Consider the following 70,992-nt stretch of genomic DNA (forward strand, 5'->3'; position numbering starts at 1 on the left):
AAAATGCTGATGGAGTCCCCTCTGCTCTCCCTTCCATTAGATCTCAGCCGAGTTCCCTCGAATGGGTCACCATGTGGCCCAGCTGGCTCTGTTTGTCAGCGATCCAGACAAGGACATCAGCCGGCAGGCCAGGGAGGGGACTTACCGGCTCTACCAGCTGCTGCTCCAACAGAGGGGTAAGGAACCCAGCTGGGAGACGGAACCCAATAGGGGACTAAGAGTGACCACAGGTGGATAATGGGACCCCAGACCATTTCTCTCAGACTGACCCCAGCCGGAGGACAAGTCTCTCTCTGCCTCTGTTCTTCTCCACTCCACTGTGCAGCCAGCAATGGGATTGGAAGGACACAGAAACTGCAACCAGAATGAGGAGAAAAGTCTCTCTCTCTCTCTCTCTCTCTTCCAGGCCTGACCATACATGACGCGGAAGATCTCTGGTGCTATGACTGGCACCAGGACAGCAGGCTCTTGGGCTACAAGAACACAGCCAGAGTGGGGGAGGTAAGGGCACTGTGCCAGGGCATGACACAGCTCAGGGAGTGTGGCTGACTGGGTTCCCTGTAGTGGATGCCTCCTGGAGACAGGAAAAGAGCCCACTCCTTATTTCCAGCTCAGAGTTCCTCATCCAGCAACCAGTGGGACAGGCTGGTGCTAAAGGTCCCACATTGGAACCTCGCTAGTTGCCGTGATTTGAGGAGAATCCCCCGTGGGTGAGTTATGATAGGATTATGGCTCTGGGTGTCTCTCTGCTCCTTGTCCCCCTTGCTGATCCCCAAGTGTCTGAGAGGAGAGCACTGGCTCAGCCAGTCACGATTGCTTGATCAGACCCTTGTTGAATTCCCTGCACCCTGTAGAAGCAGAGAAAGGAGGTGGGGTTTGCCCAATTCCATTGCCGGTCAGGAAGCAGAATGCCCCAACCTGGGAACTGGGTAGGGGACATAGTGAGCTCCAGAGCCAATATGGACCACATGGGCCCCCCTCATGTCTCCAGACCCGGCCAGGGAATGGCAGAGTATCTGGACCTCAGCCACTGTTCCAAAGAAGCACATTGTCACTGAGCCAAGTTGCGGCTATTTGCTGCACAAGTAGAAAATCAAAGACACCCCCCACCCCCGTCTCACAACTGTGGTGAGAATATCCAAACCTTCGAACACACCGGAACACAGTGCCCCCAGACTGGAGTCAAAGGTGAAATGGGTGATTTCCACAACATCACAGAGGAGGCCTTGGAATGGCTCCTGGATGGACAAGAGCATCTACAGAATGCTCCTCCACAGACGCCCCGTGAGAGAGACTGTCTGAGCTTGTCCCGCCTCCCACAAGCTGAATTGCTGCAGCGGAAGAAAAGTCTCTGAGGAGCGTCTGGGATGGGGACTGGGCCATGAGTCTCCTTGTCCTTGTGAGGCTGCAGGTTGGATTCCCCTTGAAGAAACCAAGGAGCTGCAGAGGCCATAGCCAGCAACTAGAGAAATTACTTAGCTGGGGGAAGAGACCTCTGGTCTGTCAGCTCCAACCCCCTCCCCCCCACAACAGCACACAGAAACTCCTCTAGCCGCTGAAGTGCAGGAGATCTCTCTGCTGGAAGCAACACAGGGTCCCCTGTCGTCTCTGTGCCCTGCACAGCAGAGTGGGCCTGCTCACACACATTAGAGATCCATTTCCAGCCCATCCTGGCCCCTGCCAGAAATTGGCTTCCCGAAAGAGCCACCGGAGGCTTTGGTCCCTCAGCATCTGCGACCTTTTAATAAAGGGGCTTCCCTGAGCCCTGGGACCCTGAAAGCCTCCTGGGGAATGAAGTGCCTTGGCCACAGCAGCTCTCTTCCCCGCCCTTTAGGGCACGAGACATCATTGTACTACCAGGACTTGGAGGCTGGCTCTGGGCAATCTGCTTGATCCTCGTGTCCTCTTGGTTTTAGGTCTTTGGTAAATTTTTCTCCATCGAGCAGAGAAGATCCTTCCTGCGGACAGCAGTGCTGGCCATCCACGACCCCCTGCTGCGTGTCAGCCAGGCTGGGCTGGTGCTTGTCTACTCCCTCCTGGGGGAAGCCCAGCAACTGATGGGGGACACAGTAAGCAGCTGCAATCGACTGAGGAGCTTGGGGTGGGGCCCAGGGCCCCATTCCCATCCTATCGGCATTCGCTGGTCTGGTAGCAAGGAGCCTAGTGGGGACTTCTGGACTTCATGGACTTCTGTTCTTAGGATGTGGTGCTCTGCTATCACTCCTGGGAAGGACAGGAGAGTCCCCTAAGTGCCCTCTGTGAACCTTTCCTGCCCCACAGAGCTGCACCCATTTCCCCATGGCCTAGTGTCCATGTCACCCAAGCCACCATTGAGAGTTGCTCCCATCCCTGGCAGCCTGGGAGGCCAAGGACTGACTGGTGATGGCGACTGAGCAGGAAGGGCTGAGGCACATGGGCGTGGGAAGCTGGTCTTGCTGCTGGTAGGGCTGGACCCGCTCTCAAGAGATTGGGAGGATTCAGTCAGCAGGGGTTGCTGACCTGCCCCATTCACCAGGGCTGCCATCAGCTTTTGTCACTGGGGTGACTTGGGGAAAGGTCTCAAGCTCTCCCCATCCCACTTCACTGCTGCCAGAATCCCTCCTGCCCCCCGCCACCCTTCTAGAGCCCCCTCTCTGCCCTACCTGGGTGGGGATGGAGGTGGGGGTGGAGGAGAGGGTTCTACGAACTTGAGCGGTGTCCCCAGGTGGGTTGGAGGTGGAACAGCTGTCAGGGGCACTGATGGGGAGGTGGCAGGAGCTCACCCGACAAGGAGGGGGGTTGGCACTGGAGGTCACTAGAGAGGACAGCAAGCCTCCATCCTGGGGGTCAGGAGGGTGAATCCACCACTCAGACATGAGCAGCTGCTGGGTGGAAATGATGGCGCTGGTTCCAGGTGCCCTTAATCCTCCCTAATTCCTGGGGAGTGTCTCAGTCTCTGACATGTTCTCGTTCCCCTGCAGCACGAGGATGTCACAGCCAAGGTCATGGGCCAGCTTCACATCATCCGGCACTTGCACCAGATGCCCGAGGCGTTGCAAGGGCTGTGGCTCATCTGATGCTCTTAAAGGTTCCTCTCCCTGTTCAGCAAGTCCCGCTCCCTGCTGCAGGTACTGCTGTGTCTCACTATAAATGGGGGACTAGTGGAAGCAGAAATGGAGGCCCCTGGCACTCACAGAAACTCTCTCCTCTCTGTGGAGCTGGGTCCTTCCCTCGGCCCCCCAAATTCCTTCATCTGGGGCAGGAGCTCTTTCCCTCACACCCACATCCCTCCCCTCTTTCCTTTATCTCACCCCCATCCCATTCCCCGTGCTCCCAGGCAGAGATCTTCCTGCCCCATATGGCGCAGAAGGACCTTTGTGTCAGGGCGACAGACTGTCTGCCCAACTGAAGCTCAGGAAGCTCAACATTTGAGGAGGTGAGGATGGGACAGAGGCTCCGGGCTAGCTTCATCTCCTGCCCTTTATTCTTCCTTTGGCCCTTCTCTGGGCTCTCAGAGTCTGACATGAAGAGGAGCCTCCTCCCCCCGTATCTTCTAGGCCCTGGGGTGTGTGACACCCTCCCAGATGGGTGCAGTCAGAAGCTGAACCACCTCAGGGAGCAGTGGGGACAGGTCCCTTGTCCTAGGAAACCAAGCAGTGGTAGTTCTCAAAGAGGCTGAGAGGGAAGAGCCCGCTCCCTCATGGAGGTAAGAGCCATTGACTTCTTTGGGCCTATGGGTTTCTTGGGGGAGAAATGGGATCCCTGCTGCATAGCCTGGCTGGGAGCTTCCCCCATCCCTGGGACAGAGACATCTCCATCAGTGTGCCACCCTTGTTTTTTTCCTAGCAAGAGGCTCCTCAGAGAGCTCCTCAAACCTGTTCTCCTGGGAGCGTTTCTGGGAGGAGGCTCCCGTCCCTCAGTCTCCAACTCCATCATGCAGTCTCTTTCACCTAACATCTCCGCTCTCCAGCTCCACTTCCCGCAGTGGGAGAAACGGACCTTCAGCTCCCAGAGAACAGACTCTGACCTCCTTCTGATCAGCAATGGGGTTTCACCATCCCTTCAGCCAACCTGTCAGCTGGGCTGGACCGGATTTGAAGGAGGAGGGTATCTAACAGGGTGGCTTGGCCTATGGCTGCCTAGCCTGGGGCTAGGCCAAATTGATGACCAAGTGAGCCCCACCTGAGGGGACACAAGCGAAAACAGCAGCAAAAGTACAGAAGCAAAGCGAGCTGTTCAGTAGACGGCCTTGGTCCAAACCCTGGAGACCAGGGTAGGACTGGCTTCTCTCACCGTCCCTAAGGAAGGGGACATAGAAGACCCTAGAAACCCAAGAAGGGCAGGCCGAAGCAAAATCAGGCTGAGGAAGAACTCCCCACAAGGGTGGAAGGCCTTGTTTCTGTTCAAGACATTTTTGGACTTTGTTTGCAAGGAGCTTGACCCAGGAAGGAGTGGAGTAAAGGACAGTCACCTGGTTGGAGGGCTGAGTTCCCAGCCAACAAAGTGCAATTGTGAGTATCAACGGGGTTGCTAGCCCAGCGAGAAAGCGGTGACACGAGGCCTGGTCAGCATCTAGCGGTGAGTGAACTCTGGTACACACCCAAAGTGGCTGTGTCTGGAGCCCTGGTAGCCTCTTCTGTGGGAAGTTCCCACGGGTCAGTGGGGCCGGAATCTCTCCTGCTCCTTTGGTCTCTTTGGGCTTCACACGAGATGTCTGGTGAACTGCCCTTGAACTCTGGGCCCAGCACCGCTCAGAAATTATTCGCTACCTTCAGAGAGACAGGGCACAGCTCAGCTTGTTGGGTAGGCTGGAGACTCACACTTCACTGGAACACACAACACTGAGGTGGTTTGGGAAGCATAGTGACAAAGAGAGATTTAAGTGATACTAAGCAAGAGAAAGAGACAAATTTCAAAGAGAGAAACAAAACACAACACACTTTGTAGTGACTAAAACTGAATCTTAACAAGTCGCAACCTTTGCCTTAGCAGTTTCCAGACTAACATCTCAGCTTTCCTAACAGACCTTCTTTGATGTCCCTGTAGGGTAGAAAACTTCTCTGTCGAATCCGCGGATTTGATTGCTTCGTCTTCTGGTTTCAGACCCTCTGTTCTCCTTCTGGGCTGCCTGGACCCTGATTGTAACATCTCTCTGGCCCAGCCTCTTACACAGATGTGTGCTGCAGCCAGCCCAGTGCAGGGAGCAGTGGGGACAGATGATCTCCTCCTGTCAGACCAAGCAACATGGGTCCCATTGAGGCTTAGATGGAAGATCCCAGGCATCTCCTGGAGGTAAGAACCGTCCACTCTTCTGGGCACTTGGGGCTGTTGCAAGAAAGAGGGGGCTCCTGTTCCATAGCCTATTTGTCCTCATGACTGTGTTTTTTTCTTCTCAGAGGATGCATCCGGGACCCTGGAGACTGTTTCGTGCAGGAGGTTTGAGCTGGGAGAGATCACTCACTGTCATGACCCCTGGGTCATTAACCCGGGTCTGCAGGGTTCCTGGGAGCATCCACCCTCCAGCATGCCACCTGGAAGCCTACGAAAAACTGCTTAAGCTCGGACTGACGAAGTCCAGACCCATAGAATCATAGAATCATAGAATTTCAGGGTTGGAAGGGACCTCAGGAGGTCATCTAGTCCAACCCCCTGCTCGAAGCAGGACCAATCCCCAATTTTTGCCCCAGATCCCTAAATGGCCCCCTCAAGGATTGAACTCACAACCCTGGGTTTAGCAGGCCAATGCTCAAACCACTGAGCTATCCCTCCCACCCAATTGAGGCTCCAATTGGCAGAGTCCCAGGGCAGCTAAATGGCCCCCGGGACCTCATTAAACCAGCAGCAGGAACAAGAAGCTGTCTGAACAGCCGCGCTCCTCCCCGGCTCTGGACCGTTTGTTGGCTGTTCCTGCTCCCACTCCCCAGGCTTGATTTCCTGGCATCCGGACTCGGGTTGACTCATCTGATTTGAGGTTCTGAACACAATTTGGTTTTTTGCTTCTGCTCTTCCCGTGTCCTGACCCAGCTGACTCTCGACTCCTGTCTTGGGAGTGTGGACTCTGCCTCTGACCACTAGGTCTGGGTGCCCATGACCCAGCCATGACACTGACTTTTCTTCAATTCCTCCAATGCCCTTTTCTGCTCTCCAGCTCTGCTCTCCCAGCAAGACACACCGATCCCTTGGCTCCCAGAGTCCTGCTTGCCTGCTAGTCAAGGGCTCAGGGGGAGTGTTTGTCTTGCTTCCTCCCCCACCACAGCTGCTTTTCCTCAGGGACTCTCCCTAGCGCAGAGGAGAATCCGTCCTGGCAGCAATTCAGGAAGTCACAGAAGGGATGGTCTGCTCAGCTCCCTCTGCAATGCCACTGCCCGAGACCATTACGAGTGAGTGCCCAGTGACTGACCCGGCAGCTCCTTGAGAGACTCCTGGGGGCAGCGTAGTCGTGTTTCACGGTGACGGCGTGGCATTGAAGAGACTCTCCTGCTGTCCCAAAGGGTTTCTGTTCTCCTGCACGGTCAGACCGTGGGGCCAGGTTGCAGAATGGGGAAGAGCTGTTTGGCGATGAGTCGGAGGATTCACCATACAAGTGGCTGCAGCTGCCGAACCTGGAGTCCCTGTGGTAGGGTTACCATGCATCCAGATTTTCCCGGACATGTCCAGGCTTTGGGGGTTTTAAATTGCCCTCCGGGAGGAATTTGTCAAACTCTCCAAAGGTCCAGGATTTCCCTCCCAATGCAGCACTCTGGAGGCTGGGGGGGGAGCTGCACGCTCTGCGGGGGAGCGCTGAACTGTGTCTGGCTCCGCACCCCAGACACAGTGCTCTGTGCCGCAGGGTACGGGGGCTGGGGGGGCTGGAGAAGGGGCATGGGGTCCCAAGGGACAGCCAGGGAGCAGGGAGGGGTTGGATGGGTCAGGGGTTCTGGGGGGAGCCTGTCAGGGGGTGGGCATATGGAGAGGGGATGGGGGAGTCAAGGGACAGGGAGCAGGGGGGGTTGGATGGGGCGGAGGTTTGGGGGGAAGTCAGAGGCAGGGAGCATGGGGGATTAGCTGGGTCAGGGGTTCTGCGGGGGCCGTCGGGGAACAGGGAGTGGTTGGATAGGTGTGGGAGAGCCGGGAGTCTGTCAGGGGGCGGGGGTGCGGATAGGGGGCAGGGCAGTCAGGGGACATGTAGGGGGTGGAGTTCTAGGGGGGCAGTTAGCGTGGAGGGGTCTCAGGAGGGGGCAGTTGGAGACAGGGAGAAGGAAGGCTTAGATAGAGGGCAAGGTCCTGGAAGGGGGCGATCAGGGGACAAGGAGCAGGCGGGGTTGGATGGGTTGGCGGTCCTGTGGTGGGCAGTCAGGGGGCAGGAAGTGGTAGGGAGGAGATAGGGGGCAGGGCTACCACTCCCCCCCCCCCCCCGCCACCGGAGTATCCTCTGTTTTCAAAGTTCAAATATGGTAACCCTACCCTATGGGCCCAGCCTCCACTCCTGAGAGTTCAGGCGAACCTCCCCCTGTTCTCAGGGAGTCTTTGGCTTTGGCGGCTGGGCCTGCCTGCCGAGATAGAGGACTCAGTGTTTCCATCAGGCTGCTCAGTTGCAAATGCAGCCATCCAAAGACGTGAAGAATGGAAGCGAAAGAGCAAAGCTGGACCATCCGCTGACCTCCTGCAATCAAGTGAGCCCAGCCTGGGACAGACCAGGGAAAGCTCCAAGGTGGCTGATGGGTGCAGGAATCCAGGGGAGGAGAAATAAATAGTTCATGATGAATCCTACGGGCTTTTTCTTGTGTGGTGAAGGGTTTAAAATGGGTCTAGTTACTATCACATTCAACTTTACAATCGCTGTGTCTGATTGAAGGGCAGGTCTAGAAAGGTCAGAGGTCACTCGAGGAGCTTCAAGTCTCAGATTCTGTCCCTATTGCCTGCTTTGACCAGGTGATCTCAACCCAACACATCCCTCAGGTGGTAGCAGTGGTGAGCTCTTTCCCTCTTTTTCTGGATTAGCCACCAGCATGGGGACAGGATACATGTGGCTAAGGAAATGGAGAGGCGTGGGGGTCACGTGCAGAGGCATGCAGATAACTTACAGAGTTGCCTGTTAATGCAGCTCCCATGGGGGAAGAACGGTAGGGTACCGTGCACTCCGGAGCACCATTTCCAATTTTGGTGGTGGCGGGGAGGATAATTTCACCCTGATTCCAGGGGCTACTTAGGCACCTGAAAACTCTAGTGTTTTGACAGATAACTTAGCAATGAGCTGACAGAAACACTTGCCAGACTCTTTTCCGGGGAAGACAGCTATAAGAATGGATCCAGGGAATGGTTCTGTATCTCTGAGCTGTTTGGACACTTTCAGGGAACATTCCCGATGCAAGACAGAGATTCCCAAAGTTATCCTGGGGAACCCTGAGAGACTTATGGAAAACTAGCAGATCCCACATCTCTGCTGTCACTTTGCACGGACAAACTTGGACTGTCCCAACCTGTTCATGTATTTTACCTACTTTAACCTCTCAAGAACTTTCACATATGAAAGAAAGAAAATTAAATAAATGACGTAGTTACACTGATATAGGGCTGTAGCGTAAACCCGGCCTCAGAGTTGTCCCATTGAAATGGAAGTATTCACAGCAGTAATTAAAGTGAAACATGCACGTAAGTGTTTCCAGGGCCAAGATTAAGGCCACAGCTTATGAGAGGTGCAGACGCAAGAAGAGAAGAGCTGTGCAAAAACTGAAATGCCACTCGGAACTTGGCCCAAACAATGCATCACGAAAAATAAACTCATCCTGTTATACAGTAATAGAGCTGGTTCAAAAGGGTTTTACACTGACAATGCAACCTTTGAACTAAAAATGCCACTTTGGATTACATTGACCATTTGAACAAAGTTCCCTTTTTAAAAAAAAACATTTTGGATTTCTCTGCCCACTTGAGAGAGAACGTGGAGTTTTTCCCACCAAAACTTTGATCATTAAAAACATTTGCAAATAAGTTTGAAGACTATGCGGGGGCGGGAGGGGCAGGGGGGTTTCTTCTTCAATTTTCATGAACCTCGCCACCCTTGCTATTTTTGACCAGTTCTAATTATGAATAAATGTCTGTATGTACATGAATAATAAATATGTCTGCTACTGAAACATTTACAAACAACGGCTCTCATCAGGAGCACTGAGGTCACATTACGCAGAGAAACACCCAGGCCTGCAGGGTTCATATTCTCAAAGACATAAACTGCCCCAGGACGGGAATGTAACACACAACACAGCCTGACTGGCACGGGTTGGTTAGGTGCATGTTTTGCTGTTGCTGGCAAATTGTGCTTTTTTGAGGTGGGGGGGAGTTATATTTGAAAGGAGTTCTTCATCCTCTCCCACTCTCATCCAGGGGTGCCACTCTCATCCACTCTCATCCAGAGGGGAGACCAGGGCCCAGCACTTTTTACTGGCCATAAGTGTGAGCGACTGGATGAGTGGGGAGAGAAGGGAACGCGGAGGGCGGGGGGTTGTTTGGGGGCAAGGGGCGGTGTGAAGTGGGAGCTCAGAGAGAAAGGCTGCGTGGGGGGGGGCCCAGGGAAAGGGGCAGTTTGAGGGGCAGGATCTCGAGGAGAAGGGGTGGCAGAGGGGCTGGGCCACAGTTTGGGTGCCAGCAGCCCCCCCACACTTTTAGGAAGCTTTTGCCCATCCTGCCCTCATCCCAAATTAATTTATTACAGTAAGAAAACTTTGAGCAACAAGGAGACTCAGAGACCCACAATATAACTGCCAAAATCCTCACCCGCCCCTGGAGCTGGGCAAACAGAATTTTTTGGTCGCTGGCAATTCCAAAAAAAGAGATGGAAAAAAACTGGTTTCAGGCTGAACAAAACTAACATTTTTCCAAATTTTTGATGAACCAAAAAGCTTAAAAACAAAACAAAACACCCAGGAACATTTCAAGGGTTGTAACTTTTTGAATTTTTAAAATAAAACTGAAAGACATTTTTAAACAAAAAATTATTTCAAGCTGAAAAATCAAAATGGTTTGTTTGGAAAGTGTCTAAATGAAATGCTTTGACGTGTGAAGAATGGGGGGGATGGTCTGGATGTGAACAATTCAGCAGACGGGATACGAATTCGCAAACTGCTGAATCTGCATTTTTCACCTCAAATAGGTTTAGATGAAAAGTTTCACCCAGTCTAGTCCCCACCATTGAGGGGCATCGTAGGAGGGATCAGCTCTTCTCGCTGGTTCCCGAGCCCAAGTCTGTCTCCATTTAATGGGTCCCTCCCCCCACTCCGGTTTAGGGTTGCCAATTTTAATTGGACGTATTCCTGAAGATTTTATCACATGACATAATCTTTCATTCAAAATTAATCTTTAATTCCTGCAGACTCCCGGTCACCCTGGAGGATTGGCAACGCTGCTCCAGTTTCCTGGGCCACACCCGTGTCCCCACCTAATGGATCCCTTCCTCTGGGTTCCTGGGGGAAGCGTCTGTCCTACATTAGCAGGTCTCCTTCCCCATTCTCCAGGGCTGGGTCTTGATTCCTGTTTCTGGTTCCCTGGGCCTGGTCCCCGTCCCTGTCACACACTGCGGGGAGCTCAGATTCCTGGGAATCCTGCCGACTTCCAGGCTGCTGGGAGGGATGAGTCAGCAGCTTCCTGAAGACGAGTTGCGAGTAGGCAAACACTTTTCCTCTACCTTTCCAAAACCCACATCGGTACAGTAAGACTAGCACCCCCACCACTGCCACCACTCCACTCACCAGGAGACGATTCCAGGACGCTGGCTCTGAAACAAAAGCGAGAGAGAGGCCCCATGACTAAGGGACTCCATTAAATCATCCCACTGCTGCCATGAGGATCCCAGAAGATGAAGACGTTCCTGGGATACAGGAAGAGCTGAGCTGGGTCGTGTGCACATGGGCAGCACTCAGAGCAGTGGGAATGAGATCTCCAGGCTCATTATCCCCATCGGCCAACCTGACGGAGGGAGAAAGGTGAGCCCGGCAAAGCAGCCATTACCATCTACCAATGTGATATATGCCATCATGTGCCAGCAATGCCCCTCTGCCATGTACATTGGTCAAACTGGACAGTCTCTACGTAAAAGAAAAAATGGACACAAATCAGATGTCAAGAATTATAACATTCATAAACCGGTCGGAGAACACTTCAATCTCTCTGGTCACTCGATCTCAGACCTAAAGGTCGCAATATTCAAACAAAAAGACTTCAAAAACAGACTCCAACGAGAGACTGCTGAATTGGAATTAATTTGCAAACTGGATACAATTAACTGAGGCTTGAATGGAGACTGGGAATGGATGGGTCATTACACAAAATAAAACTATTTCCCCATGTTTATTTCCTCCCCTCCACCCCCCACTGCTCCTCGGAAGTTTCTGTTAACTGCTGGAAATGGCCCACCTTGATTATCACTTCAAAAGGTTTTCTCCTCCCCGTCCCCGACCCCCGCTCTCCTGCTGGTATTAGCTCATCTTAAGTGATCACTCTCCTTACAGTAAAAAGAAAAGGAGTACTTGTGGCACCGAATAGAAACACAAGTAAGGTGCTTTGCATGTTCTTGTCTTTGTTTAATTGTTGTTTCTTTTGCTTTTTTGGTTGCTTTTTTTTTGCTCGCGAGTAAGTCTGCTGCTGTGAAAAGTGATGTTTGTACGTTTGTTAATATCACGTCTCACAGCAGGAGACTTGCTAGCGAGCTGGGAGGCAGCGAAAAGTGATTCACAAACATACAAATATCACTTTGCACAGCAGCCTTCCTCAGACCCAGCAAGCTGGGGGACAAATTAAGCCCTGGATGGGAGGTGGTCAGGGTCCAGGGCTGGCCTGACCATGAGGCGAACTGAGGCGGCCGCCTCAGGTGCCAGACTGTGGGGAGGCACCACTAGGACCCAGAGCTTAGAAAACTGTGTCTGCTGCTGGGGCATCTGTATTCTCTGCTCGAGATGCCCAGAGATGGGGGAGTGCTGTGCTGGAGGAAGGAGGGCACAAGAGACCTAACAGGCAGGCAGGAGAAAAGGTGAGAGGGAATAGCAGAAAGCAGCAGGAGCTGCAGGGAGAAAGAGGAGGAGTAGCCTCTTATGTACCTCTCTACCACCCCCAGGAGCCTGGACTGATTAACCCCAGCTTCTCAGGCAGCTTCCTGTTTCCTGCTGCTTCCCTGAACCCACCTGGGGAGAACAGGCAGTCAACTGAAACAGTAGGAGCCAGTTAGGCCCTTAAGACGCTGATATCTTCCCTCACTCAGGCCCTGTTACCAGCCTGCTTATTTGTCCCCTTCAACTGAGTGTTCAAGGCCACTATAGCTTGCACAGAACAGCAGTCATGAGTGAAAGAAGAAAACGCCCCTCTGGGGCAGCACTCAGAAAAAGAAAGAAAGTGAAGGAAGCTTTTCTATCTAAGCAGGAAGGAGGTCTCCTGAGATACACAGACACAAATGTTCACAGTGAGCCTTCCGGCCCCAGTGAGGATGTGAGTGGTGAGGAGATGTCTGATCTTCCAGTTAGTCGGAGTGCAGGTGACCTGGCAGCTACTGCAGCATCCATATCTCCATCTCAAATGGATGTAACCATGCACATTCCTGAAGAAAAGTGTAGATCAGAGAAGAGTGTGGTGGAGGTGCAAGAAACAGCTGCTCCTGAGTTTAGTTCCTTAGATGATCCAGGATTGTGGACCCACTTGAGCAGTAACCCGAGGGACTTCCTTGTACTGCATTGGCCTCAACAAGTGAAAAACTTCATGTTCCCCAAAGACAATGAAAAGAGAAGTTTCCATCCAACACTTTACTGGTGTGAAATCCCCAATGGTGACAAAGTGGAGAGGCCATGGCTTATGTACTCAAAAACCCAGAATGCTGCATACTGGTTTTGTTGCAAACTCTTTCCGTCTAATGTTCCAGCCACATTGGGTTCTGCAGAAACAAAGGACTGGAAAAATCTGGCTAGAAATCTGGCATGCCATGAGAAGGCAGCAAATCGCCAGAGAGCATTCCATAGGTGGAAAGAGCATGAGATGAGACTAAGGTTAAAGGCCACCATAGATGATCAGCATCAAGAGAAGATTGCATCAGAGTCTCTTTACTGGCAAAATGTTGTGAAAAGGCTCATTGCCATTGTGAGAATGCTTGCTACCAAAACCTAGCACTGCGTGGCACTTCAGATCAGCTGTATGTGCCAAACAATGGAAATTAACCTTAACTGATCTTAAAATTGTGGAGCTGATGGCTGAGTTTGATGCTGTATTCCAGGAGCAGCTAAGAAGTGTCACCACCCAAGAAACGTGTACACACCACTACCTTGGAAAAACAATTCAACATGAGATCATACAGTTACTGGCAACAAAAGTCAAACAGAAGATGGTGGCAGATCTGAAGTCAGCAAGATATTACCCTGTTATTCTGGACTGCACACCTGACATCAGCCATACAGAACAAATGACTTTAATGGTGCGTTTTGTAACAACAACAGAACCTAGTGAAAATGTCCCTGCAATGGTGACTGTCAGAGAGCATTTTCTAGAATTTATTGACATTGATGATACCACAGGAGCTGGTATGACAGATGTGCTTCTTAAAAAGCTGGAAGATACGGGAATTGCGATAGCTGACATGAGAGGTCAGGGCTACGATAATGGTGCCAACATGAGAGGAAAGAACAGAGGAGTACAGACACGGATCCGAGAGTAAAACCCTCGAGCTTTTTTTGTCCCATGCAGTTCTTATTCATTGAACTTGGTGGTCAGTGATGCAGCATCAGCTTCTAGTGAGGCTGCTGAATTTTTTAATGTAATTCAAAGCGTCTATGTATTTTTCTCGGCATCAACTCATCGATGGCAAATTTTGAAGCAACATCTGGGAACATCCTCTCTGATACTGAAACCACTGTGTGCCACTGTGACGAAGTGGGACTGTTCGTAGTGTTTCCTCTGAATATTGTGGGGGTGCCTCCGTTTCCCCTAGGCAGTTCTTAAGTATCTAGGTGGTGGGATAAGGGCATATGATCGTTGCAGAGCCCTAGAGGGCAGGTATGTGCAGGGGTCTGGACACAGAGAATGGCCAACACCCTGTTTCCTGGCAACTGATGGCCTGGGCCCTTCCCCCCTGCAAGGTGAGAACTAAAGGGTTGGAGAACAAAGGAATCAGGTGACCTCCTGGCCCGGGAAATGGACAAAGCCCAGAAGAGGAGGGGCTGGAGGGAGTTTCAGTTTTGAGGCTGGCTGGGGACATGGAGTGAAGTACAGACGTGGTTGTCTGGCTCACTGCCCCCCAAAATGGACCCAGCTGAGGGGTCCTGCTCTCTGCACCTACAAGCTCTGTGTTAGACCATGTTCCTGTCGTCTAATAAACCTCTGTTTTACTGGCTGGCTGAGAGTCACGTCTGACTGTGGAGTTGGAGTGCAGGACCCTCTGGCTTCCCCAGGAGCCTGCCTGGGCGGACTCGCTGTGGGAAGCGCACGGAGGGGCAGAGGATGCTGAATGCTCTGAGGTCAGATCCAGGAAGGTGGAAGCTGTGTGAGCTGTGTGTCCTGCAGACAGTCTGCTCCCAGAAAGGAGACTTCCCCAGAGTCCTGACTGGCTTCGTAGGGAGCAGTTCCAGAGCATCACCCAGGGACTCCGTGACAGCCACACAATAGGAAAGTCGAGTGGAGGCGATAAAGCCTATCAAACACCAAATTGGGAAGATAGATGATGCCATAGTTGCTATTATGGAGGATAATGCTATGACAGGAACTGTCTGTGGGAGAACAGTGGCAGAGGGAAATGGAATCACCAGAAACATACATAACGTCAAATTTCTGTGTAGCTTAGTGTTGTGGCATGACATAATGTTTGAAATAAATGTTGTAAGCAAGAGACTCCAAGGTGTTGACCTTGACATATCTGGAGCAATGGAACAACTGGACAAAGCAAAGTCATACCTACAGTTTTACCGCTCAGATGAGGGATTTCAAAATGTTTGAAAAGTGCAGAGAAGTTGTTAGAGGAACTTGACACTGAAGCTATTTTCCCACCCATTCAAGGATACAAGAGTCACCGCAGAAGAAGACATTTTGATGACGAGGCACGGGATAATCCCATCAGAGATCCCAAACAACAATTCAAAGTTGAATTCTTTAACCAGGTGCTAGATTGTGCTATACAGTCAGTTGAAGAACATTTCATGCAGCTCAAGGAACACAGCAGTATGTTTGGGATGTTGTATGATATTCCAAAACTCCTCACTGTCCCTGAAGAAGACCTACACCAGCAATGCAGGGCACTAGAGACAGTGTTGACACATGATGACATGCGCGATATTGATGCGAGTGATTTAGGTGATGAACTGAAAGCCCTTTCAAGATACATTTCAGCAGGATCAACTCCAAAGGCTGTCCTGGAATATATGTGCACAAAGAAGATGACCCACCTCTTTCCAAATGCTTTTGTTGCTCTGCGCATACTTCTAACACTTCCTGTAACAGTTACCAGTGGAGAACGCAGCTTCTCCAAGCTGCAGTTAATAAAAACACATCTGTGCTCCACAATGACACAGGAGAGGCTGGTCGGCCTTGTAACCATCTCAACAGAGCATGAGCTGGCCCAGACGGTGGACCTTCAGCAGGAAGCAGTTCAAATCTTTCCAGCCAAGAAGGCACGGAAAGCACCACTTTGATTATTCAAACAGACAAAAATGCCAGTGTTTACCCTGCAGACAAGAAAAGTTACATTTGCTGTTCAGGCGTTTAAAAGTTAAATGTTACTTAAAATTTTAGAACAAGGCATTTTAAGTTGTTAGCTCAACGCTACAAACTGCTGCCTGCAGAATTTGCGACCTGTAGTTGCTACTGACATCTCTATTCTCCCTTTTACTGCCATGAAACAATTTGCTGCCTTTGCCTTTCCCCATCCTGCCGTCCAGAGGGAGCATTCCCATCGCAACTTGCTACCTGTCACCTTTCCCCATCCTCTACCTTTCCCCATCTCCTGGCCCAGGGGTAACAGAGCACGATGATGGGGGTTTCCCTATCACAGTAATGCTACCTCTCCCTTTCCTCATGCTCTGGTCCAGGGGCAGCGCGTTATGGCAGACGGGGGCATTCCTGTCACCATTTCCTAGGAGTGTGACATTTGTCTTTTAAATTTGGACACAAATAAAGTACCTCTGTGATTGGGAAATGTGTTCTACAGCATTAAACCTCAGGGCGAGTGTTTGTAAACCCCAGAACGAAGGCGGTGTTATTTCTTTATTAGTCTCAGTCCATTACAGATTAGAACACAGAGTTTAATCTGATCAGGGTTTAAATTCTTGTAGTATATTTCGCGCAGCCCCCCATGCCCTCCTCCAATATGCGATAAAAACTCCATCGGGGTTGAAAATATTTACCAGAGCTCCACTCCAGACAGCTCCAGCTGAATTTAAGCCCTGAATCTGAAAATCACCCCCCTGTTCGCCTGTCTCCCATTCTCATCCTCAGGGTTGGCTGCAGTAGCCCATGACTCCAACTCCTCCGGTAGCCATGGGGCTCGGGGGTGGCACGGCATCACCGCAGAGGACAGCGTGCAGCTCCTTGTCAAAGCAGCATGTCTGTGGAGCCGCATCAGAGCGACTGCTTCCCTCCCTCGCCTCCTGGTACGCCTGGCACAGCTCCGTGGCTGTCACATGGCAGTGCTGCGGGACCCTCTTCTAGCCCTTCTCCCCCACGCTCCGAGCAATCTGCTCATAGACATCCACATTTCTACGCTGGATCGGAGCCGGGCCTGCACAGCCTCTTCTCCCCACAGACCCAGGAGCTCCACCACCCCCTGAGCGGTGCCGGCAGCAGAGCATTGGGAGCCTGGAGCCTGCTCAGCTGGGCAGTTGCTAGGTGAGCTCTCCATGCAGAGCAAAGAGGAAATGGAATTTCAAAAACTCCCAGTCCTTAAACAGGAGGGGCTTGATCCTGTGACCCTGGCTGATGGGCAGTGGAGTTCAAAACAGTGACCAGAGTGGGTCACAATGGGGCATTGTGGGACACCTCCTGGAGGCCACTTAAGCTGATGTAGGCAACGCAGCGTATACACTGCCACTGCGTTGACCTAACTATGTCGACGTAAGCGCTGGACCTCTCTTGGAGGTGGAGCTATTCAGCCGATGTAGCAGGCGAGTTAGGTCGGTGGGAGGTACACTGTAGTATGGACGCTGACATTATTAGGTCGGCGTAAGCTGCCAGACTTCGACCTAACTCTGTAGTGTAGACCAGGCCTTAGTTGCTTAAGTCCCTTTGTGAATCTGAGTCTTTCTTTTAACGTTGCTCAAATCCTTTCTCTTTCCAGTTTAGTAACTTGGAGACTTGTGTAAACAGTAGGGAAAAAATGACACCCAATGAAATCCATTTATTGGCTTTCAGGGGCACAGTTTTAAGATATGATCTCGGAGGCTGAAGAAAAAAGAAAGGGAAGATTTTCTCAGTGAAAGAATAATTGAACATGAAGATTGGGGTCTTGTTTTCAGCATCGTAAAGTGCCACTCTCCCCGATAAACCCTGATCTTTGTGAGTCTTATGCTCAGAGTCACAGAGGTCCATGGGGGAGGTGAGAGCCTGGAATTGGTTCCAGCAGAACCTCAGAGCTCAGATGCCCTCTTCAGGTTTTACACAGAACCATCTCTTTCTCTTCACTGATGCTCTGGCCACATCAATGGTCCAGTTCTCCCCATTCCCCACCTACCCCTCCCAGTGATAGAATCATAGAATCTCAGGGTTGGAAGGGACCTCGGGAGGTCATCTAGTCCAACCCCCTGCTCAAAGCAGGACCAATCCCCAATTTTTGCCCCAGATCCCTAAATGGCCCCCTCAAGGATTGAACTCACAACCCTGGGTTTAGCAGGCCAATGCTCAAACCACTGAGCTATCCCCCCCACAACTATCCCTGCTGGGAATCCTTCAGAGCCCAGTGCACACAGCAGAATTAAATCTCTCAGAATTGTTGGGCAGGTCTTGTCATGTGTGTTCATGTCTGACACTTTTCTGATCTGCAGACAGGTTAAGGTGCGGGTGAGCTGTTCCTGGATCCCATGCAACCTCTGCTGGGGACACAAACTCCGTATATAGTAAACACTGGGCTTTCCCCACACCCTGGAAGAGACTCACATTTGCTGAGCTGGAATCAGGCCATAGTTAAAGTTACAGCCCCTGCAGTCTATGGTAAGTATTGTAACCTAGCATGCCCTAGGAGTGCTGTGAAATTCACAGGGAAAAGCTTGACTGAATGCTGGAGCTAATGTTGTCAAACTCTAGTGTCAGCTACAGCTCAGAGAATCCCCATTAGGATGCTAGCATTTTTAAAAGACAAACTTATTAGAAAGCCAGGGGAAAAGAGAAAACAGTTACACCAGCGAGGCCCCAGTGAGCACTGCGTGGGCAGATGCAAAATCATTACTCCATCCAGCTGCAGAGCAGCCTTAGTAAGACTAGGCAATAGTGAACAGCCATGGGGCAGCAAGACATAGCTCTGCAGGCCCAAACAAACATCTTAAGGCCAATCTGTAAACAGGATCTGTAAACAGCTGATCGCCATATTTGGGGTCGGGAAGGAATTTTCCTCCAGGGCAGATTGGAAGAGACCCGGGAGCTTTTTCGCCTTCCTCTGTAGCATGGGACACGGGTCACTTGCTGGAGGATTCTCTGCTCCTTGAAGTCTTTAAACCACGATTTGAGGACTTCAATAGGTCAGACATAGGTGAGAGGTTTTTCGTAGGAGTGGGTGGGTGAGATTCTGTGGCCTGCGTTGTGCAGGAGGTCAGACTAGATGATCATAATGGTCCCTTCTGACCTTAATATCTATGAATCTAGGAGTTTCCTGGGCTCATCTTCCTGGCCCCACTGCCCACCTCCCCTCTTTTCCCCTGCTCGACTTATATCTGACCTAGTTCTCTCTGGATTCCCTTCAGAGAGGCACCTGAGAAAGATTCAGCCATCCCCCAAACCCTTGTTCTGGGGAGAAACAAAGTGAGTGTCAAAGCCTTGGGGTTGGGACCAAGTAAAGATGCTTCTTTCTGGCTGGTCTGTTTCAGTTTAATAACCCAAATCCTGTCCATGTGGCCAGTGGCTGAAAGTCCATTGGGGAGCTGCTCAGGGGGCTGTGTGAAATGCGCTGGGATCTCAGCCTGGTTCCCGGGGTGTAGACGTCTCCATCACACGCCGAGGTAACCAGCAAACTCTCCACTGATCGTGCCCCTCTGTGTGAGGCTCAGCGGAGAGGTCAGGGACTCAATGGACCGTGCAGACAGAGCTCCCCTCTCCCCTTTAGAGAGAGATTCATCCCAGGTCAAGGCAGAGGACCAATGGCCCAGGAAAGTGTATGTGAGGGGAACTGGTACTGGGACCCCTGCATTGTACAGGTAAGGGGTTACACAGAGTCTGCCAGCTCCCTTCTCTATTCCAGCTGCAGGAGGGGGCATCCTGGGACAGATTGAGGGGGCCTCGGAGAAGCAGCCACCTGGGCCCAGAACATGTAATGTAACCATGGTGGGAAAAGGGCAGTGACTGGAGCACCACTGGGGACCCATCTGGTTACAAGGATGGCTCTGCAGAGGGATACAATGTTGCAACAAAATGCAATTTCCCTTCCTCGCTACTCTGAGTGAAGGCCACATGAAGATCATCCAAAATTCATCTCACCAAGCACAACCCTGCAGTGTCCTCCTTTCTGATGCACCCCACCGCGCCCTCCCCGCATTTCCCAACAGGGGGCGATTGTGAACGTGGAACCCCCGCCAGAGCCCTGTACAACACAAACTTATTTCTTGTCCTCCAAGCAAGCCAAAGGAGGTTGGCCCTGCCCTGGAAGAGCACAGCTAGCTTACAGATGGGGAAACTGAGGTACAGAGTCTGTGTCATTCACCAAGCCTGCCCATTCTCATCAGCCACCCCAGTCTCAGCTGATTCTGTGTTGTCAGCGCTGCGTGTCTGCACCATGCACAGAGCGTGGCTGCTCCCACCCCAGTTCCAGCACCGCGTGTCTCTGCCATGCACTAGGCATGACTGTTTGCAGCTCCCACCGCCCCGTCAGTGCTATGTCCATGTCATGCCCCAACTCTGCACGTTCTCAGCACTGTGTGTCTGCCATGCCCCCAGTCGGCCGGCTGTCAGCTCTCCCAGCCTGCTCGCACTGCTGTGTGCCTGGGACATGCACAGAGCCGACCTATTCTCCTCTACCTCCCCTACCCCCAGTCCCAGGGCTGGGTGTCTAGGCCATGCTCCAAGCCTGAATCAACTGCACCCTTGTTTCAGTGTTGTGCAGCTGGTCCATGCACCACTGGCCTGTGTGGCTAGTTGAGCTGGTAGGTTCATTTCCAAAGGCCGCGGGGTTCAGTGATTGAGGTGTGGGTCTGCTGTATTTGACGGAGACCTGGCACGAAGGTGTACGTTTCTAATGGTGAGAGTAATTAAGCACTGGAGCAATTTGCCAAGGGGCGTGGCAGAGTCTCTGTCACTGACAAGTTTTAAATCAAGATTCAGAAAAAAAATCAAAACGATGCTCTAGGAATTATTTGGGGTAAGTGCCGTGGCCTGTGTGACACAGGAGACGAGAAAATTGGTCTAGAAGATCACAGTGGCCCCTTCCGGCCTTGGAATCCATGAAACATCGTCCCAGCTTTGTCTGAGTTCACTTTCTGCAGCCTCTTACCACATCTGCAAAGCACAGGTACCTCCTCCAAGGTGCGATGCCTCAGCCAAGACAAACTGCTGAGAAACCGCTGCAGAAGAGATTGAGTTCTTCTGCCTTCCAGCCCCGGGCCGGCTCCAGGGTGTGCTGGGAGTCTCCCTCACCCAGCCCTGGCCAGGATTCTGCTGGTATTCCAGCCTAGCTCAGTTTTGGAAACAGCTCGTGTTGGGAGGGGCTGCATCTCACGCACCCCTTGACCAAATGACTCCAGATTTGTACCCCTGACCCTTCCCTCTGCCCTCAGGTGGTGGATCAGGTTTCTAGCCCCTCAGACTGCGAATGTGAACTTAAAGAAAAAGGGATAATTTGGTTTGGGAAAGAAACGCTGCTGCAGCACCATGGTGTGGCCAGGTGCCAGCCCATAATATTACTGCAGTTGATGATGTGAGCTGGCTACTTTATTGCCAGTTTCCTTCTGTTCCTCGCAGCTGGAAGTTGCCAACAGATTTCTTTCACAGCGAGGATGTTGTTGCTTCTTTTCTTGCCCGAGGAAAGCATCACTTGATGCTTTGATTTTATTTACTCTTTCCTCAAGCTTTGCTTTTAGAACTTTCACTTAGAGTTACCCAGCTGCTTTTCTTCAAGCCCCTTCAAGGCATTTGCTGGTGGGTCTGTCTAGCCTTTCAGGGCAGAGCCGTACAGATCTAGTACCCTTGTGACAAAGTCCAAGACCAGAAGATTGAAATAAACTTTATTCTGTGAATTTACTCATCTGAATCTACAGCATCCAAATAACGAAACAGAGCAAAATAGGAGCATTGAGCTGGGGAATTGGAGGGAGAGGGAAACCCCACTATGGTTTTTATATTCAGAAGTAAAGAGCAGAGGACTTTGATGGATGACCTGAAATGAGTCAGAACTTAGGCCAGGTCTACACTATAAACTTCCATTGGTAGAACTATATCGCTCAGGGCTGTGACAAATCCACACCCCTCAGTGAACGCAGTCGTACCGACTGAACTCCTGGTGTAGACAGCGGTACGTTGACGGGAGAGCTTCTCCCCTGGACATAGCTACCGCCTCTCAGAGGTGGATTAACTACACTGATGGGAGAAGCTCTCCTGTTGGCATAGGAGCGTCTTCACTTAAGCATTACAGCGGCGGAGCAGCACTGGTGCATTTGTTCTGCTGCAGTATTTTAAGTGTAGACCTGCCCTAAGACAGGCGGGCTCTGCTGTGACCCTGAGAGTGGCTCCTGGTTGGCCAGTTTTTGTGTGCCTGGAGGATCACAGAGTTACAGAGACAGGCATGTAAGAGGGTCGGGAAACTCCATTCACCAGTATAATGCTAAGCAAGTCAGTCTTGTCCTCTCTCATCATTTTATTGTGAGTCTCGCAGCACTTGGTGTTTTTCTTAAAGTCCCAGCAGCTGGAGTAGGTAGATTGCAAGGCAACCTCAGATTATACTACAGATACATTTCCAGCCTTCACATTTGTGTAGCAAAGATTGAAAATCGGAAACAAGAACACCCCAAAAGCTGGGAAACCAGAAGGCAAAGAAAATGACACAATATTTAAAAAGATGTTGCAGCCAATCTCATGATTCTGGGGGGCCTGACACACTTTTTGAATGCTTCAGGCTGGCAAGACTGTGATGAGAATGGCAAAGTGTGATAGCTGTAATTTATATATTACCTATGTCTTTGCTCTACTTTAGATATCTCATATTGAGTGATCCCTACTCCTCTGTCACAGGGATTAACAATATGTCGGCCAGTGAACACATAACGGTATTCTTACCAGTGAACTCAAATTCTACACGCCGGCTCCCAAAGAAGGGGATGATCTTCCCAGGGAAAGAGGATGTGAAAGTAAAGATCGTCTCTCTGCCAGAAGATGTAACGTCATAAAGTGTAACTTCCTCCCCTTCATAATCCAGATAAACCCCAATGTTATTGGGGCTATGAGGTAGGGCCAGAGCAGTCTCAGGGGAGGTGAGGGCCAAGTACTCATTCTCTGTACTCTGCGAAGCCCAGATCCTGTCCTCTGGTGTACGGCTTTTCGCTCCCTCATGTATCACAGACTCTTTGGCAATGCCCAAAACCCAATTACGTTTGTTCCCCACCTCCACTTGCCAGTAACACCTCCCTGAGGTGAAGCCCTTATAGCCCAGCACACAGGCAGCAGGGTAAAACCTGTTCTGTGTCACTAAATTTCCCGTGTCTTGGTATTTCTGTATCACACTCTCATCTGTGGACACGACGGAACAGGGAATCCCCAGGTCTGGATCCAGAGTGGCCTGCACTGCACGAGGGGAGAGAGAGGCAGGAGGAGAGTGTTAAGTACCCAAAGCACCTCCCACCCGCCGATCAGCTCCTCCCCCTCCCTCCCAGCGCCTTCCTCCTGCCACGGATCCATTGTTCAGCGGTGGGCAGGAGGTTCTGGGGGGGGGGAAGAGGGAGGAGTGGGGGCAGAAAGAGGCAGGGGAAGGGGGCAGAATGGAGCCGGGCAGGAAGAGATGGGGCAGGGGTGGGTGCTTGGTGGAAGGGGTGGAGTGGGGGTGGGGCCCGGGGCAGAGCAAGGGTCAAGCACCCCCTTGGGAACTGGTGAAGTCGGCACCTCTGTGCAGGCTAAACCACTCCAGTGCTGAGAGTGAGAGAGTCTGAGGCCAGAAGGGACCATCAGGTCATCTAATCTGACCCCCGTATATCACAGGCCACCAACTCCACCCGGCACCCACCTAACCCAACAACCAATATTAGCCCAAAGCCTGACAGCCTACAGCCGACCGTGCTATGATGTGCCACAGGCAGAGAAGAGGAGGCACCGAGGGTCACCAGTGCCCGAGGCCCCCGCAATGCAGGGAAATGATTTGGTGAGATACCCCCAGATAATCCTGGCACATCACCCGCAGCCACATGCTGCGGAGGAAGGTGAAAAGCCTCCCCCCGAATGCCACTGCCAGCTTGACCTGAGGGAAAATAGCCCTCCAGTGCCTTCCCCAATTCCCCCGTGAAAGACAGACCGGGTACCCCACGAATCACTGGGAAAGAAACTCAGAATAGCTGGTCAGCCAGGGGATGTGCTCCCAGAGTCCTAGAGCCACAGCAGCACCCGTGAGGACCCAGTAAGTGAGGTCAGGCTCAGCAGCATGGCTCCTTGCACCCAGCCCAGGCTAACTTGGGTGCTGAGCCCCAGGGTTCACTCTGCAGTGCAGACAGACCCTTACGGGCAGAGCTCAGCCCTGGGGGAGGCTAGGACCATTTCTCAGGCTCCCCAGTAGCCATGGGCTGGCTGGGGTGGGCCCTGAGTGTCAGTCCTGGGGAGCTGCCTGTTGGCTGAAGCTGAGCAGGAAATTCCCCATGGTTCCCGCCAGGCATCAAGGAGGTATTGTTAGGAGGGTGTGAGAAACTGGGATTTTTTGCAATTTTTTAATGAAGCCTGTATGTGCCTCAGTTTCCCAATATGCAGCATTGTTACCCAGTGGGTGATATGGGAGTGTTTGCTCTCAGGGCAGGCTAAGCTGCCCATGTCACTGTCTGGGGCCTGAGGTCCTCAGCAGACAATGGCAAATCCAATTGCCCGGACATGGAAACATAACGATCAGCAACCCGGAGAGCTACGGCCTTCCCCGCCTCTGTGGCTGAGCTGCATCGCCCCGGCTCGGGAACAAAGGACTGGAGGTGGGGGAGAGGTGAAGCGGAAGTTACGTGCTGGCTGCTGGAAGCAGTAGGGGGGCAGAGAAGCGGACTTCCTGGGGGTGCTTGACCCTCGCTCTGCCCCAGGCCCCACCCTCACTCCACCCCTTCCCCCAAGTCTCCACCCTATCCCACCTCTTCCTGCCCCTGCTCCTCCCCCTGCCCGAACAGTTGATCATGGTGGGTAGGAGGCACTGGGAGGGAGGGGAAGGAGCTGACTGGAAGGGCCACCAGTGGGTGGGAGGGGAGGAGGGGGAGGATCTGATTCACGGGGCTGCCGGTGGGTGCTGAGCACCCACTATTTTTTTTCCATGGGTGCTCCAGCCCCCGAGCACCTACAGGATTGGCACCTATGGTGGGGGGCACACCTGGGAGTCTGAGAAAGCAGATCAGATGGACAGGGAGACAGAGCTTGAACCACGGGGTTTGCACTGCAGGGCTGGGCACCGGCTCCCCAGGATGGACTATACTGTAACCTTCATTTCTCTGAGCTAACCAAGGTCTTCCTGTGCTGTGGTGCAGAGCAGGGGACTAATAACCGCAGGGGCTTGACAGTGACGGCGGTGGCTGAGTGTCATTGCAGGTGCTTGCAGAGCTGTGCTGCTCCCTGAGATCACAGAGGGCTCCCGCAGGGGTCGGTCTCAGGTGGACGCACTGAACACAGCTCATGTTGTGAGGCAGGAGAGCTGAAGGCCCAGAGGTCCAGCCTAAGGAGTCGGTGAAGCCACATGGCTTACCCTGGAGGAAGAGGGGGCTGATGTTGGGGGTCTGGCCCATCGAAGGGGCTCCTCCCAGAGACTGTTCCAAAGCGGGGGCTGCAGCACGAATCCTGTGGATCCGTGGCAGAGGGGATCTCGGTCTCCTCCCCCGATCCCTCGCCCTTGCTGGGGGTGCTCCACATCCAGCAAAAGAACAGAGCAGGGGAGGCAGCAGGCAGAGGACGTTAACAGGGACACCAGCTTCAGCTTTTCATGCATTTCCATGCTGCCCTATTCATCCCTCATCTCCTGGTGGAAAGTCCCCAGCCCCAGAGTACAGCACATGGGGTGAGAACCCCTCCACCCACTTGGACCAGGAGAAAGTAGCGAGCAGCCCTGCTAGAGAGACACTGGGCTCTCTGGTGCACTGGGAATTCAACTTCTCGGTGGCACTGAATGTCCACACCCGAGGGATGTGTAACAGTCATCCAATGCACTACACACATTTTGGGGAGGGAGCATTGTGTAGAGGTTAGAAGCCAGGACTTCTGGGCTCTCTTCCTCACTCTGCTACTGACATGCTGTGTGACCTCAGGCATGTCCCTTCCTCTCTCTGCAGTCCAGCTTCCCTTTTTGTCAAATGGGCATAAAAGATGCCAGGTATTCAGATGCTGTTGTGGGGGGCCAGATAGGTAACTGTGAGATCCGAAGAGAGCCCCTTCCCCAGCTTCCAGTGGTGCTCATGGGTCAAGGATGGGGACACAACACGGTTGCAAGTGTGGTGTTCAGTAATCGTGCTCGGTGCATGATGTTTGAATGAAGCCTTCTTTATCCAGGGTTCTGTATCACAGAGCTTCTGCTATGCTCCTCCTTCCTGTCTGGGAAGTCAAACCACTTAAAGGGACAGTTCCCAGTACCACAGGGAGCACCAACCTCCAGGGAGAGACAATACTCCTTGAACTGACGGATAAATTCATGGAAGATAGGATACTAATAACCACTGATGGACCTGTCTTCTGACAGTGGCCAATGCCAGGTGCTTCAGAGGGAACGAACAGAACAGGCGATCATCTAGTGATCCAGCCCCTGTTGCCCATTCCCAGCTTCTGGCAAACAGAGGCTAGGGACACCATCCCGGCCTATCCTGGCTAACAGCCATTCCTGGACCTATCCTCCATGAATTTATCTTGTTCTTTTTTGAACCCTGTTAGTCTTGGCCTTCACAACATCCTCTGGCAAGGAGTTCCACAGGTTGACTGTGCGTTGCGTGAAGAAATACTTCCTTTTGTTTGTTTTAAACCTATCGCCTATTAATTTGAAAAATATGAAAAAAGAAAAGGAGTACTTGTGGCACCTTAGAGACTAACAAATTTATTTGAGCATAAGCTTTCGTGATCTACAGCTCAAAGTGAGCTGTAGCTTATGCTCAAATAAATTTGTTAGTCTCTAAGGTGCCACAAGTACTCCTTTTCTTTTTGCGGATACAGACTAACATGGCTGCTACTCTGAAATTTCATTTGGTGACCCCTAGTTTTTATGTTATGAGAAGAAGTAAACAACACTTCTTTATTTACTTTCTCCACACTCGTCATGATTTTATAGACCTCTATCATATCCCTGCTTAGTCGTCCCTTTTCCAAGCTGAAAAGTCCCAATCTCATTAATCTCTCCTCATATGGCAGCTGTTCCATACCCCTAATAGTTTTTGTTGCCCTTTTCTGAACCTTTTCCAATATATCTTTTTTGAGATGGGGCAACCACATCTGCACGCAGTATTCAAGATGTGGGCGTACCAAGGATTTATATACAGGCAATATGATATTTTCTGTCTTATTATCCATCCCTTTCCTAACGATTCCCAACATTCTGTTTGCTTTTTTGACTGCCGCTGCAGTCCTGATTCTCTGCCTGGTTCAGTACTGGCCTTAGCGTGGTCTCCCCGCAAGGGACCTTCCACCAGCTGGAGATGGTTAGAGCCCAGCACGAGTCCATGCTCCTGACGCTAGGGTGAGAGGGAAGTATAGCACAGGAACTGGTGGGAGACACTTCCTTAACTCTTTATTTCCCAGTTTTCAGAGGTTGAAATATGGGTTCCTTTCATGTTCTGGGAGAGTACAAGGCACTGATGGTCAACCTGCACTCTGTGTTAATGATGTTTTCCAGTAGTGAAGCTTGTCTTTCCTATAAAAAATAAAAATAGAGCAAATTTCTAGTCCTTATAATTGCCGAGAGAAGCAGAAAAATGTGACCTGAATGTGCCCTAAAGGCTGATTATTGGACCTAAAAAATGTACCCTACTTTCCAATTGTAAATAGTATGTGCACGTTCATATATCACAAAATGGGAATGGGCGATGGGCTGGATGATTCCCTGTTCTGTTCATTCCCTCCGGGGGCACCTGGCATTGGCCACTGTCGGAAGACAGGATACTAGGCTAGATGGACCTTTGGTCTGACCCAGTCTGGCCATTATGATATAATGGTTCCTTCTAACCTTGGAATCCATAGCTCTGTATTGGTGGAAACCTCTCTTGTTTGAATTCAGAAGTGTCTTCTAAAAAATTAATCCGGAGATTTTAATTAATAATTGTCGTAGGAAAATATCCTTATGAAAACTTACCCTCTTTCTCTGCCTTGGAGATCAGAAAGTTCAGTTGATAGGGCAGGGTCTCTAGAGCAAAAAAAGATCAGAGGAGAGGTGATTTGCCCCTTTCTTGTAGGAAAATAGCCTCATGAAAATGGGGCTGGATTCACAAAGAAACTTAGGCAAGCTGACGCTTAGCATCACAACACCCAACGCTTAGGCACCTAGAAAGTCACTGTGATTCACAAAGCCAGAGTCAGGCTCCCAGGCAATCTGCACCATAAATAGGGAGAGAGATGCGCCTTGGAATGAGCTTCATAAAAGCCAGCATGCTAGGCGACTCCCTGCTTACGCCAGCCAGTGGGAAATGCCAAGGTGCGGGGGTGTGCTAAGCCCTGGCCCCCTCAGGGAGTTCGGCGACCGAATCTGGGCAGCACCGTAGGCGCCTCCCTCGGCGTGGGATTCTCAGCTGCGAGCCCTCTCTTGATGACCGGCACCTGTGCCATTTTTTTTGGCAAGAAGCCTGGCGGGGGAAGGAAACCCACCTCGCTCGTAACTTTTAGCCCTGTGGTTAGAGCACTCAGCTGGCCTTTGGGAGACCCCTGGTTCAAGTCAAGCCTGTGCCGCAGAGGGAGCAGGGATTTGAAATGGGATCTACCACCTCTCAAGGAGTGCCCTAATCTCTGGGCTGCAGGATTGTCTGATACTGGGTGCCCACATGCTCTCCTGTGGGAGAGGTTCCACTGGGGATAATCAATAATTCATTGGGCCAGAGGCAGAGAGAAATCATGAGAACGTCCCAGGTGGTTAGAGCACGCTCTTGGGAGGGATGCCCAGAAGCCTGTCCTGCTGCTCAATTATTTATACACAGTGGATCAGATTCAAAAGGGGCAACAGAGAGGCCTATATCAGACCCCTGTTGGAATCCCTTCTTCCCCTCAGGGGGACAGAGGATTGGAACTGGGGATCTCCCACATCCCAGGTCAGTACCCTAATCACAGAGCTATACATTATAAGTGAGCTCCTCTTTCCCTAGAGCCTGGTTCTTTTGGGTAAGTTCACATATAGGGCCCGAGTCAGTAAGCGTGCTCAGAGCAGGCATTTGAGATTGTGGCCCTGTAGGTGAGTTAGGAGGAGGAACCCCTTTCTTTCCCCAGTTTGTGTATCTCTCTGGGGCTTAGCTGTCTTGGTAGCTGGACTGGAACTGCAGTGCACATGCACAGAGGCAGAAACATAGGTGCCTAGGGGACTTTTACTGCAAAAATAGAGGTGATGAGTAATTTTAGGCACCTACAAGGTTTGGTTGCAGCTGAGTGGGGGTCTTTGTGAATCCCAGTGTGGTCTGATTCTGGGACTGAGGTGCCTAAAATGGCAAGTAGACCCCCTCACCCCAAGTCCTTTTGTGAATCTAGCCCATACCCTTTCTCTCTGCATTTGAGCTCAGTTCATAGGGCCGGGTCTCAAGAGAAAGGAAGGATTGGAAGAGAGGTGATTTCATGTTGTCTTGACTCTGGTGACATTTCTACCGTTAATTAATGTAACCGTGATTGAGAGAGACAAGCTTTGGAGCTTACTCAGAGCTCTTCTTCAGGTCTGTGTAGCTCAAAAGCTTGTCTCTGTCACCAACAGGAGTTGGTCCAATAAAAGCTATGACCTCCCCCACCCTGTCTAATATCCTGGGGCTGACATGGCTGTCGCAGCACGGCATGGAACTGTGCTGTAATTCTGAGAGACAGCCCAAAGGAAAAGACCACAGAACGAGAGGCAGATTGGAATGGGGAGACCTTTCCAGTGAGACCAAACTAAAGTGAAATCATCATCCAAAATATATCGTCCATCTCCTGCCTTACTCCAACGATCTCAAAGCACTCGGTGGCATTCACTAATTAGCACAACAAGGTAGGTTGGCCATTATTTCCTCCTTTTTCAAGATGGAGGAACTTGAGGTACAGAGTCTGGGATTTTCAAAAGGGCTGAGGCCACGTGGTGGCCAACTCCCATTGACAGTCAGAGAGAGATGGGGCCTAAATCCCTTAGGTCCCTTGGAAAATCCCAGCCATGGAGGTGAAATTCAACATTTTCTAAAACATCTGGCGATTGTGTGTCTCTGAAATGCTGAGTGGCCAATTTTGACACCCATGGTTGGGTCTGAGACAATCCAAGTGGAGGCCTGGCAAACTGGCATCAGCCCTGAGCCCTCCCCATCCCACCCACAGACGTCTAGCTGTGACGAGCTGAGAACTAATAGGCCAGAGTCCATCTCCTTCCACAGTCAGAGGCACATCTCGATGTGCCATCGCCATATCAGGAGCCCAAATAACTGTTAAGTTACCTCTGAATTTCTTCAGAGCCTCCTGTAGACAAACATTTCTTTGGGAAGAGACGCCAACTCTCTCGCTCACATCCTGTGACACAGCCATTGGTTTCTCGAACTTCACCTTCTCACACCTGGGGGGAGGGGAAGGGGGAAACACCCTAAATCTTTTCTTTCTTGAGAATGAGCTACCTGAGGCTGCTCTCTTGTGGGCTCAATGAGAGCCTCTAACTCCCACTGGTGAGACAATTCATCTCCTCACTGGCGTTTTTAAATGCCTAGCTCCTCCAATGGGAGTTAAAGAGAGTAAGGGGTCCACAGGCTGCCCCTCAGAGAGAAGGGCCTAATCTCATGGGAAAGGATGCTCCAGTGGTTAAGGGGTTGCTGTAGGACTCTGGAAACCTATGTTCCACTCCCTGCTCTGCCACAGCCTCCCTGCATGACCTTGGGCAAGTCACTTAAGGCTTGATTTTTAAAGGTGCCTCCTGGGATTTTCAAAAGCACCTAACCAAGTCAGGCTCCCAACTGCCACTGATCACAATGGGAGGTGCCTAACTCGCTTAGCTGCTTTGGAAAACCCCACCAAGTGCCTAGCTACGTCTCAGGTGACTAAATGCCCTGCAAAATCTGACCCTGGGGGGAAAGTCCCCTTCTAGCACCATGACGCGTGAGGGGGAGTGGGAAGGAGTCACGTACCTGCTCCAGGTGCTTTTGATGTCCTAGAAAAGAGAAAGAGTTCAGTCCCAAGTGCCACAAGATGCGGATCGCTTCTGCTCTGCAGGGGACTTGCTTTGCCATCCCTAGTTGAGCTCGAGATGCAGTTCTCTGCAGTTAGCAACTTCAAAAGTCCATTCACAGATTTCGATGGAATGGGACCCTTAAGCACACACCATGACTGTGGGTTTTCTCCTTCTAAATTCTATGGCATTTGCTCAAACAGACTGATCAGACGCATGAATCCTTGACTGCCACATGCAACTGCTGTGTCCAGAGCGTTTGCCTTTCTCCATGTATGCAATTCTGCTCAGCAGTTCTGGAAGCTGGATTCATTCTCATTTCTTAATAGGCCCTGCAAAGAACTTTGCTTTCCTAATCTCTCACTTCCTAGAAAGTGGAGTTGTGCCTTTTATTGCTTTCATATCGTTAGGGCCCTTCATTTTCAGTTTTTATTTTAGTTAATTTTTCCTGGGATTTTACCAGTGTTTATTACCACAATAAAAACAGGTGCAAATCAGTGCAGAAAACTATTAAGTTTTCTGGTTAAATATCAGGGTTTGTTTTGGTGGATGGAAAGACAGGGAGAAAAAATATTCAGTAGATGAATGCTTTGAATTCTGTTCATCCCTGTGGTTTGCTGCAGAACTAAAACAGAACTCAAAGCACAAGGGCCCCCTTGAGTTTAAGAAAACAATATATCTGAAATCCCCAAATAAAACGTTTCATTTGAACAAACAGGTTACTGGTGTAGAATCATAGAATATCAGGGTTGGAAGGGACCTCAGGAGGTCATCTAGTCCAAGCCCCTGCTCAAAGCAGGGCCACTCCCCAGCTAAATCATCGCAGCCAGGGCTTTGTCAAGCCTGACCCTAAAAGCCTCTAAGGAAGAAGATTCCACCACCTCCCTAGGTAACCCATTCCAGTGCTTCACCACCCTCCTACTGAAAAAGTTTTTCCTAATATCCAACCTAAACTTCCCCCACTGCAACTTCAGACCATTACTCCTTGTTCTGGCATCTGGTTACCACTGAGAACAGTCTAGAGCCATCCTCTTTGGAACCCCCTTTCAGGTAATTGAAAGCAGCTATCAAAAAATCCTCCCCCATTCTGCTCTTCTGCAGACTACGCAATCCCAGTTCCCTCAGCCTCTTCTCATAAGTCATGTGCTCCAGCCCCCTAATCATTTTTGTAGCCCTCCGCTGGACTCTTTCCAATTTTTCCACATCCTTCTTGTAGCGGGGGGCCCAAAACTGGACACGGTACTCCAAGTGAGGTCTCACCAATGCCGAATAGATGGGAATGATCATGTCCCTCAATCTGCTGGCAATGCCCCTACTTATACAGCCCAAAATGCTGTTGGACTTCTTCACAACAAGGGCAGATTGTTGACTCATATCCAGCTTCTCGTCCACTGTCACCCCTAGGTCCTTTTCTGCAGAGCTGCTGCCTAGCCATTCGGTCCCTAGTTTGTAGCAGTGCATGGGATTCTTCTGTCCTAAGTGCACTTGTCCTTGTTGAACCTCATCAGATTTCTTTTGGCCCAATCCTCCAATTTGTCTAGGTCCCTCTGAATCCTATCCCTATCCTCCAGCATATCTACCCCTCCTCCCAGTTTAGTGTCATCTGCAGGTGCAATTGCTGAGGGTGCAATCCACACCATCCTCCAGATCATTAATGAAGATATTGAACAAAACCGGCCCCAGGACTGACCCTTGGGGCACTCTGCTTGACACTGGCTGCCAACTAGATAGGGAGCCATCGATCACTACCTGTTGAGCCCGACAATCTAGTCAGCTTTCTATCCACCTTATAGTCCATTTATCCAGCCCATACTTCTTTAACTTGCTGGCAAGAATGCTGTGGGAGACCATATCAAAAGCTTTGCTTAGAACGATTAGTCTATAAATATTCACCTTCGATAACTGGGCCGCACCATTTGCAGCGCATACGCTCAACTTCATCCTTTTCTCCTGTTGTTGTTTCTTTAACCCTTTTGAATACTTCCTTGTGTTCTGAAATGTATTCTGATGTAGATTTTCATTTTCTTCCCATTTCAGTGCGTCAAATCTTTAACCCGTTGTCTACTAACAGTTTGAAATGTGTACTTGGTGGGCGTGTGATTTATCAGTAGGTTCAGACGCACACGCACTTCAGAGCTTGCGTGCGTGCCTGTTGGTTTATTGTGTGCATCTGCTAGAACAATACGCTCTTTCTTCAGCAGGCAGCTTTGCATATACACACAGACTAATGTATTATCGGAATACAGAGATCTCATGCAATGTAGTGTATTTTCTTAATAAAACAAGTTTTTTGTATATATTTGAATGATAAAAAAGTAGGATGAAAATCAGAAAAACCTCAATAATACTTTTTTGTAAAACCCAGAATTTTTTTTGGTAAAAATTGGTTTAAACTGAAAATGAAGGGGCTTACACAGGATGTCTCAAAAAGGCCTGAACCATCTGCCTTTAAAACAGCAAAACTGTTTCCACATTGGAAATATTAGAAATGTCACATTTTGTTTTCCCTCACTTCGCTAAAGGACACACTGACAGTCTCCATTGTGGAGTAGGACCTCTCCAAGAACTTAATAAACTCCAAAGCTAATCAATCAGAATCTCTCCCTTCCCTGGGCAGGGATCTGGGTGTCTCTAACTGTCTCACCTGCAGGAATTCACTTGTTGGCTGCTGACACTTCTCTTCTATCTCACTGATCAAGTCACCGAGACGGGAAATCTTTTCAGACAGTTTGGTGACATTTTCATCCTGTATCTTCACAATTTCCTTGTCCAGCTCTTCCAGTTGGGCCAGCAGGAGTCGCTCTTGCTCATCCAGGAACTGCCGCAGTTGCTCAAATTCAGACATGATCTTCTGCCTCTCAGCTTCTATCTTTCCCTATAATGAAGGGACACAAACAGGAAAGGACAGATCAAGGACAAGGGTTGCCAGATGTCCAGTTTTCAACTGGGAAGTCCAGTCAAAAGGGGAACCTGGCAGTGTCCGGTCAGCACTGCTGACTGGACATGAGAAGTCCGGTTACCCACAGTAACTGGCTTCCACCACCAGAGGGCGAGAAGAGCAGCAGCTGCTGCTGGAGCCTGGAGGAGCACTCAGGGATGGCTCCATGGGGGGGAGAAAAGTACCGGCATCTCCCCCATCCTGCTCCAATCACCCCTCCACCCCTGGAGCGTGGCTCTCCCCCTCCCACCCTGCCCCAGTCACCTCCACCACACCCCTAGAGCTCTGCTCAGCTGGCAGGGGGAGGGAGGTGGAGAGAGCAGCAAGCGACAGTGGGAGAGGGACAGAGGAGTGGGGGGCGGGGCCTCGAGGGAAAGTGGCGGCAGGGCACAGGGCAGGTTCCAGTGCTCAGCATCCGGTTTTCACCAATGAGAAAGTTGGACATCCCAGACTCTCCCCATGTCCCTGATAGGAACAGTTCTTAGAGCCCTCTTTTCATATCAACCTACTACAAACACATGGTTGAGATTTCAGGAGAATATGCCTGACAGTCTCTCAGCTGGCCTGAATGAACAACATGTTCCGAAGTGCCTTCGGGACGTACGCCTCCAGTTCCCATTTTCAAAAGGTCACTTTGGATGCTAAGGAGCCTAAGTTTCTTTGAAAGTGACTTTTGAAAATAGGACAGCTCTCCCTGCATTTTAAGCCCCTAAATACCTTTGAGAATCTGGCCCTTAACCACTTGCAAAATTGTTAACCCTAGGCTCCAAAATCACTTAGGCACTTCTGAAAATGGCACCCAATCTCTCTAAAATGATGAGTTTTCAGGTCTGAGTGGCTTAGTATATTCTGTTGATCATCTAGAATCTTCCAATAGCAGAAAGGTTGGAAGGGGGGAGGTCTGACTCAGAATCAGAAATACATTGGCAGAGAGTTGTGGAGAAGACTGAAGAAGGAAAGGGTTCTGCTGGTTATCCACATAAAACACCAGTTACAAAACACACCATGCAAAATGCTTCTTCTCCAGCTTTTGCATGTTTCATCTGGCATTCTGTTAATTACACTGTCCCAGAGGAAACCAGTTGTGCCTGGTGGAGATTCAGGAGGAAGATTTCTGAGATACAAAACAGCTACTGGGTGCCTAAGTCCTACTGACAGTCCATGTGAATTAGGCACCTAATCACCATACGTGCCTTTGAAAATCTCCCCTGAAATCAGTGTTTGTAGCTGGATGTGTGGGGAATAAGATCAGTGCTTTGAGTTGAAACTGGAAGCCAGTGGAGGAATCAGCCCAGAGGGATGATAAACAAAGATAAACATGATCACACCCTGCAAGGGTGTCTCAACAAGAGACAAAGTGCTTGAGGTTATCAAGATGATGTTTAAAAAAAAACGTGAACGGTACAGAGCAGAACAGTGGTTTTCAAACTTTTTTACTGGCGACCTCTTTCACATAGCAAGCCTCTGAGTGTGACCCCCCCTAATAAATTAAAAACACTTTTGAATATTTTTAACACCATTATAAATGCTGGAGGAAAAGCGGGGTTTGGGGTGGAGGTTGACAGCTCACGACCCCCCATGTAATAACCATGCGACCCCCAGTTTGAGAACCCCTGGAGTAGACGTTTCTGGATACCAGGGAATAATGTACGGATTATCAAGGGGAGCGAAGTTCGGTTTCAGATCGAGAGGCGTAAGGAATCCATACTCTGCAATATCCCCGATTGGGGGTAAGAGGTTAAGGGGTCAAAGTACAGACATTGAGACATGAGGGTACGTTGTTCATAGAATAGCTATGTTCAGGTGTGGTGTATAATGGGTGGACACAATCATGAGGATGGATTGACCCTCATTTTGTGAGATTTAACGTTCAGTGAGTTTATGGTTCCAGTTCATATGGTCCAACGGACAAAGTCTCTCGGTCCCCAATACATCACAGCTAACCCTGATCTGAGCTTGACCTTGCTCCCAGTTAGCACATTTTATCTCAGTTTAACTGGACAAGGTGAACCCTACACACCACACTAGGGTCAAATTAAACTAGGTTCAAAATGTTTGCCTGTGAGGGCCTTGCACCAGAACAAAGACATTACATTAAAAAGTGATTTGAGGTACATCTGTACTACACAAATGTTGTGGTGGTGTGTAGAGGACGTACACTATATGCACCCGCTAACATGGGCATAAATAGCAGTGTAAATGGCGAGGCATGGCTTAAGCAAGTAGAGTCGCAATATGCCTGAACCCTCTGGGTATAAACCCTACACACAGGGCTCTATACACCCCCAAGCAGGGCCTCCCCCATCTACACTGAGTGTCCCGCTGCGTCCCCAGTGCCAGAGCCTTTCCCCACCACAGGAAAAGGCTCCAGGGAGTGGAGGAAGGCTCCGGCCGCTCCGCTGCCTCCCCCTGCTGGAGTCTTTTATTCACACATGTAGCTACATATGACAGTGTGGACACAGCCTGTTTCTCACTGTGCTGTGTAGCTACACATACCCTACAGGATGCCCCCAGCGGTGTGCCGTGTAGATGTAGCCATAGCTAAATCAAAGCAGTGCTGCGTGTAGACAAGGGCTGACACTCTCCCCACAGAGAGAAATATCACCCCTGACTGATGTAACTTTTGGACCATAACAATGGGGACCTACCAGATATTCCTGGCTTTGCGTCTCTGCATCCTGTTTCCACTCCAGAAGTTCTCCTCTCTCTTGCTTCAGTGTGTTCAACTGGGTTTGAATTTGTTCCTGAGGCAAGAAAAACAATGTTGGGGGTGGATGGGAAGGTCAACCTGCTAAGGAGTCTGTCCTCTGTGCAATTTATATACATTGCAGTGCTGATTTCATTATCTGAAGCTGGGATTTTCAAAGAAGTCTCATGAAGTTGGGTTCTCAACTACCATTGATTTTCCATCTCCCTCTCAAGTTGCTCTAGGACGGTGCTCATGGCAATGTCACAATTGACTCTTGAGAGGTGGGAGACTCAAATTTCTTCTCCTCACCAGGCAGAGGGAGAACTTGAACTGGAGTCTCCCACATACAAGGTGAGTGCCCTACCCCCAGGCTAATGGTTATGAAGAAAGTCTTCAACCTAGGGGTGACAGTGGACGAGAAGCTGGATATGAGTCAGCAGTGTGCCCTTGTTGCCAAGAAGGCCAATGGCATTTTGGGATGTATAAGTAGGGGCATAGCGAGCAGATCGAGGGACGTGATCGTTCCCCTCTATTCGACATTGGTGAGGCCTCATCTGGAGAAGTGTGTCCAGTTTTGGGCCCCACACTACAAGAAGGATGTGGATAAATTGGAGAGAGTCCAGCGAAGGGCAACAAAAATGATTAGGGGTCTGGAACACGTGACTTATGAGGAGAGGCTGAGGGAACTGGGATTGTTTAGTCTGCAGAAGAGAAGAATGAGGGGGGATTTGATAGCTGCTTTCAACTACCTGAGAGGTGGTTCCAGAGAGGAAGGTTCTAGACTATTCTCAGTGGTAGAAGAGGATAGGACAAGGAGTAATGGTCTCAAGTTGCAGTGGGAGAGGTTTAGGTTGGATATTAGGAAAAACTTTTTCACTAGGAGGGTGGTCAAACACTGGAATGCGTTACCTAGGGAGGTGGTAGAATCTCCTTCCTTAGAAGTTTTTAAGGTCAGGCTTGACAAAGCCCTGGCTGGGATGATTTAATTGGGGATTGGTCCTGCTTTGAGCAGGGGGTTGGACTAGATGACCTCCTGAGGTCCCTTCCAACCCTGATATTCTAGGATTCTATGATTCTTCCCCGGCCACGTTGTGCGGAGCAACACAGGTGCTTGAAACACATCTTGCATGAAACAGCTTAGGTAGCTAAGCCACTCGACTCCAGGAGAGGGGTTCCCAGGTGTGGATCAGAGACAGGCCCATTCCTACACCAAACTCTGGGGGAGTTGGGGCTTAGGACACACCCCTCTCATCAGTATCTCCGGAGGGCTAGTCTCCCCAGCTAGCATGCTGGCTTTTGTGGATGCCTCTCTCCCCCCAAATGCCTAATTCAGGATTTGTTGTTCCAAACTTTACCAGATGACTGGAGGATAGCTGATGGAAAGCCAGCTTTTTTAAAAAGGCTCCAGAGGAAATCCTGGCAATTACAGGCCGGCAACCATAAGGGCTTGTCTGATTGTCAGATGCTGGGACTGGGCACAGGGAATTAATCCTTTGGTAACTGCCGGGTTCTGTTCATTCCCTCTGGGGCACCTGGCATTGGCCACTGTTGGAAGACACGATACTGGGCTACATGGACCACTGGTCTGACTCAGTGCAGCCATTCTTATGTCCTTAGTGGTTTTCTAGGTGTCTAAAAGTTAGGCATTGCAGTGCTGAGCATCACAACACCCAAGTGCATTTGGGGATTCGGGCCTAAATCTCCTTTGCAAATGGGACTTCGGCTCTAAAGTCAGTTGGTGCTCTTGAAAATGTGCTCGAAGGATCTTCTTCTGTAATTCCCGGGGGGTGAGGTGTTGCAGAGCCACAGAGAGGATTTAAAAGCACCGCTCCCGTTCATTTCATGGCAGCTGGGCATCTCAGGCCCCATTCTCAGCCCTGCTTAGTTTCCTTCTATGCTGTATATGTCATGCTGCCAGGGAAGAGAGAGGCCTTTGGGGGCACCAGACCTAATATAGAGACCTAGGGACTCTGTCTAGAACAGCCGTTTGCATCCAGCGAATCCTCCAAGTGCTGCAGGGCAAAGGGTTGAAATCGTATCCATTTTGCAGCAGTGTAGGGTAGGGTGCCCTGCTCCCATGCAATGACAGAGAAAACTATATGAAGAAAGCTGGACATCAGAGAGTTAAAGCTGAGCAACTTAAAGGGAAGGGAGTTTTGGTAAGAATGTTTAACACACTTTTAAAAAAAATAGTACATTAAACTCCGGTGCCTAATGAACACTTGGGAGAAAGAGACTCCTGGTTAAAAATCCAACAAGGTGGATAAATATTATCACAAGGTGCATAAATATTGTGCTCGATTGTTCGGCATGGGGGAAAGGGCTTGTTCAACATGGTCCTGGGAATCAGCCATTTTCTTCCTTTAATCTTATTGTGGCACTACTACAGCCCACTTCGTCCTTACAGCTAGCGTGGCGTACAGCACAGCGGATTCTGCCCCGAGGGGATTGCTCTGTCCAACAGGCTTTTTAAGGTTCCAATCCACTTGGGCTTCATGGGCCCTAGAATGTTGCAAAACTTCAAAGATTGTATGGGCAGGATGTGAGCCACTGGTTCAGGGAGGCTAACCCCCAGTCCAGCCCCTTCTGCCAGAGGCCCCCCCAGACCAGCCATGGGGGAAGAGCTGCAGATCCCCGGCAGGAAGCAAGAGGGAGTCTGGGGGTGGATGGGGCCACGCAGGGCTGTGCCTCCCCTGGCCCGTCATACCCGTCGCCCATGATTTCTGCTTCAGGAGCAGCGAAGTGACCATCCTTCAGCAAACCCGGGAAAACGGGAATTCATCATCCTGGTTTTTCCTTGAGGAAAAACTTACGCAGATTAACCTTTGTTTCTTAAACAGAAATCTTTCAGGGCACCTTCTGCGACAGAAAGTAGCAGAGAACAAACTCCTTGAGAACACTGCTGACCATGTGTTATTTTCCTGTGGCTCGCCTGAAAGCAGCGGTCATCAGCTGTGAAATGCTCAAGCTGGGGCGCTACGCCTCCAGTCTGCAGCTGTGCTGAGATGTTGGTAATGTGACGGTACAGAACTGCATGACGGGAGTGATGAGAGGCGGTGTGGTCTAGTGGCTAGGGTACTAGGATGGGCATGGGGAGGCCAGGGTTTAATTCCTGGCTCTCCTACTGAGCTGCTTTGTGAGCTTGGTTAAGTCACTGCCGCTTCTGTGCCTCTGTTTCCCTCCCACTCCTTTGATTTGTCTCCGAGCATGCCCACCAGATCAGGCCCCGTAGAGGAGAGAAGCAGAATGCCTGGTTTTCCCCAGCTCATGGATTGCTCTGGGTGTGGCCAGGAGACAGGCAGCCAGATGCCATGGGGGGCAGCTGTGCACATGCCCAGAGACAGAAACACAGGCACTGAAAGAAGCTGTACCCTGAATACACAGGCACTGAGTGAGTCTGGGCTCCTCCATAATGACAGGTTTCAGAGTAGCAGCCGTGTTAGTCTGTATTTGCAAAAAGAAAAGGAGTACTTGTGGCACCTTAGAGACGAACCAATTTATTTGAGCATAAGCTTTCGTGAGCTGCAGCTCACTTCATCGGATGCATAAAAGTGGATTATCATACACATTGTAAGGAGAGTGATCACTTTAGATAAGCTATTACCAGCAGGAGAGTGGGGTGGGGAGAGAAAACCTTTTGAAGTGATAAACACCCATTTTTTCATGCTCTGTGTGTATAAAAACATCCTCACTGCATTTTCCACTTTTATGCATCCGATGAAGTGAGCTGTAGCTCACGAAAGCTTATGCTCAAATAAATTGGTTAGTCTCTAAGGTGCCACAAGTACTCCTTTTCTTTTTGGGCTCCTACAGGAATTCTGGGGATTGCAGTGGAGCCGAAAACTGGCATTTAGGTGCCTAAACTCCAGATTTATCCACTTAAATCTGGGGTATAGACACCTTAAGTACCTTTCAGAATCCCCAGCCTTTGTCTATCTTGACTGTTTACATCAGTGGTCCCCAAACTGGAGCATGGAGGAACATTTGAGGGAGCATGGCAGGGCCAAGACCAGCCCCCACAAGGGGCAGGAAGGGAGTGCCACTCAGATCTGCTATGGCCCCCTTGGCCCTGGCTCCTACCCCAGCTCCACTCCCAGCCCCAGTCTTGACCCTGGCTCTGCTCCCAAACCCAGTTTGAGCCCCCGACTCCCGGCAGCCCCACTTCCAACCCCAAGACACCCCCACAGCTGTGGCCCCAGCCTCTGACTGTGGCCCCACTCACAGCTCCTAACCGCAGCTGCGGGTGGGGAGGCATAGCCAGGGTAAGGGAGAGCCTGAGGGGAAAAATTTGGGGACCACTGGTTTAGACTGTCTGTGTGTTTGTACAGAGCCTCGCACAACAAGGGCCCTGATCTTGGTGCCTTTAGAAGCTATTGTAATAAAAATTGCAAACATGCCCAAACCGAAGTAATTACCCTGCACAGCAGATTCCTACCTTGTAGGCCTGGGCAGCCTCCTCTGTGGGGACCACCCTGTGAGTACGGTGAGCCTGGGACTCTCTGCAGATTACACAGATGAGCATTTGGTCCTGGTTACAGAAGAGTTTGAAAGGCTCCTGGTGCACCTTGCACCAACTTCTCCTGCTGCTGTTTGGAAACTCAGTTGCTTGGCTATTTCTACAAAGTTCCCCAGTTGTCTGTTCGGCCTGAGGGTCCTCTGGGGAAAGGTCTCTCTGCACTGAGGACAGGAGACAGCTGTATCTGATCCCTCCCAGCACTGGGCGATGCAGGCTTGGCAGAAACTGTGCCCGCAATCTAAAAACCTGGAATCCAGCTCAGTCAGCTGTGGGTTGGGTTTGTCTTCCCTAAGTGAGGTCCTCGGGGTGAGAGTGTTGCATGCATGCGTGTGTGTGTGTCCGTGCCCTGCAGTGCCTACTCTCTCCCCACCGCCTGCCTCCTGCCTGGACTGCTCGGGGGGTTGGGTGAGCTGATAACAGTGGGCTGTGGTCAGTGATCTTTCTGTTGGTGCATTTCTGGTGGTGGTGTTGCACCTGCACGGGGGAGGGAGGACGCAGGCAGTGGGTGACAGGGGGTTGCAAAGCTGGGGGGGGCTGCAGCATAGCTTGGGCCAAGTTGGGGCCGGGGAGGACTGGGGAGTGGCCAGGCTGGGTTTGGGGGTTGTGGGGGGAGGGAGTGGCGTGCACAGCACCACCGCTGTTGGCCAGTGATGCTTGGGGCATTTCTGGTGGGGTGGTGCGCTGTTGAGGGGGGTCTTTTGGGGGTCCGGTGGTATTACGGCTGTACTAGCGGTCGGCCACTGGCATGACGGACATGGAGCGGTGCCGACCCAAAGCAGATTGGCTTGTTTTGGGTGATTTGGAGGGGTGGGGGACGTAGGCAGAAATTAAACCTTGTCTGTCTGAGGAGAGAAATGAAACTGATGTGTAAAAAGTTGCTTAAATCTGCTTCCGATTTTGCTTTGGTTTAGTGTCTATAATGGGGCTACTCAGTCTGCTGCCTCAATTTTGTCACTGCAACATAGTGACGCTGATCCAGGCTGGATCAAATCCAGGGCCCAACTACACCAGAATCCTGTCTCCAGCAGCAGTCGGCACCAGGTGTCTCTGAGGAAGATGGAAGAACCGCACAGTCGACAGATTCTACACACATAGTAAACCCAGGCTCAGATTCAGGTTTAAGGCCAGACCCCTCTCTGGACCTCAGTTTCCACACCTCTAAAATGGGGTCAATGATAGTGACAATGATAGGCTCAGCTCCCAACCCTAGCAGCTTGGCTGTTCCATGCCCTACTGTGTACCGAAACTGACTTGAAAGGACTATCCAAGCCCCTCCCAGGCCTGTTCCCATTGTGGGTCTCTCTCCTGGCCGAGCACAGGCTGTTCTTATATCGTCCAACAGGCTTGGATCCTAGTTACATGCTGCTCCTTCTCATGTGACCCCTGCACTTATTCCCTTCACCTGGGGATAGGTTCAGTTGAGCTACTACCCCTTTCATGGCCATCTCACCCTGGGACAGCCTGAAACTGGAAACCTGTGCTCGAACAGTAACTGTTTGCTAGGAAAGGTGCTGAAGACACAATGGAAGAGGAAATCCTTTGGACTGGATTGAAATTATTCCAAAGGAAAGTGAATGAGAGAAAATGTCCAGCGTTATCCTCCTAGCGAAAGAAATAATTGAAGGTCAGAAAGGACCATTCTGTCCATCTTCTTTGTAACACAAGCCCTAGAACGTCACCAAGTGCTTCCTCCAGAAAACCTGCTACGTGGGACTGAGCCAGAGCACGACTTCTGGAAAGACATCTCCATGTATTAGAGCCAGCTGGTCAGAAACAATCTTTCTTCTCCAGTGACGTGAAGTTAAAGGACACAGAGAAGCAGAAAACCTCGACTCGGGTTGTTACTGGAGCTGAAGCAGAGAGGCCAGGACAAACACGGCTAGGGCCCAGGACTGACTATCAGCAGATCTGCCGTTTTCTCTTCCTGGCTTTTTGACCATGAGCGAATCTCTTTGCTTCTGTGTGCCTCAGTTTCCACGACTATAAAATAAAACTACTCAAGGTTCTGTTTTTTTCTCTCCTGTTTTGCAAGGCGGGACACTTAGATACATTTGGGGCCTGTCTACGCTACCGGTCTAGAGTGTATTTGTAAGCTGATGACCCCCACATGTTGTTCAGAAGCTGTGGATGACACAAGCTCCCTACGTTTGTTCTGTGCTTAGTTCCTAGGGCACAGCTGGGCTGGGCGGCCTTTTCTCGCTGTGCTGTGCAGAGCAGGTTCTGAGCACGAGGGATACGAAGAACTAATTCTTGAAAATAATTCAAGGACTAATTCTTGAAAATAAATATCAAAGAATCATAGAATATCAGGGTTGGAAGGGACCTCAGGAGGTCATCTAGTCCAACCCCCTGCTCAAAGCAGGACCAATCCCCAATTTTTGACCCAAATGGCCCCCTCAAGGATTGAACCCACAACCCTGGGTTTAGCAGGCCAATGCTCAAACCACTGAGCAATCCCTCCCCCCAAATAGAACTGCAACCCAAATTAAAAATCACTGCTGCTAACATTGGTGGGTGATAAAATAGTAGCAGAGTGGTAATTAATGATGAGGAGAGGGCAGTGGCACAGAGCAATCGGATCCCTTGAGAAGCTGGAGCCATTCAAAGAAAACAAGTTGGAAAAGAACCAAATGAAGGGTCCTATAGCTAGCGACAAAGCATGCAGGCCACACCTACAGAGTGGGGAAGTGTATCCAGGAAAGCACTGACTGTGAAGAGGATTTAGGGCCATGCTAGGCAAACCATTCAACATGAGCACCCAGGGGGATGCTGTGGTGAACAGGGCTAAAGCCATCATTAGATGTATGAAAAGAGCAGTGAGGAGCATAGGGAGGTGACACACCATGAGGAAGACGGATCATGGAGTCCTGCATTCAGTTTTGGCGTCCACCTTTGAAAAAAGATTTGGAAATATTGGAGATGGGGCAGCAACAAGCAATGAAACGTTTTGTGGGCTGGAGAAAAATGCCTGCTCATGAGCTATTGAAAGAGCTCAGCCTGTTTAGATGATAAAAAAAGATCGGGAGGTGACGTCGTTGAAGTGACTTCACGGAGAGAAAATATCGGGGATGAAAGGGCTCATTAATCTAGCCAAGAAAAGCACAACAGTGGCTGGAAACTCAAAAGAGACCAATTCGTATTCGAAAGAGGGCACACATATTCAACCGTGAGGATGAATCACCAAAGGAACAAACTAGAACGGGAAGTGGTGGGAATTCCCCACCTCTTGATGTCTTCTAATGAAGACGAGATGCCTTTCTGGAATGTGTGTAGTCAAAAACTAGCTACTGTGCTCTCCAGAAAGCATGTGATATGCAGGGGGTGAGATGACATGCTCTAATTGTCTCTTCTGTCCATAAAGTCTGCTCATGTATGAAAAACTGAGCGTAGCATGGGGAGAAGCCTCTGATGTTTTACTGTGTTGGGCTTGAGCCCACAATGAACGCTCATTGCGTGGGGTGATCCAGGGGAAGCAGCTGAAATATCCAATGTGGCTGGACAGGGGCAGGACATCAGCAATGCAAGAGAGGGGTGGGTGTGGCAGTGACATCACAAGGGCCTTTGGCAGGACCTCAGCCTATTGGACAAAGGTGGTGGGGAGGCGATGACCTCACAGAGAGATCTTGACATCAGCCAGGCAGGACAGGGGTGCAGGACAGGGGCAACCTCGGAGATCCCTGTGGCTTTGCTTCAGCACGTCTCCTTCTCGAGGTCTCTCCTGGAGGACTGAGAGAGCATTCACTTGCACGTTCGTGAGCGCAAGGAGGACTCTCTTCGGAGTTTTCTCCTTTTCTTGTAGTGGTTTTGCTTGAAAACAGACGTCCCTATAGAAAAGGTAAGAGCCTCGGAGAGGTTTGGAACCTGTTCAGTCTGATCTATCACGTGCCGGCTGATTTTTAGGAAAGGAAAAGACTCGATTGTGGGGGCTGTATTTTATTTCCGACCCAGGACTTTGTCCCTTAGAATTACTGGGGACGTTGGGGTTTCTCCTTTTTGTTTTCCCTTTTCCTGTCTCTCCCTCTTTTCTCGTCTTCTCTTGCATCTTTGTCCCTTTCCCCTGCTTTCCTTTCACCACCAGGACCTGTCTGTGCATGTGGAGTTGGGGATGGAGGGGGGGTGGGGGGGGTTGCATTCCAACTCTCATTGCGGGAGGCCCTCCCAAAGACATGTGGCTGGAATGGTGCTCTAAGAGTGACTCCCTCCGGTGGTGACCCGGGACATCTGGTGAGAACTCTCAGCTTTCTGCTTCTCAGAGTCTCAATGCTGATTGGGGGAGCTTGGGGCTATTGTGAGGGAGGAGACTCAGGTCTTTGTTACCCTCTTTGAAGACCAAGGAAATAGGCTGTAACCAAACATGTATTTGATTGCTCTTTCCGCTTTTCTCCATTCATTGTCTTTGAGTAATTCACGATTCTCTCTCTAATGGGCTAGTTCTTCTAAAACACTTACTAAAGAATTAGGTTTTAATAAAGCCAAATGCAACCCCATAGCTCCAGTAACAAAGGAGTCAGGTGGCACCCTACAGAATGGGGGACAATCCGATGGAAAGCATTGACCCTGAAAAGGATTTCGGGGCCATAGTGGACGAGCTACTCAACATGATCTGTCAGTGTGAAACTGTGTTAAAAAAGGTTAAAGCCATTCTTGGCTGGATAGAGTAGTGAGGATGGAAAGGGAAGTGAAAGAGCATTGGTGAGACTGATGTTGGAATGTTGAATCCAGTTCTTGTGTCCACATTTTGAATATTACGTAAAAACAATTGGAGAGGGTACAGAAAAGATTTGTAAGTGAGTGATGGGGATGATGCCTTCTAATGAGACATTGAAAAAGCTCAATCTGTTTAGTATATACAAAAGAAGAAGGAGAGGTGAGTTGCTTGACTTCATGGAGAGAAAATGTTGAGTGTAAATGGCTCTTTTTATGTAGCAGAGGCATGACAAGACCCCATGGATGGAAGCAGAAATCAGAAAAAGTATAATGACAATAAGACCCAGATTTGTAAGAGGGTGGTTCGTCATTGGCACAAAGAACCAAGAGAAATGATGGCTTCTCCATCTCTTGATCACTTTGAATAAAGACTAGATGCCTTTCTGGAAAACGCTGAGTAAAAGAAAAGCCCAGCTCTTCTGACATACAGGAGGCCTTAGGATACGCAGGGGATCAGATTAAATGCTCTAACGGTTCCTTCTGGCCATAAAGTCAACTAACTTGTGAAAACCTAATTGCGGCCTGGGGAAGAACCTCTGTGTTCGACTGTGTAGTCGGTGTCACCTCACAAGGAAGAGTCATTGAGTGGGATGATCCAGGGGAAGCAGCTGAAACATCCAGTGTGGCTGGACAGGGGCAGGACATCAGCACTGCAGGGGAGGGGTGGGTGTGGCACTGACATCACAAGGGCCTTTGGCAGGACCTCAGCCTATTGGACAAAGGTGGTGGGGAGGCGATGATCTCACAGAGAGATCTTGACATCAGCCAGGCAGGACAGGGGTGCAGGACAGGGGCAACCTTGGAGATCCCTGTGGCTTTGCTTCAGCACGTCTCCTTCTCGAGGTCTCTCCTGGAGGACTGAGAGAGCATTCACTTTCACATTCGTGAGAGCAAGGAGGACCCTCTTCGGAGTTTTCTCCTTTTCTTTTAGTGGTTTTCCTCGAAAGCAGACGTCCCTATATAGAAGGTAAGAGCCTCGGAGAGGTTTGGAACCTGTTCAGTCTGATCCATCAGGTGCCGGCTGATTTTTGGGAAAGGAAAACATTAGATTGTGGGGGCAGTATTTTATTTCCGACCTAGGACTTTGTCCCTTAGAATCACTGGGGACATTGGGGTTTCTCCTTTTTGTTTTCCCTTTTTCTCTGTCCCTCCTACTTTTCTCTTCTTGCTTCCTTTTTCCTTTTCCTCTGCTCTCCTCCCACCACCAGGAGCTCTGTGTGTGGAGCGGGGGCCGGACGGGGGGGGGGGGTTGTGGGAGGCCCACACAGAGAGGTGAGACTGGAATAGTGCTCCGAGAGTGATCCCCTCGGTGGTAACCAGGGCCATTCTTTGGGCTATTTGTTGAGAACCCTTAGCCTCCCGCCCCTCAAAGTCTCAACCTTGATTGGCTGAGGAGGGGGCTATTGACAGGAAGGAAACTCTGGTCTTTGTTGTTCTCTTTTATGACCAAGCAAATAAGTCACAACCAGTTAAATGTTTGACCAATGTGGATGCTGCTCTCCATTCATTGTCTTGGAGCAGTTCGTGATCCTCTCCAACATTCCAATTCTTCTCAAATACTTGCTGAATAATTACTATGAACAATTGTTGGTCTGTAGCTCATTTGAGAGCAACTCTGCTACTGACTGGCTGCATCAGCTAAGACAAGTCCCTGCTCCTTTCTCAGCCTTCGTTTCTCCTTCTGTCAAGAACGAATAACAATCCTCTCCCACCTACCTCGCCATGGGTGGATGCTGGGGATCCACTGAAGAGAGTCACTCGGAGCAGTGCAGACTAGGGGTGTCCTATCACACTGAGCCATATCCGATTATGACCTAATATTCTATTGGTTTTGTATTTTATTCTTTTGAAATTGTGAAGAGCATCAACTACTTAGCTCAGACTGAAGCATCTTATCTAATTATCTAGATCATAGTTGGTTTCAGAGTAGCAGCCGTGTTAGTCTGTATTCGCAAAAAGAACAGGAGGACTTGTGGCACCTTAGAGACTAACCAATTTATTTGAGCATAAGCTTTCGTGAGCTACAGATGCATCCGATGAAGTGAGCTGGAGCTCACGAAAGCTTATGCTCAAATAAACTCGTTACTCTCTAAGGTGCCACAAGTACTCCTTTTTCTTTTTGCTCGATCATAGTGTCTCCCCTTTGTGTACGACGAGACAGTTTAATGCACTGTGACAAACAGGAGATGCTCTTGTTTTGCAAACAAATATTTTTGCAAAGAAATTTCATCCTACTTCTTATGATTTCAAGAAACAAAGTGGTTTCGTCTGAATGGATTTTCTGACAGAAAACGGTTTCCATGAAAATGTTCACACCTGATTTCCTGGGCTTTATCCCTGCCTCCAGGGGATTGTTGTCTGTTAGTTCGAACAGGAGTCAGGACTGTTGTCTTCTCTTTCTGGCTCTGTCACCGCTTTGCTGTGTGACACCTTGGGTAGGTCCAATGGGAACAGGGTCAATTCTCTAACTCCAGGCAGCAGGGAGCCTGGGTGAGATAAGGGATGTTAAGGCCGTCTGCAAAGGAGAAAGGGATGTTTCCAGGTGATGAATGTCAAGAATTCTAAACTTTGCTAAAATGGCTAGTCTCGAGAAACAAAAACTAGTTGGGGCCAAACTTTAACCATTGTCTTTTTTAAAGCCCATTCAGGAATGTGAGTCCCAGAGAGCCATAGAGAGGGGGAGCAACTTGCCCAAAGTCCCACAAATCAATAGGCAGCAATGGAAGCAGGAGTGACCCTCCCTCTCAAAGGCAGGGGGACCAGCCATTAGGGCCTGGTTGCAATTGCCAGCTGTGGGAGGGAGTGTGCGGCAGTGGTTAGTGAAGGGGTCCATCCATGGCTCTGACACTCAGTGTGACCCTGAGCTAGTAGCTGAGGTCCGTTTGCCATCAGTAGGGTTGGGGTCCCATCGCAACAGCCCAGTGGGTTTGGGAGACTCCAGGAAGGTGTGTAAAGTGCTGGGATGTCAGGATCCCGGAGGCGCTGTCAACTCCACCCTAGGGCCGTGTTCTGCACCCCCCTGCTGCTGGCTGAGTTTCTCTGTCCCTTGGCAATCAGACAGACTCTTGTTTTCACAGCCAGTCGATCGCCCTGGTGTCATCACCCTGCCTGCTGGCTGGGCAGGGTAACTCCTGAGGTCACCACCCTCTCCAGCCTGCCTTGGGCTTGGAGAGTGAGGAGGAGGGCGAGGGACGTCTGCTGACCCTGAACATCCGCCATCCATTATCCCATCACTGAGAGCAAGTGAGTGGCATTCGGGTTCCTCGGTGGCTTCCCCTCTCTGTCTGGGGAGAGGCAGAAACGGGGAGAGACTATCTCCAAAGGGGGATTTCCTTTGCAAACAGCCCCCAAGAGCCCCTCACTCTTAGGCCAGACAGGGGCTTCTCCAGAGCCATCTCCAGTGTGTTTGGAAAGGTTCCAGCAATGGGGCTCCCAGCCCTTCCCTTGTGGGACACTGTTCCCCAGGCTGAGAGTCTCCCTGTGAGCTGCTGAGCCTGGAAATCAATGGGGAACGAGGAGGGCCCTGGTCTTCCTGTGCCTAGGCTCTTTGTGACTTTGACGTGGGGAATGGTTTCCCAGGAGAAGTCCAGACTCCTGGGTTCTCTTCCTTCTCTAGCCTGGGTGGGAGAGTGGCCTGGGACGACAGGAGCGGGCTGCTTGTCCAGGGGAACCGGTGGTGTTTGGGACTGACCCCACTGCTCGAAAAGGATGAGAGTTCCTGGATATTGCAGCAGCAGGGATTATGAGGGGGAACGTTGGGAGCAGATCATGCAATGAACTCCTGCTAGTGTGTGTAGATGGCACTCCCTGCACTCCTGTAGGGGCAGAGGGGGCTGCTGTGGTTGGAACAGGGGGGAGGAGGGACAGAAAAGGCCCATGAGTGAAAGGCTGCCTTGAGCCCAGACTCACACCTGCTTCCCGCTCGGTTCCAGGATGGCCAGGCTCCTGCGGATGTTCAGGAGGAAGGCTCTGCAGGTGGCCCCAGAGCCTGAGGGAAGCAGCTGCCGTCTTCCCAAAGGGCAGAACAAGCCCTGCGTCCCCGCTGGCGGGGAAGCAGGTCCCGTCCAGGCCAGACGGCGGAAGTGCCCAGCCTTCTGGAAAAGGAACCTGGCTCCCGGCGCAGGCGCCGAGCTGGGAGAGGCCCCGACCAGGCCCCAGTGGAGCTGGCCCAGGCTGCGGTTTGGCAGACAGGACCCAGCCCAGGAGGGGCGCCGGGCAGGGTGGCTCTGGGGCTTGTTGTGTGGGCAGCAGCGGCCCCAGGAGCCCAGCCCTCCTTCCCATCAGGAGGCATCGCCCTGCCCGCTCTCTGAGGCCCTTCCAGCCCCCGCCGGCCAGGAGGGGGAAGGTCCCTGTCCCAGCACCAACAGCTCAGCCTGGGACAGCGGCAGCACCTGGGCCTCTGGCAGCAGCCAGGCCGATGGAGGCCACTGCTTTGTTCCAGGTGAGGAGCCAGGCTGGGCTGAGGGAGGGCTGAGGACGGGATGTGAACACCCTGGGCCCAGACACTCTCCCAGTGATATGGGGGGGGGTCCCCAGCCCAGGTGTCTGGCCTGAGCCCTGCGAACCCCACGGACAGCAGCAGCCGTCACACAGCTGCCCCTTCCGCACGGGGACCTGGGGGTGGGGGTGTGAAGAGCTGCTGCCACCTTGGTCCTTGCTGCTCCGGGCGGGAGGAACAGGCACCTCCCCTGGAGTCCTGGGCAGGGGAGGGGGGCTCTGCTCTGGGCTTCGGCAGCTGTTGGGGGCTGAAGGCATCCCTGAGAGGGAGGTTTGGGGCCCGATCTGCCCTGGGTGCCTGAAGCGGGAAGGGGGGTCTTGAATCCTGCTCTGCCCACCACGCCCCTGTCCTTCCCTCCCTGGTGCAGAGACCCCCCTGGATTCGGAGCAGGAGGAAGGGGTGGACATGGCCAAAGATGAAGCTGCTCTCAAGCTCATCCGAGAGCAGCTCCAGTGCAGAGATAAGGTACAAATGTTCCCCACCTGGGCTGGAACCAAGATTGCCCTGTCTCTTCCCAGCATCCCCCCCACCCCCGGCCAAGGGTCTTGTCCCTCCTGATCCACCACCCCTAATTGGGCCATTTTACATCCATGATGTGGGACCCCCAAGATGGGGGTGTTTGTCCCCCAACAGCCGAGGTCATCTCCCCCGACAGGCACTGTCCCAGTTCCTGATCCTGCTTGCGTAGGAGTGGTGGGGGATTTGGACAATAGGCGCGTCCCCACAATCCCCCATTGAGGCCTGAGCCCTGGAGCTGGTGTGGGTGGGGCAGGAAGGTTCCTAGCTAACAGGTTCTCTCTCGCTATACCCCACTCCTGGTGGGTCCAGGATGAGGGGCAGCAGCTCCTGTTCCTTCAGGCCATCTACCCCGCATGTCTGGCTGCACGGGAGAGAGGGGAGGACATGCTGGAGTTGCGCTGCTGCAAGGTGGCTGTGGTGAAGAGGATCGTGGTGAGTGAGACACGCCATACGGCAGCTGGCGAGAGGAGAGAGACATGGGATTGGCAAGGGTATGGCCAGGCTATTGGGTGGGGGCTGGGTACTGTTGGAGGGGGCAGCAGAGGGTAGGGATTGCTGTCGCTGAAGACTTGGGAGAAGAGAACGGAGAAATTCTGAGATTGGTGGGTAGTGGGCAGGGGGGGAATTGTGGGGCTGGAGGGCAGCTGAGAGTGGGGGACAAGGAATCACATGGTTCCAGCTCTGTCATCAGGATGGGGCTAAATGGGGGAAGTTTTGACAGGGAGGAGGAGAGAAGGGGATTGGGAGTGAGCTGGACAGGAATCCGGGAAGGGGGACAAGTCGGATGGGCAGGAAGGAATCGGAGGAGCGGGAGGTGGTGGGGGATCCTGCTGGCCATGTGGGGCAATGGCTGTGTCATCTCCTCACTAGGAGGTGTCAGTCGGGCCTGAATCTTACACGCTCCTTTGTCTCCTTTGCGTCTCACAGGAGCTCATCGAGGAGCTTCCCGATGACTCGTCACCGAGCGCCGTCCTCGCCCACTCCCTGGCTGCAGTGGGCAACCTCTGGTACCGAGACAGCCCCACCCCCACACCCCGCCGACTCCCCTCACCCCAGTGCTGCTCAGGCCAAAGGCTGGGAGTCACCGTCACTGTCCCTCCCAGGTCACCTCCCAAGAGTGGCGCCTCTGGCAGAGATGGTGGGGTGGGAAGGGTCACTCTCTCCTGGCAGGGCTCTTCTTTTCACTTCCATAACATGACAGGGGCCTTGGGGAGAGGCTCACTCCCGGGCTCAGATACAGGAGGGGCAGCAGGCTCCAGGGAACAGGAGCTATTCCTGCCCTACCACTGTCTGTCTGGGATGCCTTGGCCTTGTCATTCCCATGCTAAGTGCCTCAGTTTCCATTCTCACCAGCCTGTGCCTCTATCCCTGTGGGTTGGTGTCCGTGTTGGCGACAGTCCCACCCCGTACTGCACAGTCTAATACCAGCTCCTCTCTCTTGCCAGCACCATGAAACCTGCCCTGGAGCCAGCCCTAGAGACCCACCTCTTGCGAGCTGCCCTTCACTCCGTCTTCACCCTGGGCACGGAGAAGGACACCACTGACATCCAGGTACCTCCTCCTCCTCCATCCTCTTACTTTTCCTTGGTCCCTGCTCCCTTGATTCGCTGGAGCTCCAGATTTAGGGGTGGGGTAACAGAATTGGAACAAGCTGCAGGGTTGGATTCTTCCCTCCAGCAGGGAAGAGATTACCCCTCCCTGGGGGATTTCTTTCTTTCTTTCTTTCTTTCTTTCTTTCTTTCTTTCTTTCTTTCATAAGCCATGTTTTATCCAGAAGCCCAGCTTCCATCCATAGCAACTTGGCTGTTTCATACTCTTCTGCCTACAAGGCCCTCTGCAGAGACCTGCTAAGCTCATGGATCAAAGGTCCAGGGGTCATCAATTCTTGCGAATTGCCTGCAGTGGGATGTGAAGGAGAGAGGCCAGGAGATGTGTTTGGAGTCTCCCCAGTGCTTCCCAGAGACCCCTCTTCCCATCCTGTGGCAGGTGTAGGCCCAGGTTCCCTAACTCTGACCCATGCTTTTCAGGCTCTGCACAAAGTCATCCCAGAGGTCCTGGATGCCATGCTGGGGAACCTGCTGGCAGAGTCCCCAGACACAGACAGGCTCCACTTCATCTTGGAGGTGAGCCCCATTTCACCTGAACTCTTTGGGGGACTGGTAAGGAGAGACTGGAAGATCCATTTTTTACTGTGTCCTCCTAGCTGGGTCCCCAGTGGGCCGTCCTTGGTTGGGGAGGTCAGTGCAATGCAGTGTCAGGTCCTTCCTTCTTGAGGGACAGAGGAAAGAGCTGGGATTTCAAGCCTGAGCTCTGCCTGGTTCTGCTGAGCACTAACCACAGGGCTCCTGGCTGTCTTGGGGAGTGAGTGTCTGAAAACCCACCCTTCCCCCACCCCTCCAACACACACACTCCATGAGATTTGGGAGATGGTTCTCAGAGAAGAGGCACACGCTCCTTCCTAGAGAAAGAGGAGGAGCCCAGGGAATCAGCCCTTCCCTCTGATCTGCTCTGAAATTCCTGGGGGGATTGTGTTCTCAGTCACTCCCTCCATCCCCCCAAGGATTTTCGTAGCAGGGAAAGGCCGAGGGTTCAGTCTTCTTTCTGGTGAACTGTTCAGGAATCAGGAGTTCTGGGAGGATGGGACCAGCCCCGACCCCGAACATTGTCCCAATCTAGAGAGACGCTGACAAGTTGTGACCTGCAGGGTACAAGCTGTGTCCTGGGGGAAAGAATTCCCTTCTAAAGCTCTGCCATCAAGGCCTCAGCTATTCCCCCCTGTGCAGAATGTCTCCGGCCCCTGGGGCTGGGGGCGTGAGGGGCTCATTTGCAAAGCAGGTGCATCTGGCCACTGATTCTGACCTGCCTCCTTTCCCCGCAGAATATCAACTTGTGGGTCGTGTCCAGGGTGTTGCAGGAGCGAGCCAGGGCCATCAGGAGCAGCACAGCCCTGCTGAGATACACAGTCTCCCTCCCTGAGTTTGACGTAAGTGACCTCCGACCCCAGCTTGCTTTCTCCAGCTGGAGGCGGGCTGGCTCCAGTGGGCTGCAGGATCTACTGCTGCCGGGCTGTGGCTTAGGAGGGTTCTTCATGGGGAGGCAGAGTCAGAGCAGGGAGTGAGCTAGGCTTGAGTCAAGTTCTACTTGTCCTGGTTCAGTGTTGTCCCTGGGCCTTTAAGGAGCCCATGCTCCACCCCTGCTTGGCATCCCAAAGCAGCTCCGGGCTCCCTTGGCAGCAGAGCAAATGAAGGGTCGATCTCAAGCTCCTCTCTCCCAGCATCTCCTGCAGAGGAGCTAAGGGGAAGGAGCCCTCTGGCCAAGGGGAGCTGACAGGAAAATGCTGATGGAGTCCCCTCTCCTCTCCCTTCCATTAGATCTCAGCCGAGTTCCCCAGGATGGGTCACCATGTGGCCCAGCTGGCTCTATTTGTCAGCGATCCAGACAAGGACATCAGCCGGCAGGCCAGGGAGGGGACTTACCGGCTCTACCAACTGCTGCTCCAACAGAGGGGTAAGGAACCCAGCTGGGACACGGAACTCAATAGGGGACTGAGAGTGACCACAGGTGGATAATGGGACCCCAGACCATTTCTCTCAGACTGACTCCAGCTGGAGGACAAGTCTCTCTCTGCCTCTGTTCTTCTCCACTCCACTGTGGAGCCACCAATGGGATTAGAAGGACACAGAAACTGCAACCAGAATGAGAAAAGTCTCTCTCTCTCTCTCTCTCTCTCTTCCAGGCCTGACCATACATGAGGCGGAAGATCTCTGGTGCTATGACTGGCACCAGGACAGAAGGCTCTTGGGCTACAAGAATACAGCCAGAGTGGGGGAGGTAAGGGCACTGTGCCAGGGCATGACACAGCTCAGGGAGTGTGGCTGGCTGGGTTCCCTGCAGTGGATGCCTCCTGGAGACAGGAAAAGAGCCCACTCCTTATTTCCAGCTCAGAATTCCTCATCCAGCAACCAGTGGGACAGGCTGGTGCTAAAGGTCCCACATTGGAACCTCGCTAGTTGCTGTGATTTGAGTGTCTTACATGGCTGCATTGCTCTGTGGCATAAGGAAGATCCCCGGGTGGGTGAGTTAATGTAGGATTATGGCTCTGGGTGTCTCTCTGCTCCTTGTCCCCCTGGCTGATCCCCAAGTGTCTGAGAGGAGAGCCCTGAGTCAGTCAGTCACGATTGCTTGATCAGACCCTTGTTGAATTCCCTGCACCCAGTAGAAGCAGAGAAAGGAGGTGGGCTTTGCCCAATTCCATTGCCGGTCAGGAAGCAGTATGCCCCAACCTGGGAACTGGGTAGGGGACATAGTGAGCTCCAGAGCCAATATGGACCACATGCGCCCCCCTCATGTCTCCAGACCCGGCCAGGGAATGGCAGAGTATCTGGACCTCAGCCACTGTTCCAAAGAAGCACATTGTCACTGACCCAAGTTGCGGCTACTTGCTGCACAAGCAGAAAATCAAAGACACCCGCCCGCCCCGTCTCACAGCTGTGGTGAGAATATCCAAACCTTCGAACACACCATAATACAGTGCCCCCAGCCTGGAGTCAAAGGTGAAATGGGTGATTGCCACAACATCACAGAGGAGGCCTTGGAGTGGCTCCTGGATCAACAAGGGCATCGACAGAACGCTGCTCCACAGACGCCCCATAAGAGAGACTGTGTGAGCTTGTCCCGCCTCACACAAGCTGAATTGCTGCCGCGGAAGAAACGTCTCCGAGGAGCGTCTGGGATGGGGACTGGGCCATGAGTCTCCTTGTCCTTGTCAGGCTGCAGGTTGGATTCCCTGTGAAGAAACCAAGGAGATGCAGAGGCCATTCCCAGCAACGAGACAAATCACTAAGCTGGGGTGAAGAGACCTTTGGTCTGTCAGCTCCAACCCCCTCGCCCCACACAACACACACACACTCCTCTAGCCGCTGAGGTGCAGGAGATCTCTCTGCTGGAAGCAAGACAGGGTCCCCTGTCATCTCTGTGCCCTGCACAGCAGAGTGGGCCTGCTCACACACATTAGAGATCCATTTCCAGCCCATCCTGGCCCCTGCCAGAAATTGCCCTCCCGAAAGAGCCACTGGAGGCTTTGGTCCCTCAGCATCTGCGACCTTTTAAGAAAGGGGCTTCCCTGAGCCCTGGGACCCTAAAAGCCTCCTGGGGAATGAAGTGCCTTGGCCACAGCAGCTCTCTTCCCCGCCCTTTGGGGCACTAGACGCCATTGTACCGCCAGGACTTGGAGGCTGGCTCTGGCCAATCTGCTCGAGTCCCGTGTCCTCTTGGTTTTAGGTCTTTGGAAAATTCTTCTCCATCGGTCAGGAAAGATCCTTCCTTCAGACAGCAGTGCTGGCTATCCACAACCCCGTGCTACGTGTTAGCCAGGCTGGGCTGGTGCTTGTCTACTCCCTCCTGGGGGAAGCCCAGCAACTGATGGGGGTCACGGTAAGCAGCTGCAATCGACTCAGGAGCTTGGGGTGGGGGCCAGGGCCTCATTCCCATCCTATCGCCTTTCGCTGGCCTGGTGGCAAGGAGCCTAGTGGGGACTTCTGGACTTCATGGACTTCTCTTCTTAGGATGTGGTGCTCTGCTATCACTCCTGGAAAGGACAGGAGAGTCCCCTAAGAGCCCTCTGGGAACCTTTCCTGCCCCACAGAGCTGCCCCCATTTCCCCATAGCCTAGTGTCCATGTCACCTGAGCCACCATCGAGAGTTGCTCCCTTCCCCGGCAGCCTGGGAGGCCAAGGACTGACTGGTGATGGTGACCGAGCAGGAAGGGCTGAGGCACATGGGCGTGGGAAGCTGGTCTTGCTGCTGGTAGGGCTAGACCCGCTCTCGAGAGATTGGGAAGATTCAGTCAGCAGGGGCTGCTGACCTGCCTCGTTCACCAGGGCTGCCATCCTGTGGCTTCAGCTTTTGTCACTGGGGTGACTTGGGGAAAGGTCTCAAGCTCTCCCCATCCCACTTCACTGCTGCCAGAATCCCTCCTGCCCCCCGCCACCCTGCTAGAACCCCCTCTCTGCCCTACCTGGGTGGGGATGGAGGTAGGGGTGGAGGAGAGGGTTCTCCGAACTTGAGTGGTGTCCCCAGGTGGGTTGGAGGTGGAAAAGCTGTCAGGGGCACTGATGGAGAGGTGGCAGAAGCTCACCCGACAAGGAGGGGGGTTGGCACTGGAGGTCACTAGAGAGGACAGCAAGCCTCCATCCTGGGCCTCAGGAGGGTGAATCCACCACTCAGACATGAGCAGCTGCTGGGTGGAAATGATGGTACTGGTTCCAGGTGCCCTTAATTCTCCCTGATTCCTGGGGAGTGTCTCCGTCTCTGACATGTTCTCGTTCCCCTGCAGCACGAGGATGTCACAGCCAAGGTCATGGGCCAGCTTCACATCATCAGGCACTTGCACCAGATGCCCGAGGTGCTGCAAGGGCTGTGGCTCATCTGATGCTCTTAAAGGTTCCCCTCCCTGTTCAGCAAGTCCCGCTCCCTGCTGCAGGTACTGCTCTGTCTCACTGTAAATGCGGGGCTAGTGGAAGCGGAAATGGAGGCCCCTGGCACTCACAGAAATTCTCTGCCCTCTCTGTGGAGCTGGGTCCTTCCCTTGGCCCCCCAAATTCCTCCATCTGGGGCAGAAGCTCTTTCCCTCCCACCCATACCCCTCCCCTCTTTCCTTGATCTCACCCCCATCCCATTCCCCGTGCTCCCAGGCAGAGATCTTCCTGCCCCATATGGCGCAGAAAGACCTTTGTGTCAGGGCTACAGACTGTCTGCCCAACTGAAGCTCAGGAAGCTCCACGTTTGAGGTGGTGAGGATGGGACAGAGGCTCAGGACTAGCTTCATCTCCTGCCCTTTATTCTTCTTTGGGCTCTCAGAGTCTGACATGAAGAGGAGCCTGCTCCCCACACGTCTTCTAGGCGCTGGGGTGTGTGACAGCCTCCCAGATGGCTGCAGTCAGAAGCTGAACCACCTCAGGGAGCAGTGGGGGCAGGTCCCTTGTCCGAGGAAACCAAGCAGTGGTAGTTCTCAAAGAGGCTGAGAGGGAAGAGCCCACTCTCTCATGGAGGTAAGAGCCATTGACTTCTTTGGGCATATGGGTTTCTTGGGGGAGAAATGGGATCCCTGCTGCATAGCCTGGCTGGGAGCTTCCCCCATCCCTGGGACAGAGACATCTCCATCAATGTGCCACCCTTGTTTTTTTCCTAGCAAGCGACTCCCCAGAGAACTCCTCAAACCTGTTCTCCTGGGAGCGTTTCTGGGAGGAGGCTCCCATCCCTCAGTCTCCAACTCCATCATGCAGTCTCTTTCACCTAACTTCTCCGCTCTCCAGCTCCACTTCCCGCAGCAGGACAAATGGACCTTCAGCTCCTAGAGAACAGACTCTGACCTCCTTCTGATCAGCAATGGACCATCCCCTCAGCAAACCTGTCAGCTGGGCTGGACCGGATTTGAAGGAGGAGGGTATCTAACAGGGTGGCTTGGCCTATGGCTGCCTAGCCTGGGGCTAGGCCAAATTGATGACCAAGTGAGCCCCACCTGAGAGGAAACAAGGGAAAACAGCAGCAAAAGTACAGAAGCAGAGCGAGCTGTTCAGTCGACGGCCTTGGGCCAAAACCTGGAGTCCTGGGTAGGACTGGGTTCTCTCACAGTCCCTAAGAAAGGGGACACAGAAGACCATAGAAACCCAAGAAGGGCAGGCCAAGCCGAAATCAGGCGGAGGAAGAACTCCCCATGAGGGTGGAAGGCCTTGTTTCTGTTCAAGACATTTTTGGACTTTGTTTGGAAGGAGCACGACCCAGGAAGGAGTGGAGTAAAGGCCAGTCACCTGGTTGGAGGGCTGAGTTCTCAGCCAAAAAACTGCAAGAGTGAGTATCAGTGGGGTTGCTAGCCCAGCTAGAAAGCGGTGAGACGAGGCCTGGCCAGCATCTAGCGGTGAGTGAACTCTGGTACGCACCTGCTTCCATTCTGAAAACAGCCTGGTATTGGAGAATGAGTGGGGAGAGCAGGGAGTTGGGAGGGGTTCCTGAGGATGGGGTGGGGAGGAAGCTGTGGGGCTGGGAGGGGAAGGACACAGCCCAGCTTGTGGGAGGGATCCTGCTGGCTGTGTCAGGAGCCCTGTGTAGCCTCTTCTGTGGGAAGTTCCCATGGATCAGTGGGGCCTGAATCTCTCCTGCTCCTTTGGTCTCTTTGGGCTTCACAGGAGATGTCTGGTGAACTGCCCTTGGACTCTGGGCCCAGCACCGCTCAGAAATTATTCGCTATCTTTAGAGAGACAGGGCACAGCTCAGCCTGTTGGGTAGGCTGGAGACTCACACTTCACTTGAACACACAATGCTGAGGTGGTTTGGGAAGCACAGTAACAAAGAAGAGATTTAAGTGAAACTAAGCAAGAGAAAAAGACAAATTTCAAACAGACAAACAAAACACAACACACTTTGTAGTGACTTAAACTGAACGTTAACAAGTTACAATCTTTGCCTTAGCTGTTTCCAGACTAACATCTCAGCTTTCCTAACAGACCTTCTTTGATGTCCCTGTAGGGTACAAAACTTCTCTGTCGAATCCGCGGATTTGATTGCTTCGTCTTCTGGTTTCAGACCCTCTGTTCTCCTTCTGGGCTGCCTGGACCCTGACTGTAACATCTCTCTGGCCCAGCCTCTTACACAGATGTGTGCTGCAGCCAGCCCAGCGCAGGGAGCAGTGGGGACAGATGATCTCATCCTGTCAGACCAAGAAACAGGGGTCCCAGTGAGGCTTAGATGGAAGATCCCAGGCATCTCCTGGAGGTAAGAACCGTCCACTCTTCTGGGCACTTGGGGCTGTTGCAAGAAAGAGGGGGCTCCTGTTCCATAGCCTATTTGTCCTCATGACTGTGTTTTTTTATTCTCAGAGGATGCGTCCGGGACCCTGGAGACTGTTTCGTGCAGGAGGTTTGAGCGGGGAGAGATCAGTCAGTGTCATGACCCATGGGTCATTAACCCGGGTGTGCAGGGTTCCTGGGAGCAGCCACCCTCCAGCACGCCACCTGGAAGCCTACGAAAAACTGCTTACCTAGGACTGATGAAGTCCAGACCCAGTTTGAGGCTCTGTTGGCAGAGTCCCAGAGCAGCTAATCGGCCCCCAGGACCTCCTTAAACCAGCAGCAGGAACAAGAAGCTGTCTGAACACCCGAGCTCCCACCCGCCCCCTCTGACCGTGTGTTGGCTGTTCCTGCTCCCACTCCCCAGGCTTGATTTCCTGGCATCCGGACTCGGGGTGACTCATCTGACTTGAGGTGCTGAACACAATTTGGTCTTTTGCTTCTGCTCTTCCAGTGTCCTGACCCAGCTGACTCTCGACTCCTGTCTCGTGAGTGTGGACTCTGCCTCTGACCACTAGATCTGGCTGCCCATGACTCGGCAATGACACTGACTTTTCTACAATTCCTCCAGTGCCCTTTTCTGCTCTCCAGCTCTGCTCTCCCAGCAAGACACACCGATCCCTGGCTCCCAGAGTCCTGCTTGCCTGCTAGTCAAGGGCTCAGGGGGAGAGCTTGTCTTGCCCCCTCCCCAACCACAGCTGCTTTTCCTCGGGGACTCTCCCTAGCGCAGAGGAGAATCAGTCCTGGCAGCAATTCAGGAAGTCACAGAAGGGACGTATGCTCAGCTCCCTCTGCAATTCCACTGCCTGAGACCATTACGAGTGGGTGCCCAGTGACTGCGCCGGCAGCTCCTTGAGAGACTCCTGGGGGCAGGGTAGTCGTGTTTCCCGGTGACCACGGGAAGCCATGCAAAGAGTGCGGCATTGAGGAGACTCTCCTGCTGTCCCAAAGGGTTTCTGTTCTCCTGCACGATCAGACCGTGGGGCCGGGTGGCAGAATGGGGAAGAGCTGGTTGGTGATGAGTTGGAGGAATCACCATAGAGGTGGCAGCAGCTGCAGATCCTGGAGTTGCCTGTGGTCGGGTTACCATGCGTCCGGATTTTCCCGGACATGTCCGGCTTTTGGGGTTTTAAATCGCCCTCCAGGAGGAATTTGTAAAACTCTGCAAAGGGCCGGGATTTCCCTCCCAATGCAGCGCTCTGGGGGCAGGGGGTGGGGAGCTGTGCGCTCTGCGGGGGAGCGCGGCACTGTGTCTGGCTCCGCACCCCAGACACACTGCTCTGAGCAGCAGGGTAAGGGGGCCGGGGGGCTGGAGAAGGGGCATGGGGTCCCAAGGGACAGTCAGGGGACAGGGAGCAGGAGGGGTTGGATGGGTCAGGGGTTCTGGGGGGGCAGTCAGGGGACAGGTAGTGGTTGGATAGGTGCGGGAGACCTGGGGGTCTGTCAGGGGACGGGGGTGCGGATAGGGGGCGGGGCAGTCAGGGGACAGGTACGGGGGGAAGTTCGAGGGGGGCAGTTAGGGTGGGGGGGTCTAAGGAGGAGACAGGGAGAAGGAAGGCTTAGACAGAGGGTGGGGTCCGGGGGGGGGTGGCGATCAGGGGACAAGGAGCAGCAGGGGTTGGAGGGGTTAGCAGTACTGTGGGGGGCAGTCAGGGGGCAGGAAGTGGGAGAGAGTAGATACGGGGCAGGGCTACAACTCCCCCCCCCCGGAGTGTCCTCTTTTTTGAAAGTTCAAATATGGTAACCCTACCCTATGGGCCCAGCCTCCACTCCTGAGAGTTCAGGCGAACATCCCCCTGTTCTCAGGGAGTCTTTGGCTTTGGCGGCTGGGCCTGCCTGCCGAGACAGAGGACTCAGTGTTTCCATCAGGTTGCTCAGTTGCAAATGCAGCCACCCAAAGATGTGAAGAATGGAAGCGAAAGAGCAAAGCTGGATCCTCCGCTGAGCTCCTGCCATCAAGTGAGCCCAGCCTGGGAGAGACGAGGGAAAGCTCCAAGGTGGCTGGTGGCTGCAGGAATCCAGGGGAGGAGAAATAAATAGTTCATGATGAATCCTACGGGCTTTGTCTTGTGTGGTGAAGGGTTTAAAATGGGTCTAGTTACTATCACATTAAACTTTAGAATCAATGTGTCTGATTGAAGGGCAGGTCTGGAAAGGTCAGAGGTCACTCGAGGAGCTTCAAGTCTCCGATTCTGTCCCTATTGCCTGCTTTGACCAGCTGATCTCACCCCAACCCATCCCTCAGGTGGTTGCAGTGGTGAGCTCTTTCCCTCTTTTTCTGGATTAGCCGCCAGCATGGGGACAGGATCCATGTGGCCAAGGAAATGGAGAGGCATGGGGGTCACTTACAGAGGCATGCAGAGAACTTGCAGAGTTGCCTGTTAATGCAGCTCCTACAGGGGAGCACGGTAGGGTACTGTGCACTCAGGGGCACCATTTCAAATTTTGGTGGTGACGGGGAGAATGTGATTTCACCATGATTCAAAGGGCTAGTTAGGCACCTGAAAACTCTCATGTTTTGGCAGATAACCGAGCAATGAGCTGACAGGAACACTTGTCAGACTGCTTTCCAGGGAAGACAGCTATAAGAATGGATCCAGGGAATGGTTCTGTATCTCTGAGATGTTTGGACACTTTCAGGGAACATTTCCGATGCAAGACAGAGATCCCCAAAGTTATCCTGGGAAACCCTGAGAGACTTATGGAAAACTAGCAGATACCAAATCTCTGCTGTCACTTTGCACTGACAAACTTGGACTGTCCGAACCTGTTCATGTATTTTACCTGCTTTCACCTCTCAATAACTTTCACATATAAAAGAAAGAAAATTAAATATATGACGTCGTTACACCGATATAGGGCCGTAGCGTAAACTCGACCTCAGAGTTTTCCCACTGAAATGGAATTATTCACAGCAGTCATTAAAGTTAAACATGCACGTAATGGTTTCCAGGGCTGAGATTAAGGCCACAGCTTATGAGAGGGGCAGACGCAAGAAGAGAAAAGTGGTGCAAAAGCTGAAATACCACTTGGAACTTGGCCGAAACAATGCAGCATGACAAATAAACTCATCTTGTTATACAGTAATAGAGCTGGTTCAAAATGGTTTTACACTGACAATGCAACCTTTTAACTAGAAATGCCACTTGGGATTACATTGATCATTTAAAAAAAGTTCCCGTTTAAAAAAAAACATTTTGGATTTCTCTGCCCACTTGAGAGAGAATGTGGCATTTTTCCCACCAAAACTAAACAGAAATTTGATCATTAAAAACATTTGCAAATAAGTTTCAAGAATATGGGGGGAAGTGGTTTCTTCTTCAATTTTCATGACCCTCTCCACCCCCGCTATTTTTGACCAGTTCTAATTATGAATAAATGTCTGTCTGTCCATGAATGATAACTATGTCTGCTACTGAAACATTTACAAACAATGGCTCTCATCAGGAGCACTGAGGTCACATTACACAGAGAAACACCCAGGCCTAAATTAAATTCATCTTTAATTCCTGCAGACTCCCGGTCATCCTGGAGGATTGGCAATGCTACTCCAGTTTCCTGGGCCACATCCGTGTGCCCACCTAATGGATCCCTTCCTCTGGGTTCCTGGGTCAAGCGTCTGTCCTCCATGAGCAGGTCTCCTTCCTCATTCTCCAGGGCTGGGTCTCGATTCCTGTTTCTGGTTCCCTGGGCCTGGGCCCCATCCCTGTCACACACTGCGGGGAGCTCAGATTCCTGTGAATCCTGCGGACTTCAAGGCTGCTGGGAGGGATGAGTCAGCAGCTTCCTGAAGACGAGTCGCGAGTAGGCAAACGCTTTCCCTCTACCTTTCCAAAACCCACATTCGTATAGTGAGACTAGCACCCCCACCACTCCACGCACCAGGAGACGATTCCAGGACGCTGGCTCTGAAACAAAAGAGAGAGAAAGGCCCCATGACTAAGGGAGTCCGTTAAATCATCCCACTGTTGCCATGAGGATCCCAGAAGATGAAGACGTTCCTGGGATACAGTAAGAGCTGAGTTGGGTCGTGTGCACATGGTCACCACTCAGAGCAGCGGGAATGAGATCTCCAGGCTCATTATCCCCATCGGCTAACCTGACGGAGGGAGAAAGGTGAGCCCGGCAAAGCAGCCCCTGTTCCAGAGTCTGGGAACTGTGATTTTTAAGATGCTCCGGGATGGGGTCCCTCAGGTCTTAAGGTTAGAGGGGATGGTTATGATCATCTACTCCAGCGTCTTCTGAAGCGTGGGGAAGGGCTAGCCATGGTGGGAAGGGTGGGGTTTGAAGATGTATGCAAGAAAATGGGGGGTGAGGTCGCTAACACATTGCTGGTGGGTGAGGGGTACGATTGGTTTCTTTGCCTTGAGGAGGCGGTTCAGCTTTCAAAAGTTTTGGGAAGAATAATTTAGTCTGAGCCCTGGCATAACCCAGGCCAGAGAACGTCGCCTACTGATTCCTGCCCCCAGTCCAGTGATTTATGGCACTGACTTGGCATTGAGAGGGATTTTACCATAGGCTGAAATCCAGCTGCAGAAGGGAAAGGGCATTAGAAGCTGAAAGACCCCAGAAGTGGCTCTGGTTTTCTACTCAAAATAACCACCCAGGGCTGACTTTCCCCGGCCCAGTGCCTTGCAGTCATGCACCCAGCGCCTAGTGAGTTCGGTGTGCAGGCAGGCTCCCAAATCCAGACAGCAGCACTTCACATCCGCTTTGCCCTGGCGTCAGGGACTGCCCTGAGCGCCCATCCTGCAAACACGTACGCACCTGAGCCCTCCCACTGTGATCCAAGGCTACTCCTGCTGATGGAGTTAAACACGTGGCTAAAGCGTTTGCAGAGGTTCCAAAGAGCTGAGGCTCCATATAAAGGGAACATTACTCCAGTTATTCCTATCTTGGGTTGATGAGATGCTGCTGCCCGCCCCCTCCCTTCACAGCTGAGTCTCCCACCCAGTGGAATTCTCCAAGGAACTTCCCACTCCAAGAGAAAGAGGTGCCTGAAGTGGCCATTAGCCTCTTAAGTCCCTTTGTGAATCCAGCCCTAACCGTTCATCAGGACAAGTCCTCAGCTCCCTGCAGCTGTCCTGTTACCCAGGTTGCACGGTGCAGGTTTCCTCTCACCCATCAGACTTTGTTTTTAAAGGAAAGCTGAGATGCAGGAGATCAAGGTGGCGCTTCCAATGAACAAGTACCAGGTCACCGACCCCATGGGATTCAGCCTCATATGGTCCTTGCTCCAGACCCCGTAACTCTGTGGTTCTCAAGCAGGGGTACATGTATCTCTGGGGTAAACAGAAGTCTTCCGAGGAGTAGGTCAACTCATCTAGATATTGGCCTCGTTTTACAGGAAAGTTAGAGATGAAGGACAACACCAGAGCCAAGCCTCCCATTAGGGTGAGGGGGAGGAAACACTCACCCATGGGCCTTTCCTTCTTACAGGGACCCACAGTGACACGGACTCTCTCTCACTCTGCAGCTTCTCAGGCTCTGCTGCTGGGAACAGCTGCGGGTGGATAAAAGGCAGCCAGGTTCTGTCTGAGACGTGTGCCGCGGATCTCAAATGGATCTGCCAGAAAGAAGCGGCCCTGATATAAACAGTGCAACTGAGGATCCACATTTGTGTAGCTGTAATGTGAAGTACCCCCTGTTTAGTCTCCTGGGTAGGGCCCTACCAAATTCACCCATCCAGTTTGGTAAATTTCATGGTCATGAGATTTTTTTAAAGTCTTTTAAATTTCACAGTTTTAGCTATTTCAATCTGAAATGTCACCCTGTTGTAACTGTGTGGATCCCATCCCAGAAGAGGGTCAAGGGGGGGGGGTGTCTCAAGGCTATTGGGGGAGGGGTGTCATGGTATTGCTCCCCTTACATCGGCACTGCTCCTGGCAGTGGTGCGACCTTCAGAGCTCGGCTCCCGGCCGGCAGCCACGGAGCTTTCTGCTGCTGGGGGAGGTTCCTGGCGGTGGCTCTGATCTGGCCCTGGGAGCAGCCCATGCAGGGGACGAGGTCCTGTTCCTTCCCAGCCCAGCCCAGCCCAAACTTGCATCTAGAGCCTGGCACACAGTAGGAGCCCCTGCCCGGGACGCTGCCAGCCCTGCCCCTCCCCCGTTCCAGGGTCCAGCACTCAGAGGTTAAAAGGGCCTGGAGCTGGCGGGTGACGGGGTTCCCTCCTGACCACCGCGCTCTGGGCAGTTGCCCACATCACCCACCCATAAGGTTGCCCCCCCACCCCCCAGCAGCTGCTGCTCTTTGGCCGCACAGCTCTGAAGGCAGCGTAGACATAAGGGGGGCAGTACTGGGACATATTTCCCGCCCCCCCCCCCAGACAGATTTCACAGGGGAGACCAGATTTCACAGGCTGAGATATATTTTTCATGGTCATGAATTTGGTAAAGCCCTACTCACGGGGCGGGACTGGGGCTTTAGGCAGAGCAGAACTCTGGGCGGGGCTGGGACTCAGGTGCCCCGCGCAGTCACAGTTCCTCTCCTCGGTCCTCCTCACTGGGCTGGGGCCTTGGGGTGTCATTTTTAACTGCCCCAAACCTGCAGTAAGTTAATACCCTGCAATGCTTCCCAGGGTACCCAGGGCTGGGAGGCACCTCGCCACCACCTGCCCTTTGCCTGAGGGAGCCTTGTCTGTGCCTGCCAGGGGTCAGCTCCCCAACTCCACTGACCACACGCACTCGCTGCTGGGCCTGCCGTCACTGCAGGGTAGCAATAGGCCCACTCTGCCCTCAAGCCCTCTGAGCATCTGTCTGGAGAGAACAGTCCCTGGTCCCCTGGGCACTGGCAGGATTCACAGATTCACTGTTTCCAAAGGAACAGTAACATCCTCGGCCCCAGCTTACCAGCTCCAGCTCAGATCACTGCTCCACTTAACACACAGCGCTGCCATAGGCTCACAGCGAAATCACCCCTCAGTTCAACAAAGCCAAGAGTCAAGTGGAAGTGTTGGAAACAAATGGTTACATATCACAAAGTCATAACATGTGTTCTAGAGCCTAGACCGAACTAACAAGGTATTCTCCTGTCTATCCAAGTACAGCTCTCCCGAAATCCTTGCAGCACTTCAGAGCCAGGCAGGCTCGGACCCTTCTTTCTTGAGACATGCGTACGGTCAGTTTGTCTCCAAGGGGAAGGATCCAGTATGTCTCTGCACACCGAGAGAGATCAGACCAATCCTTTGTCTTTGTGCTTAAACACCACAGATGGACACACACACAGCCCCCTGCTCTTAGTTTCTTCCTGTAGATTTCCCTTTTTTGTGGATTTTGCACTCTAATTTTACACCTGGCTCAGTGGCAAAGAGACATCCTATGGCAGGCACAGAATACACAGATGGCCAGACAGGGAGGTAACCTCAGTTGCCTCAGTTACCAGCAGGAGAGTGAGTTTGTGTGTGGAGGGGCGGAGGGTGAGAAAACCTGGATTTGTGCTGGAAATGGCCCAACTTTATGATCACTTTAGATAAGCTATTACCAGCAGGACAGTGGGGTGGGAGGAGGTATTGTTTCATAGTCTCTGTGTGTATATAATGTCTTCTGCAGTTTCCACGGTATGCATCCGATGAAGTGAGCTGTAGCTCACGAAAGCTCATGCTCAAATAAATTGGTTAGTCTCTAAGGTGCCACAAGTACTCCTTTTCTTTTTCCTTTTGTTTGTGTCAGACCTGCTGCCTATTCATTTAATTGTGACAGGTTTCAGAGTAGCAGCTGTGTTAGTCTGTATTCGCAAGGAGAAAAGGAGTACTTGTGGCACCTTAGAGACTAACCAATTTAGTTGAGCATAAGCTTTCGTGAGCTACAGCTCACTTCATCGCATGCATTCAGTGGAAAATAACAGTGAGTAAATTTATATATACACAGAACATGAAAAAATGGGTGTTTAAAACTATTTCTCCCCCCTCGTCCCCCCCCCACCACCACCACTGTTCCTCAGATGCTTTTGTAAACTCCTGGAAATGTGCTGGAAATGGCCCACCTTGATTATCACTTCAAAAGGTTTTCTCTCTCTCCCCCCACCCCACTCCCCTTCTGGTAATAGCTCATCTTAAGTGATCACTCTCCTTACAGTATGCGTGTTAAACACTCATTTTTTCATGTTCTGTGTGTATATAAATTTACTCACTGTTATTTTCCACTGAATGCATCCGATGAAGGGAGCTGTTAAATGTTAAATTTAATTACATTATGGTCACTATTACCGAGCAGTTGAGCTACATTCCCCACTTGGACCGGACCCTGTGCTCCGCTTAGGCCTAAATCAAGAATTGCCTCTTCCCTTGTGGGTGCCAGGATTAGCTGCTCCAACAAGCCATCATTGATGGTGTCTAAAAATCACTTCTCTGCATCCCATCCAGAGGGGACATGTTCCCAGACAATATGGGGATAGTTGAAAACCCCCATTATTATTGGGTTTTCTGCTTTTGTAGCCTCTCTAATCTCCGTAAATTTCACAGTCCCCATCCTGGTCAGTAATATATTCCTGCTGCTAGATTCCTATTCTTCAAGTGTGGAATTTCTATTCTGAGAGATGCTAGGATACAGTTGCATTTGTTTAAGATTTTTACTCTACTTTACTCTATGCTTTCCTGGACACGTAGTGCCACTCCCCTGCCAGCGTGACCTACTCTGCCGTTCTTTCAGTGCTGATGGTCCAGGGTCAAACCCTGCTATCGGCTCAACTGCAGTTTGGTTATTTGATCCCACCCACATCCCACTGAAATCCCTCTTGGGATGTCATCTGGGCCATCTCTACTGTACCCCCGTTGTCACGGCAGCCCCAGGCACTCAGCATTTGTGACTATCAGGCATCTTTAACGCAGATGGCCCCACTAAAGCCAGACAGCTCTGAAAGCTTTGGCCAGTCTCCCAGCAGACAACACTTGCTTCCACCCATCACTAATACACAGAGTACATAGCACTGACCGGTGCGTCGGCCTGAACTCGCTATCTCACACGCCAGGGACCCAAAGCCCAGGCAATTCACAGAGGACTTACAGGTTGTTGAATTTGGTGCCATTGGCCCATTTCCAGAGCTGCCCAGGGTCCCTGCAGAGGCCAATGCAGTGGCCAAGTCTGCCTTTATAGCGCAGCAGGACAGGACCGGCTGGTGGAGCAACTCATAGAACGCTGGGAGCTGCCTGTGGGACTCGCAGCAGTTCGTCGACCGGCTGCTGGAGCAGTTTGTGGGAGGGCGGGAGTTGCTTGTGGGGAGCGGAGCAGTTTGTGGGACGGCGGGAGTTGCTTGTGGGGAGCGGAGCGGAGCGGAGCGGAGCAGTTTGTGGGATGGCGGGAGTTGCTTGTGGGGAGCGGAGCGGAGCAGTTTGTGGGACGGCGGGAGTTGCTTGTGGGGAGCGGAGCGGAGCGGAGCAGTTTGTGGGACGGCGGGAGTTGCTTGTGGGGAGCGGAGCGGAGCGGAGCAGTTTGTGGGACGGCGGGAGTTGCTTGTGGGGAGCGGAGCGGAGCGGAGCAGTTTGTGGGACGGCGGGAGTTGCTTGTGGGGAGCGGAGCGGAGCGAACCAGTTTGTGGGACGGCGGGAGTTGCTTGTGGGGAGCAGAGCAGAGCGAAGCAGTTTGTGGGACGGCGGGAGTTGCTTGTGGGGAGCGGAGCGGAGCAGTTTGTGGGACGGCGGGAGTTGCTTGTGGGGAGCGGAGCGGAGCGAACCAGTTTGTGGGACGGCGGGAGTTGCTTGTGGGGAGCGGAGCGGAGCGAACCAGTTTGTGGGACGGCGGGAGTTGCTTGTGGGGAGCAGAGCAGAGCGAAGCAGTTTGTGGGACGGCGGGAGTTGCTTGTGGGGAGCGGAGCGGAGCAGTTTGTGGGACGGCGGGAGTTGCTTGTGGGGAGCGGAGCGGAGTGGAGCAGTTTGTGGGATGGCGGGAGTTGCTTGTGGGGAGCGGAGCGGAGCGGAGCAGTTTGTGGGACGGCGGGAGTTGCTTGTGGGGAGCGGAGCGGAGCGAACCAGTTTGTGGGACGGCGGGAGTTGCTTGTGGGGAGCGGAGCGGAGCAGTTTGTGGGACGGCGGGAGTTGCTTGTGGGGAGCGGAGCGGAGCGAACCAGTTTGTGGGACGGCGGGAGTTGCTTGTGGGGAGCGGAGCGGAGCAGTTTGTGGGACGGCGGGAGTTGCTTGTGGGGAGCGGAGCGGAGCAGTTTGTGGGACGGCGGGAGTTGCTTGTGGGGAGCGGAGCGGAGCAGTTTGTGGGACGGCGGGAGTTGCTTGTGGGGAGCGGAGCGGAGCGGAGCGGAGCAGTTTGTGGGACGGCGGGAGTTGCTTGTGGGGAGCGGAGAGGAGCGGAGCAGTTTGTGGGATGGCGGGAGTTGCTTGTGGGGAGCGGAGCGGAGCGGAGCAGTTTGTGGGACGGCGGGAGTTGCTTGTGGGGAGCGGAGCAGTTTGTGGGAGGGCGGGACTTGCTTGTGGGGAGCCGAGCGGAGCGGAGCAGTTTGTGGGACGGCGGGAGTTGCTTGTGGGGAGCGGAGCGGAGCGGAGCAGTTTGTGGGATGGCGGGAGTTGCTTGTGGGGAGCGGAGCGGAGCGGAGCAGTTTGTGGGACGGCGGGAGTTGCTTGTGGGGAGCGGAGCGGAGCGGAGCGGAGCAGTTTGTGGGATGGCGGGAGTTACTTGTGGGGAGCGGAGCGGAGCGGAGCAGTTTGTGGGACGGCGGGAGTTGCTTGTGGGGAGCGGAGCAGTTTGTGGGAGGGCGGGAGTTGCTTGTGGGGAGCCGAGCGGAGCGGAGCAGTTTGTGGGACGGCGGGAGTTGCTTGTGGGGAGCGGAGCGGAGCGGAGCAGTTTGTGGGATGGCGGGAGTTGCTTGTGGGGAGCGGAGCGGAGCGGAGCAGTTTGTGGGACGGCGGGAGTTGCTTGTGGGGAGCGGAGCGGAGCGGAGCAGTTTGTGGGACGGCGGGAGTTGCTTCTGGGGAGCGGAGCGGAGCGGAGCAGTTTGTGGGACGGCGGGAGTTGCTTGTGGGGAGCGGAGCGGAGCGGAGCAGTTTGTGGGATGTCGGGAGTTGCTTGTGGGGAGCCGAGCGGAGCGGAGCAGTTGGTGGGACGGCGGGAGTTGCTTGTGGGGAGCGGAGCGGAGCGGAGCAGTTGGTGGGAGGGCGGGAGTTGCTTGTGGGGAGCGGAGCGGAGCGGAGCAGTTTGTGGGATGGCGGGAGTTGCTTGTGGGGAGCGGAGCGGAGCGGAGCAGTTTGTGGGACGGCGGGAGTTGCTTGTGGGGAGCGGAGCGGAGCGGAGCAGTTTGTGGGATGGCGGGAGTTGCTTGTGGGGAGCGGAGCGGAGCGGAGCAGTTTGTGGGATGGCGGGAGTTGCTTGTGGGGAGCGGAGCGGAGCGGAGCAGTTTGTGGGACGGCGGGAGTTGCTTGTGGGGAGCGGAGCGGAGCCAACCAGTTTGTGGTTCGGCGGGAGTTGCTTGTGGGGAGCGGAGCGGAGCGGAGCAGTTTGTGGGATGGCGGGAGTTGCTTGTGGGGAGCGGAGCGGAGCGGAGCAGTTTGTGGGATGGCGGGAGTTGCTTGTGGGGAGCGGAGCGGAGCAGTTTGTGGGATGGCGGGAGTTGCTTGTGGGGAGCGGAGCGGAGCGGACCAGTTTGTGGGACGGCGGGAGTTGCTTGTGGGGAGCGGAGCGGAGCGGAGCAGTTTGTGGGACGGCGGGAGTTGCTTGTGGGGAGCGGAGCGG

General features: G+C 52.3%; 1 pseudogene; it reads right to left on the reverse strand.

Annotated features, from left to right (window-relative positions):
* Window positions 1-22,321: 22,321 nt before the first annotated feature.
* LOC125629627 (zinc finger protein RFP-like) lies at window positions 22,322-41,719 on the reverse strand (annotated as a pseudogene).
* Window positions 41,720-70,992: the final 29,273 nt, after the last annotated feature.

The sequence above is a fragment of the Caretta caretta genome, chromosome 14 (genome assembly GCF_965140235.1).
Source record: "Caretta caretta isolate rCarCar2 chromosome 14, rCarCar1.hap1, whole genome shotgun sequence".
NCBI classification, from domain to species: Eukaryota; Metazoa; Chordata; order Testudines; family Cheloniidae; genus Caretta; species Caretta caretta.